Source organism: Physcomitrium patens, chromosome 8 (assembly GCF_059467195.1).
Source record: "Physcomitrium patens ecotype Gransden chromosome 8, ASM5946719v1, whole genome shotgun sequence".
Taxonomy (NCBI): domain Eukaryota; kingdom Viridiplantae; phylum Streptophyta; class Bryopsida; order Funariales; family Funariaceae; genus Physcomitrium; species Physcomitrium patens.
In genome coordinates, this window is record NC_143417.1 from 13,627,138 (window position 1) to 13,699,226 (window position 72,089).

A 72,089-nucleotide genomic window follows, 5' to 3' on the forward strand; every position below is an offset into this window, starting at 1 on the left:
TTGATCCTCCTATTTTTTACTAGTAAAATTTATTTTTTTTGTATTTTTTACTTCACCATGGTAGTTCAAAATATCCAATTAGCCTAAAGAACCTTATATTACTTTCAAATCTTGCTTCATTTCTTCATAATGGCTTCTAAGGTGGTAAAAATTAATTTTACCAAGATCTTGAAATCTTCTATAAAAATTCTTTAACAAATTTAAATTAATATTAAATAAATATTAAAAAATAATATGATATTTTTATAATGATATTATCTATTTAAGGCTATATATTCCTATCTTGGTGATTTTTTTTAGTAATAAAATCAGTTGACATCTACTAAAAAATTCTATTTTTTATATAATTAACTACAAAGATATGAAATTCTCTTCATGCTTCTTCTAACCACTAATTAATCATTTTTAGGATTTTTATAAGTAATAATTATTGATAGAAGGCAAATAAAGACATTGGTTTCAATAACTAATCTTTAATACTTAACAATAAATAAAAATACAAAACTAATTAAGATAATTACTTCTAAGACTTACTAAGATTCTATTTTTATGAATTTTCTTCCAATAAGATTTTTTTACTTATAAATACTTCTAATTAAATATTTAAAAAATAATAATAGAATTATTTAATCAATTCTAATAAATAAATAAATAGTCAAAAAAATTAAACTTAGTATTTGTATAATAAAATAAATTAAATAATATTTTAAACCAATCCAATAATTAAGATGAATTTGTAGGACTCACATATCTTTATATACTTTGATCTTAATTCATATTTTTTTTTAAAAATCAAAATGGAAAATTGATATTTTTTAAAGAAGCTTTCTAAAAGCATTATAGACATTTTTTTGACTTTACATGTATTTGTAGTTGATTAGTAGGTTAAAAACTTGGTCAATAAATTAATCACATGTTGATAGCTAATAAAATAAGCTAACTATGTAATGTATATATAGAAAACTTGTGTTGCAAGTTAAGATACATATCTTGTAAAGTCAACAAGTTTTGGAGGTCCAAAAGGACATTGCCATATAGCTCTTAGTTAAGAGTATATATGGAGGCAAGAGTGAAGCCTTCTTTACTCTTGTTAATAACTTTTTAGTCTTTAGTCTTATTTCAAGACTTTTTAGTCTTCTTGTCTTTGGCAATAGCTATTTTAGTTTAATATTATATCATCTTTAAGTAATTATCTAGTCTTTTTTAATGACATAAGAGTGTTTTAATCTTTTAGTTCTACAACATTCATATCCTTAATAGTTTGACAAAAGTACTAACTCATTTTTTGTCTTAATTTAGAAATAAATAGATTATTCTACTTCTATTGTTGTATTTTTAAGGTTGTGGATTCTTTACCTTTTTTTTTAAAAAAAAATTCTACATTGATATTTTTTTTTAAAAAAGCTAATTATCTTTCTTTGTAGAAATTTTTATTTAATATTAAAAGTTACAAATTATCGTCCTTTAATTTGATTTGTAGATTTATTAAGTTATTTGAAATAGAAAGAAAAATTATGGATACTACACTTGGTAGAAATGAAAATAGATTTGCAACTATTGTAGATTATCACAAACTTGTTAACACTTTTAGGATAAAAATTTCATATATCACGAGTCCCAACTATAGAAACATTAATCCTATGTCTATAGAAGAAGTTCAAAGTCTATGTTAAGAAGTTGTATAGTTGAAGGAAGTAAGTAGATCGACTTTACAACTAAATCTAAGTAGTTTTGCTTTTACAAATACAACAGGGACAAGGATTAGTATGCCCAAGAAGTTTAATAGAATAAAATCAAAATTTAAATGATTTTTGCAACAAATCAAGTTCTATCTAAGATTTCATTCCTTTAAATATTCTAATAAATTTATTCAAGTTGAGTTCATAGACACACTTTTATCTAAAAATGCTCTCTTTTGGTTTGCATCTTTGATGGAAAAGAATTCCTAATTCTTTTATGATTTGAATTCATTCCTAAAAGTGTTTAAGGCTACATTTTGACAAGTAATCAAGAAAGAGTAGCAAAGACCAAATTCTTATTTTTATGACAAAGATCATAATCAAATATCATATATGCTGCTGAATTTCAAAACCTTGCTTGTAACATAGATTGAATTAAAAGAACCCTTATCAATCAATTTTGATATGGATTAAAAGATAATGTCAAAGATTTGTTATTCACAATGTCAAAAGTAAAATCTTTAAAATGATTTATTACTCAAGTCATTGCATGCAACAATTAATTAATTAAAAGAGGTCAAGAATAAAGACTTCGTTCAAAAGAAAAAATTCAAGTAATAATAATAGCTCTCAAGTTTTTAAATACTTATTCATCAAGACTAAATCTAATGCAAATTGATATAATATATTTTAAATATTTTATAGAGTAAAGAGAGTTTTGATATTGTCAAGAGACTTTTTGTTTATATTGTAGAGGAGCTAAATACACTATTTAACATTGTCCAATGAAACAATGCAATCAAAAAATAAAGAGCATGGTTGCCAAAGAAGACAATGTATTGAAAAATAAGTTTTTTTAGCTATAATATGGACTATGTGGCTAAAATCTTATATAATTCCTATTCATGGTCCTATTCTATCTTTAGATCTCTCACCTTGTTTTACAATAGAAGCTTATTTAAGACCAAAAAATTACAAAATCTTGACAAGACATGTATCTTAATTTGCAAAGAAAGTTTTTTATATGTGTACCATATAGTTAACTTGTTCTATAAGCTATCAACATGTGATTAGTTTTTTGATTGAATTTCTAACCTATCAATCAACTTTATATATATGTGAAATCAAAGTAGTGTCTAGGAAGCTTCTTTAAAAAATATTATGAAATAAATATACTTTTATCTACTTCTATTTAATCATATAGATAAATATTAAAGTAAGTGTATATGTTTGTGATACACAATTATTAGGTGAAAAAAAAAAAAAAAAAAAAAAAAAAATTATATTACGAAGGTCCTTAAATAAAAATAATTTAAGAAATTATCATTAAAATAATTAAAAGATATGAGAGTTTTATTAGATTAGAATCTTCGATATTTAAAATATAGGATCAATGAGGGTTTCTATAATTTAAAAAAATCTGCTTGTACAATTAAAGCAAAATATTGTAAAAAACATTTAACTTACATATACACATATTAATCAATTTTTAAAGAAATTGAACAATTTAATAAGGAGAAATTGTTGTTGAAAGATTAATATTTATGTTGAAGAAGGAAAGAATTAGACTTTTAAGACTTTTATAAGTTTCTTTTTAGAATTTGAGTTTAATTTTCTTCAAATTTTTTATGCTTATTATCAGCTTGTGAATTAAAATATGAATAAAATTTTAATTGAAATTAATAGTTTGATTAATGATTATTGAGATTTTAAAATGACTATAGCAATTGATTAGGATTTACTTAGGATTTTTATTAAATTTCTTTAAGTTTATTTATGATTTCTTTTAATTTTAATTAGAATTTATTTAGGATTTTTTTAGAGTCTCTTTAGGATTTGATTAGAATTTATTTAAATTTATTTAAGATTTGATTAAGATTTGATAAGAATTTGATTAGATTTTTATTAGGATTTAGTATGGATTTAAGATTTATTTAAGATTGGTTTGAAATTTTATTAATTTTTTTAAAGATTGTTTTAAGATTTCATTAGATTTTTTTAGGAATTATTTAGGAGTTGTATAGATGTTTATTAGGATTTTTTTTAAAAATTTGATTAGGATTAATTTAAAATTTTATTTAAATTTTTTAAAGATTTCATTAGAATTTGATTTAGGTTGATTTAGGATTTTATGAATAATTATTTATGATTATATCAAGATTTTATTAGGATTTATTTAGGCTTTTTGTTTTCAATATTTTTTAATATTTTTTAAAACTAATTTATATTTTTTTATGTTTTTTTTGTAATATCTTTAAAATCTCTTTTGGATTTGATTAAAAATTGATTGATATTATTAAGATTTATTTGAATTTTAAAAAAAATTCTATTAGAATTATTAAGTTATTTTTGTTGTAAATTCTATTTTATCTTCTATATTTAGGTACTTAGTGTATTTTCAAACAAACTTCATTAAATACAATAATGTTTCTATAGATACTTTTTTAATTTTACAATTTCTTTGAAGACACAAACAAATATTCTTCTTAATTAATTCTTATTAGTTTAATAATTCTAATGCTACATTCTATTAGAAAATAGAGTAGCTTATCAACTCATCCATACATATTACTTTCAACATATAGCTTTCCTACTATTGTGGCTATTCTTTGAAATACTAATTAATTTAATCTAAAATACTTATCGTGATATGTAATGATCAATTTTTTGAATGTGTTTAGTATAAAAAAATATAATATATAATATAGAATTAAGTGACATTCAATACATTAAAAAGAAAATATTTAATTAACTTTGAAAAGAACACAAATTACTTATTTCTTTTGTTGGTTTATGCTACTTCTTCTTATTTATATATTATTAATGTGTTTGCCATCTTTTATCATAGACATACATATTTATTTCATTAATTACCTATACAATTAGGTAGATATAGGTAAATATAGATTACTTCCATAACAACTTTTAAATAAGCTTTCTAAAAGCTTTATAGACATGATTTTGACTTAACACCTGTTTATATTTGATTAATAGATTAAAAACTTGGTCAACAAGTTAATCACGTGCCACATATGTTAGTAGCTTATTGAAGAGGCTAAATATGTTGTGCACATATAAAAAACTTATTTTACAAGTTAAGACATGTATCTAATAAAGTCAATATGTATTAGAGGTCTTATACAACATTGCCATATTGTCAAGGACATGAACTAAAAGATGATGCATAAACCAATGAAATCCATGTCAAAAAAAGAGTAAAAAAATAAATATAAGGAAGTTCGTATATATTGGCTTATTGCCAAAAGACAAGAAAACTTGAGACTCTTGAAACTAGAGTAGAAGCAAGAAACGAATTAACAAGAATGAAGAGGGCTTCACTCTTGTCTTTATATATACTATGTAACTAGGGCCTACGTAGCAATGTTCTGTAGGACCTCTAATATGTATTGACTTTGTAGGACACATGTCTGGACTTACAAGGCAAGTTTTTCTACATGTGAGCCACATAGTTAGCTTGGTCTTTAAGCTAACAACATATGTCGTACATGGCCAACTTGTTGATTACTTTTTTAATCCAAAAAGTCAATTATAGACACCTATAAAGTCAAAGCAGTATTTATAAAGCTTCTAGGAAGCTTCAATAGAAGATATTATAGAATTAATTTACTTTTATCTATTTCTAATTCTACCTATTTATATGGGTAATTACTAACTTACATGTGTATGTTTGTGACATTATCTCTCCTAAGAACAAGTTCCATGAAGAGCAATCATCATATGTTGAAGAAATCTATGATGCAACAAATTGTATTCGCCACATACTCAGATCTTTATTCTCTTTAAAGATGATTGATAGGGCCTCTCAACCATCAATAGTATCCCATACTAAAGTGAGAAGACCACCATGTTATTTAATCGTTACTGAGGCCTTCATAACTTCTTTCAAATAAAATATTTGAAACACTGTCAGGAGTTGTTCCTACCTCTAATAAAATTACCAAACATTGGGAGTCTCTTCTAAGATCATGATACCAAATGCACTATATCTCACCATCTATTTGAGGAAAAATATGTCATTCTTGAGGATCTTTATCTCAATTGTGTTGTCTTAAATGTTGTGACAATCATAATGTCTCATCCAATAGAACAGCAAATGAAGGTTTTTCAGTCGAATCCACTAATTGTTGGTTTTCTATCTCTTTAGTATTACAACTAAAAAGAAGCTATAAACAAGGATTGAAAGTAGAATATTTTCTTACCTAGATCTTGTTTATTTTATAAAGAAGGTTTTTATCTTGATTTTGATGGATGCTGTCGATAAAAAATCTTCACTACCTTTATTGCATTTACAAGATTCTTTACTAGCTTCCTTGTGCGTTCACTGATATCATATCCGCCTCAATAGACAAGATATTCTAATTTATTTTAATGTTGCCTTCAATCTAGTACTTCTTCCACTTCAAACTCTTCAGTATTTTCCACTTTTATAGGAGGAGGTGGAGCTTGTCTTTTTTTTGGTATGTCCACTATCTTGTATAGTTCAAGAAGAAACACGTAGAATATTGGATGGATTTTTATTAACTCTGATAGATATAAATAATATGCAAATGGATTGATTTATATAAAAATAGAAAATGGTCAAAGCCTACAATAGTCCAACTTATCACAAAGACAAGTAGTCTTGATATTACGACAAAGTAACCATACCTTGTCACCCATGTAGAATGGTGGTTTTTCCTTGTAATAGACATCCGCATTGATCTTTTGTTGTTCTTGAGCTTCTTTTAACTGTGCCTTCATTGTTGCATATAGCTCTAATAAATAGTTTACCTAATCTTTTGTCGCAGGATTATCACCTTTTGAAAAGTTAAAAGTATCAAGTTGTGGATAATAACCATACTTGGCAAAGAAAGGTGTTTGATTTGTAGACGAATGTATAATGTTATTATAAGCAAACTCTATTAATGGCAAAAGAATTATCCAATCATCTTATTGATAGTTGATAATATATCTTAAATACTATTCTAAAATTTGATTAATATGCTCTATTTATCCATTAGTTTGAGAATATAATGCCAAAGATAGTTTTATATCCACTTTTAGAATCTTGAAAAGAATCTGTTAAAACCTTGATACAAACTGTGTTCCCCTATTAGATATAATATCCTTAAATTATCGCTAATAGCGATAGCTATTGTGAAGAAAGAGTTTAGCTGTCTCTTCACCTGTAATAAATTTTGTACATGGTAAAAAATATGCCATCTTGATAAAATGATCTACTATCACAAATATAGGATCATAAGAACTTGAGATTGGAAGATCTATGATAAAATCCATAGAAATAGAAGACTATGATTGTTCTGAAATAGGTAATGGTTGAAGAAGTCCATAAGGTCGATTACGAGGAGTTTTTGATCTTGAACAAATGTTCCATGAATGGACAAAGTCTTTCACACCCTTTCACATTTGTGGCCACCAAAAATCTTTGGATATAAGCTTCAAAGTCTTGTTGTATCCAAAATGTCCTACTGCTAGAAAGTCGTGATGTGTTTGAAGAACACATAATTGTGCTTCTCCTTTTGGAATATATAATCGACCTTTAAAATAGAGTAGGTTGTTTTTTAACTCAAACTTAGATATATCTTGAGTCTTAGAAGAAAGATTCTTAATATTGTAAATAAAATGATCAGAGGACATACTTGATTGGATTTGTTTCACAAAGATCGAATCAATAGTTAATGTTGCTTTCATTACTCAAAGATGAAAATGCTTTGGCTTCAAGAAAATTGTTCTTTGCTAATCAAAAGATGCATCTCTTTCTTTTGGAGCAAGATAAGAATGTCTAAAAAAGACGTCTAACAAACCTTGGTATTTTTTGGATCAATATGTGATCTTGAAATCAAAACTTAATAAAGACATGTTCCAATGGGCTTGTCAATGATTTAAAATACGTGTTGATATGAAGTACTAGAAATTCTTGTGATCCATATGTACAGTGACTGGATTAGAAGTGCCTTCTAGATAATGATGCTATTCTTGAAATAAATCCATGATCGTAAGAAGTTCTTTGTCGTGGATATTATAGTTAATTTTGGCTGTTGAAAATTTTTAGGAATAAAAAGCTACTAACTGAAGTTTATCATCTATTTCTATTTATGATAATACAACACCCAAAGCAAAGTCTGATGCGTCTGTTTTTATAAAAAATGCTCTATGAAAGTTGACACAATACAAGATTGATGTAGAAATAAAGTCTAACTTCAAAATTTCAAAAGATGCTTCAGTTTCTTCGCTCCACTCAAATTTCTCTTTGCAAGTCAAATGTGTAAGTAGAATTGCAACTTGAGAGAAGTCTTTGATGAAGATCCGACAATAGTTAGCAAAGCCTAAAAAGCATCGAATATTTCTTATCATTTTTAAAATCTTCCAATCTATAATTGTTTGAACTTTCTTAGGATCTATTATAAGTCCATCATTTGAAATGATGTATCCTAAGAAGTTGAATTGAGTAGTATGGAATATATACTTTTCTATCTTGGCATAGAGTCTCATATCTCTTAATTTTTGTAACACATATGAATATAAAGTTCATATTCATTTATATTCTTAAAATAGATCAAGATTTTATCTAGATAACAAACAACAAAATTGTTTAAAAATTCTCAAAAAAAATCATTCATTAGATGTTGAAAAGCTGCTAGTGCATTTGTAAGTCCAAAAGGCATGATGTTGTATTCAAAATGTCTATATCTAGTTCAAAAAGTAGTCTTTCCTTCATCTCTTTCTTTAATACATAATAGGTTGTATGCTCTCCATAGATCTATTTTTGTATAGTTTTTACCTTCATTCAGTTGATCGAGAAGTCCGGATATCAAAGGTAGAGGGTATCTATTCTTAATGGTAATCTTATTGAGTCCTCGATAATCAATACAAATATACAATGATCCATCTTTCTTCTTCATAAATAAGATTGGAGCTCTTGTTGGTGATTTAGAATGGCATATGAAATTCTTGGCCAGATTTTCTTTAATATATTCCTTGAGTTCAACCAATTCATTTTGTGATAAACTATAGATTGGTCCAAATGGTGGTTGTGCTCTTTCTTGAAGGTCAATTGAGTACTCATAGGGGTGATGTTTTGGAAGAGTATCCATATTCTTCTTCTCAAATACATCTTGAAATTCTTGATATTATTTGGAAATGCCACTTGAAGTCTTCACATCATTAGAAATAGGTGTGGAGTAAATAATTTAACGTGATCTTTCTTTTATAGCATGCAAGAGAGCTTTTGCACCTACAAACATAGGTTTAATTACACTAGACTTATGACTTTTTGTTGAATTAATTTCACTCTTAATTATGCTTTTAGAAAAGACAAGGGTATAAGAAAACCAATATATGTAAGGATTATACTTTTTTAACCATGATAAACCTAAAATGACTAGATTAAAAAGAGATTTAATTATATTAAAGATTATGCAACTACTATGACTATTTACTGCTACATCTATAGAAAGTCTTTTACAAATAACATCTCTAGAAGGCAACGGATGACCATCTATGACTTCTACATGAACACATTTAGTTTTTTGTACCAATGGTATTTTATGACTTTTAAAAAATTCTACATCTAAAAAATAAGTTGAGGCTCCTAAATCTATCAAGGCAAAGGCTTTATAATTATTAGATCCTAAATACACATCTATTATAAAACAAAGAGAGGATTTTGAAGAGAAGATAGAACCTTCATTAGAAATTATACAAGATTCTAGCCGCACGATTTCTATTGTAATTAGATAAATTTGTTTGCCGACACATTGTCTTCTTTGACAGATATGCAGCTCATTTTATGATTTTATTACTTCTTTGAATAATATTGAGCAGTGTGCTTACATTCTCTACAATATAAGCATAATCCTTCTTGATGGCGACGAGTCTTTTTTTGCTTAGTAAGAGATTTAAAATATACGACATCAATTTATATATCTTCTACTTCTGAATGTATGTGTTGAAGATATGTTGGTGTTGCCATTGAATTGTAATAACGTGGAGGCCTGTTTATGTGACTCTCAGATCAAAATTCAAAAAGTTGATTTTCATATTTCACAGCAAAGTCAATTGTTTGACTCAATGTTTGAATATCAAATATGTTGAGCATCAATTTCTTTACTTCATATTATAATCTATAGAAAAATTGGCTAATAAGTACAGCATCATTGTACTTGATATCTATTGTAAGTTGTGAAAACTGTAAAGTATATAATGTTGTCGTATTACGTGTTGTCTTGTTCAGGAATACACTGGGTATGTGGCTGTAGAAGGTATAGTTGTTTTTGCTTTTCTTAACAAGCCCTAATCCTAGCCAGTGAGCTTTGACAAGTTGTAACTTTTGATCCAACCGTCCACTTAGTGTGAAATTTTGCACCCAAATACTAGTATAAGCCTTCTATATGCTCAAAAAATTTCAACCCAACCCAACTTACAGATTGCAAGAAAACGTCCAAAAACCGCACTGATGACACTCGGCTGCAACCTTGAAATTTGATGTAGAAACTCCAGAAGTGATTTCTCCTTTGTCAACCGTTAACTCCAGCTCAAAATTGAATAGCCGCTTGATCTCCAAATCTTCTATTACCAAGCCAAAAATTACGTCGATCCAACAGATAGATCTTCAGATATCACAGAAACCCTATCCAACCCTAGACTGCCAACTTCCGACAACCCTTTGTACTAAAACCCAGATATCTCTTGATTGCATCGTTAGATTACCACAAATTTTTGTATACAGTTAGCACACTCAACTATCCAGACAATACCAAATTTTGATTCATAGATGCTACATGACTTGCACAAACCGATTGAGAATGCAAACCATCAATGTTTTATATAAAATCCGAAACACCAAAATAAACACTGACTTTGAGCAGCAATTGCTCTCTATTCACAAATCCTAATGAAACCAAACCAGTGACCTTGAAAAGAGCTTGAAGCTAGCTCTTCGATCCAAAAAAAACCCGATCTGAAAAAAAACCCCCCTCATTTCTTAACCTTCCTCCCCTTTAACCCTAATCCTCCCCTCTTTCAAATCCTAGCCTCTGAATTTCTTCAATCTTCCGTCTTGGATCCGAAATTGGCTCCTTCTGTCTTGGATCCAGAATTGGCTCTCGCCATCAGAGCTTTTTCCTTCGTTTTTACCTTTAAGAGATCTTTTTACCGAAAACAATGTTCCCTGAAATGGCACAGAGAACAGGACAGCCTGAAACAAAATCGAAACCCCATAATCGGGACCACATTGAGTCGCCCGACCAATTCAGGTCTCATATCGGCTAAGAGTCCAGTAGTAAGACCCGGATGTTCCCGTAATTGGATCAAATTGGTCCTTCGCGTTAGATTGGCTGAGGCCCGTAGTAAGACCTGGATTTTCCCGTAATTAGACTGCATTGGGTTGCCCGACCAATTCAGGTCTCATATTGGGTAAGAGGACCCGGATTGGATTCTTGAAATTGGATCCAATTGGCTCTTCGAACCAAGCTCACCCGTCGTGTGAATTGGTCCTTTCCCTTCCTGCTGACTCCCGTTATTGGAATCGAACGGAGCATTTCAGTATGCCCCGGCTGACTGTAACGGGGTGACTGAACCTAGCCTCTCAGTATTTGCACTGGAATTGGTCGTTGCTCCCAATATTCGAGGTAACTGAACATTAATAAAAGTCCTCTTTCTTTATATTTTCACAGTATAATCGTGTTACAACACGACAACGTTACAGATTGATTGTCTTCTTGTAAATATGGATTTTATTGGTTGCAACACGAGTTACATCATGTTCTCCATACATAGACTGAAACTTTGCCAAAAATACCTCCAAATTTTTTAATATTAAATCTCATCATTCAAGAAAGTTGAAAACCACAATTATGCTAAATTTGAAAGAAGAGTACCAATGAATCTAACTTGTGATGCTGGAGTTGAATAGCTTTAAATTTGAAGTTCAATCACAAGTTGTACTTGATTGATAAATCCTCAAAATTTGGATCTTGTACCATCAAACTTCTTAGACAGGGCAACTCTTGGTTCTCTAACACTTGAAAGATATTCTACCATGGATAGAGGGACATGATTTGGTGCAGATATTGAAGTAGTTCTAATCATCTCTATATCCTCATTTCTTGCCATTTTTGTTGATCCTTGTGGTGGTAAGCTAAGTTGATGCATCGCAAGCATCAATTCCTTCAATTGCTCTTGCATTTGTGCCATTGCATTCTTGATTTCAACAAGCTCTACCATAATAACACTCAAAAAAATATCTAATACCACTCAAGACAAGTAAAAAAAAAAAAAAAAAAAAAAAAAAAAAAAAAAAAAAAAAAAAAAAACTTGAGAAAAAAAAAAATATTAAGAAAAATATCAATTTAGAAGAGGGTAATCCACAACTTCTAATATGCTTATGTCTTATCATGAAAAAATAATAATGGACTCTTAATCAAGACAAAAAATAACTGTGATATAATAAGTATACTCTTGTCAATCTATCAAGGACATGAATTATAAGATGATGCATAAATCAATGAAATCCATGTCAAAGAAAGAGTAAAAGAATAAATATAGGAAGTACATATATTAAAAAGAAATTCGAATGGCTTATTGTCAAAAGACAAGGAAACTTGAGATTCTTGAAACTAGACTAGAAATAAGAAAGGAATTGATATGAATGAAGAGGGCTTCACTCCTATCTCTATATATACTATCTAACTAGATACTACATGGCGATATTCTATAGGACCTCTAATATGTGTTGACTTTGTAGGATACATGCTTTGATTTACAAGGCAAGTTTTTTTACATGTGGGCCACATAGTTAGCTTGGTCTTTAAGCTAACAACATGTGTGGTACATGGCCAACTTGTTGATTACTTTTTTAATCCAAAAAATCAATTATAGACACCTAAAAAGTCAAAGCAATATTTATAAAGCTTCTAAGAAGCTTCAATAGAAGATATTATAGAATTAACTTATTTTTATCTACTTCTACTTACTTCTATATATTTATACAGGTAATTATTGATTTACATGTGTATGTCTTCGACTCATATAGCTTCTAATTACGTAGTATATATAGAAACAAGAATGAAGCCTTCTTTAATCTTATCAATGTCTTTTTAGTTTTTAGTCTTGTTTCAACACTTTTTCAATATATTATCATCTTTGAGTGGTTTTTTAGTCTTTTCAAGTGACATAAGAATTTATTGAAGATTCTTTTCTTTGAGATTCATATTGTTGATAATTTGATAAGATTCTTAACTTATTATTTTATCTTATTTTAGAAATGAGTGGATTATTTCACTTTTATTGTTATGTTTCAATGGTTATAGACTATTCACCTTTAAACAAACAGATTAATTTTCTAATATTATTATTTTTTTTAAAGAGAGTAGATTATCCTTTTTTATAGAAATTTTTATTTGGTATTAAAGATTGTGGATTATTCTCTTTTAATTTAAATTTTTTTGAATTTATTTGAATTATCTGTAAAAACAAAAAATTATGGATATTATTCTTAATAATATTATGATGTAATATGGCTAATAGATAAAAGAATAAAGAAAATATTATATTTTGAAAGATCTTATTTTAAAATATTATAATAAATCATCTATAAAATATAGATTATAATAAAAATATAATAAACTAAAATGTAAATGTTACTTTTTATAAAATAGACTTTTACTTATTTTATAAAGCGATAAATAAGACAAAAGAAGATAGATTAGAAAAATAAAGGATATAAAAAAAATATAAAGAGCAATTAAGAATTTATTTTAATAAAAAATATTTTAAGAAGATAAAAATTAATATAGAGAAAGAAATAGTTATCAAGTTGAATTGAAATCAGATTCCAAGGCTCAAAACCATATGGTGACTTTAAGATTTTTTTAGAAATTAGAGAGTAGATTTTGAAAGAAGACTTTATAGGATTTCTTTGCGTTGTCTTAATACGTGAAGTCTTGCTTGAGAATGCTCGAGGTACTTGGTTGTGGAAGGTAGAATGGAAATTATAACAATAAAATCCCAATTCTAATAGAACACTAACAATGCTAAATAAGCTTTAATCAAATTCAGAGAAACCTCAAAGGAATTCCAAAGAAACAATAAGAAATTTAAAAAAAATATTAGAATTATTACATACATATCTCAAATACATCTCAATTCAATCTTAATTTAATCCTAGTTGAAATCTTATTGGACTTCATTCAACCTTTAGGCCAAAAACTAACTAAATCTTAGATTCTAAATAAACTCAAATAAAATCCTAAATCCTAAATCAAATCTTGATAAAATCCTAATCAAATCTTAAACCCTAAATCCTAAATCAATCTCTAATCAAATTCTAAATCCTAAAATAAATCCTAATCCTAAATCAAATCCTAAGCAAATACTAAACCCTAAATCAAACCTTAATCCTAAATCAAATCCTAACCAAATCTTAAATCCTAAATCAAACTCTAATCCTAAATTAAACTCTAATCAAATCCTAAATCCTAAAACAAATCCTAACCAAATCCTAATCCTAATCAAATCCTAATCCTAAACTCTAAATCAAATCCTAATCAAATCCTAATCCTAAATCAAATCCTAACCAAACCCTAGTAATTTCTACAACAGATTTAAACCTCAATAACTAATGAATGAACCGTTGATCTTAACTCAAAATTTGCACACTTCTTAAAAACTAAATTGAAAACAAGAAAAAAAAATTTGAAAAAGATCAAACTTACCAAATAGACGATAATCCAAAAAACATACTCGGATATTGACTGGCCGCCTTCTCTAACCTTGATGCCAATCTCTCAGAGCCAATATCTCTTCTTTTCACCGTTTGATTCATATCAAAATTCTTATACACATAGAAAAAAAAGTCTAATATCCTCATACAAATTTTACTCCAATCTAAGTAATAGATTATAAGAAATCTTAAAAACCCTCATTAGACCTAAAATTTTACTTTCGAAGATCTTGATTCACTTAAACCTTAATAATCTTCAATTCAACCATTAGATCAAGCTAAGATTTACAACTCATATTAAGCACAAATATGACTATTAACCTACAAAATTTCACCCATAGATCTTTTACAAAACTCTTGAAATCACTAGAAACATCAACCCTATTTATTTCACAAAATCCAAGTCATCCAAAAATAATCTTGATTTTTAAAAGCTCTTACAAAGTTTGTAAGAGCTTTACAAAGTTTGTAAGAGCTTTACAAAGTCAAGATTATTTACCAAGTTTGTAAAAGTTTTACAAAGTCAGTATTTGGAGTTTTGTACCTTGAGGTCTGATTTCGACCCAGGTTAATAACCAACCCTCCTCGGGTATCAATATCTAATTTTTTAGTTAATGTTTGCTAGAATTTACTCTTAATTTTCTCCTTAAGTTACTTATATCATTTATTTTTCCAATCTACCTTATTTTGTCTTATTTATGGCCCTATAAAGTAAATAGAAGTCACTTTTGTATAAAGACAGTACTACTACTAAAAGTTTTACTACCTTCCTATCTTTTATCCATATTTTTCTACTTTATTTTTTAACTTGGCTCTTCTATAATAAGATCTATATTATCATCTTTTACTATATAGTCATGTTATAACATGACAGCATATTGAATTTGAGCAATTTGAGTTTGTAATGACTTTGTGAGAGCATTACAAACTTAGGATTATTTAGAGTGACTTTAGGATTTAAGAAATAAAATAAGATTTATAAATATTATAATTTTAAAAGTTTTAAAGTAGATTTATAAATAAAATTTGGTGGAATTGTGAACATAATTGTGTTTAAAATATATGTTATAAATTTGAATTTAATTGGACAATTGGATTGAAGGTTATTGAAGTTCAAGTGGATTAGGGTCTCAAAAATTGGATTTTTAGGTCTAATAAGGTCATCTAAGATTAGCAACAATCTTCAATTGTATTGAGATGATTTTTATTAGAGCTAATAATTGACTTGACTTTTAATACTTATACAAAATTTGAGAATAAGTTATTAATTCAATTATAAATTATTTCTATTGAAAGATCAATACTAAAATAAAAGATGAAGGCTAGCCAACATCGAAGTAAATTATGATATTTTTCTCTCATTTCGTAAGTTGGATTTTCTTCAAATTTATTGTGCTTATTATTAATTTAGAAATTGAAAAGTATGTAAAATTTCAAATAAGATCAATGATTTAATCAATAGATATTGAGATTCTAAAACTATTGTAGGATTTATTTGAATTAATTAGATTTTAATTAATATTTAATTTAAATTAATCAAAGTTTGATTTAGAATTTAGGATTTAATTAGAATTAATTTATGATTTAAAATATAATTAGTTTCTATTTAAGATTTAGTATTTCTTTAAGGTTTTGTTTGGATTTCTTTAGAACTTCATAAGGATTTCTTTTAGATTCTTTTATGATTTTTTAAAAATTTCTTTAAGATTTCTTTGGATTTTTTTGGATTTCTTTAGAAATTTTTTATTATTTTTTTATGATTTCTTTAGAAATTATTTAAGATTTTTTTGTATTTTTTTATAATTTCTATGAAAATTTAATTTGAATTAACCAATATTTGATTATATTTATTAAGCTTTAATTACATTTTATATATGATTCTATTAGAATTGTTAGGACTTGTTATTACAATTTTCTTTTACCTTCTACAAGTAGGTGTTTAATGCATTTTCAAGGAAGATACTATATAATATGACAATAGAAAAGACAATATATTTGTAACTATTGAAGATCTTCAGAAGTTTGTCAATTCTTTAAGAGTAGAAATTACATATATTTTTAATGGAAATCATGGAGGTACTATTCCTATATATATGAAAGAAGTCAAGACTCTAAATTATTATATTTCAATACAACTATATGATAAAAATATAATTAAAAATAAATTTTTAATTAATATTTAATCATTTTGATTCAATAATAATTTTAGATATTTATACATGGCTTTTATAAAAGCTTCTTAGTTTATTTTCTTGTTTTAATAGCTCGTAGATTAAAGATTGGCTAATAATTTTATCTTCTAGACTAAAGAAATTCTTTTAGTACTTTAAAAAGGCCATAAATTAATAAAAATAGAATAAAAGAGGTAAATAATTAATATGGTTGATACTAGGATTAAATTGAAGGTAGGATTGGGCTAAAAAATACTTAGGATAGGTTAGATTGATACCTAAGGATCGACCATTTGTGGGACAAGGTCAAAATCAAACCTCTAATTATTAAAATAATTGCTTAGGACAAAGTATAGAGGCATTTGAAGATCAAAAATTGGGATTGGTGAATTAGCTTTAATCTTGTTTTAGAATTATAAGACTTATTTTCATAGGATTTGAAATAACTTTGAAATTATTATTTAAAGTTAGGATTTGTATCAATGACTTTGAATTTATGTAATATAATTAGGGCTAGTACTTTTGGCTAGTTTGTGCAATTGGTGTCACATCTATGATTCAAAAATTGATAATACTTGGTTGATTGGATGTACTAGGTGTATATAAAATATTATGTTGATTTAATGGTGCACTTAAAAGATATCTAATTTTTGGTATAAGAGGACATCAAAATTTGGTAATTTGGGATTTGGTAGGATTTCTATAATATCTAAAGATCTATTAGTTGGAACATAATGAAATTTGGCATAGTGTTAGAAGACTTCAAGATCAAGCTATATATTAGTTTTGAATTAAAGTTAATAGTTGAAAAAAGAGATATTATTACTAAAATTTTTGTATCAACTTTTTAGATAGTAGCCAAGTGATATTAGTGTGGTTTTTTGGATATTTCTCACAATTTGTAAGTTGAATTAGACAAAATATTTTTGATCATATAGAAGATTTATAGTAGCATTTGTATGCAAAATTTTACATTGAATGGATAGTTAAATTAAGAATTACAATTCACTAAAGCTCATTGACTAGGATTAAAGCTTACATAGAAAAATCAAAATTACCTAATTATGAAAGTAACAATTCAATTATAGTATAGGTATATTTTTAATTATTAATAAGATTATTTTTGAGCACTTTGTATTTACTTTAAGCACTTTTGAGTTAAAATTCAAATTGCATTATTTTTATATGGATGAAATCTATTAGGATTTTTTAGATATTTATAAAATACAATTTCACCTTTCACATCCAAGTGTCCGGTGTATTTTCAATTAAGATAATACATAATATGATACCTCTAAAAAATTGTGCACTTAAAAGAAGTAAATAAATCAGCCTAACAACCAAATTTAAGAAGACTTTCTTATAAAAGAATAAAAGAAGCAAGGATTAGTATTCTTGAGAAGTTTGATGGAATAAGATTACAATTTTAAAGATTTTTGCAACAAATTAAGTTCTATTTAAGATTGCATCATTTTCAATACCTTGATGAATTTACTTAAATTGGATTCATAGGCACATTTCTATCAAAAGGTGCTTTCTTTTGGTTTTAACCTTTGATGAAAAAATATTTATAATTATTTTATGATTTATATTTTATTTTTAGAAGTATTTATAGCTATATTTTAAAAAAATATTTAAAAAAAGGGAATAAAGACCAAGCTTGTATTACTACAACAAAGATTACATTTAGCCACAATATATACTATTGAATTCTAAAATCTTGCTTGTAAAATGAATTGGAATGATAAAGCCATTATCAAGTAATTTCAATATAGATTAAAAAATAATATTAAAGAATTATTGTTGAAAATATCAAAAATAAATTTATTAAAGTAATTTATTGCTTAAGCCATTATAAATAGTAATTGACTCTTTTTAAAATGCAAGGAACAAAAATTTGGTTGAAGAAGTAAAAGTCATGCCATAGTGAAACCTTCTAAGTTTTTGGAAGTTTATTTGTCTAAGCCAGAGCCTGTGCAAATTGATAAGATATATTTTAAACCTCTTATTAAGCAAAAAAAAGACTTCTTGTTGTTAAGAAGGTTTATGCTTATATTGTGGAAAATCCAAGCACACTACTCAAAATTATCTAATAAATCAATTCAATCAGAAAATGAAGATCATGGTAGCCAAAGAAGACAATGTGTCAGAAAACAAGTTTTTTTAACTACAATAGGAACAATGTGGCTGAAATCTTGTATAATGCTTAGTAAAGGTCTTATTATTTCTTTAGATCCGTCATGTTATTTCACAATAGAAATTTATTTAGGACCTAAAATCACAAAGTCTTAACCTTGCTAGATTTAATAGCCTTATCTAATTTTATAGATAAAGGTTTTGTCAAAGAATAAGAAATATTATCAGTCAAAAAAACTAAATCCATACATTTAGAAGTCATAGATGGTCATTTTCTACCTTTTGGAGATATTATCTATGAAACTATTCTTTTAGATGTAGCAATTAAAGATCATAATAGTATAATAATATTTAATGTCATAAGTTCTTCTTCCAATTTAATTATTTTAAATTATTTTGGTAAAAAAAATATAATTTCTAAATAAATTTGATTTCTTGTAATCTTAACTTTTCATATAGTTTAATCTAAAATTTGATTAATCAAATACAAATACATAAGTCTAATATATCTAAATCATTACAAGTACGTGCGAGAGCTTTCATGCATGCAAAAAAAGAAGGATCATCTTTTGTTATATATGTCATGCCCATTTTTGATGATAGAAAGACGTCAAGTAATATTCTTGGCTAGCATTAAGATTTCTAAGATATTTTAAAAAAAAAATATAGATATTCTTCTAAAGCATGGATCATATGATTATTCAATTGATTTACAAGAAGGAGTTCAACCACCATTCGGACTAACCTACAACTTATTCTAAAATAAATTGGCTATACTAAAAGAATATATTATAGGAAATTTAGCTAAAAACTTCATACGCTATTTTAAATCTCTAATCAAGGCTCATATCTTATTTGTAAAGAAAAAAGATAGATCTTTGTGGATGTATGTAAACTACTGAGGACTCACAAAGATCACCATGAAGAATAGATATCTTCTACCTTTAATTTTAAGAATTTTTGATTAATTGAATCAAGCAATAATCTACACAAAAATAGATCTACAAAGAACATATAACATAGTTTGCATCAAACAAGGAGATAAATACAAGACTACTTTTTATACTAGGTATCAATATTTTGAATATAATATCATGCCTTTTGGACTCACAAACACACCAACTCCTTTTCAACATCTTAAGAATGATTTTTTTCATGAGTTTCTTAAATATTTTATTTTTTGTTATTTAGATGACATTCTAATCTATTCTAAGAATACAAATGAATATAAACTTTATGTTTAATATAAATTAAGCTCTTCTTAATAGCTTTTTATTCCAAAAAAAAATTTAATACTCAAAATTAATTATGAAATCTATGATAAAGAAATTCTTGTAATTGTGGATTCATTTCAAGAATGGCATCATTATGTAGTAGGTACATCAAGTCCAATCACCATATATATATATATATAGATATATATATATATATATACATACATATATATACATCAAAAGAACCTCAAGTATTTCATATTGGCATGTGTTTTGAATTATTGCCAAGCTTTCTAGACCATGTTTTTATCAAGTTTTGATTTTAAGATCACCTTCTTGTTTATCAAATATTCTCTCTAGACATTCTTATTTTACATCAAAAAAAAAATATATCTTTTGATCAAGAAAGAATAATTTCCTTAAAACTAAAGCAATTTTACCTTTGAGCAATAAAATCAACATAGGTTATTTATTCAATATTTTTCAAGTAAGTTCAATTAAGAATGTCCTTTGATTGTATTGTTTATGATATTCAAAATAAATATTTTAAGTCTCATAATATTTCTAAGTTCAAGTTCAAAAATAATCTACTCTATTTTGAAGGAAAATTATATATTCTAAAAAGTAAAGCACAATTACATGTTTTTCAAGCTTGTCATGATTTTCTAGCAACCAAATTTTTTAGATACAACAAGACTTTGGAATTAATATTTAAAGATTTTTGGTGGCTTCAAATGTGGAAGTCAGTTATAAACTTTTTACAATCATGTGATATTTGTTCAAGATCCAAAAATCTTTCTTATAGATATTTTTAGCTATTATCTATTTTTAAATAACTATGGTTTTTTGTTTTTATAAATTTTATCACAAATCTTTCAATCTTAGATTTTTATGATTCTATATTTGTGATAATAGATCATTTTATCAAGATGGTATATTTTATATCTTGTACAAAATCTATCACATGTAAAAAAAATTGATATTTTTTTTTAATAATATTTATTATAATCATGGATTATTCAAAGATATTATATTGAATATGAAAATTCAATTTATATAAAAATTTTAAAGAATCCTCTTTAAGATTCTAAAGATAGATATAAAGCTCTCTTTAATTTTTCATCCTCAAATTAATGGATAAATAAAATGGATGAATCAAGTTTTAGAGCAATATTTAAGGTATATCATTAATTATCATTAAAATGATTAAACAACTTGTTTGTCATTGGCAAAGTTTGCATATAATAATTTGGTATATTTTTCTATTTAATAAATATCTTTTTTATAAATTATGGTTATTATCTATAACTTAATACTTTTAACTTTTCAAAAGTTGATAATCATATGGCGAAAGATTTGACAAATTATTTGTTAGAGCTACATGCAATAATAAAGGCATAGTTGAAAAAATCTCAAAAATAAAAAATAAAAATTACTGTAGATGTCTATCATAAAGAACAACCACAATTCAACATGGATGATATGATATGATTACTTTATTGCAATATCAAGACTACTAATTTTAGTGATAAATTAAACTATTGTGAGCTTGAATTTTTTATTATTTGTGAAAAAGTCAATCCTATTACTTATTGATTATATCTATTGGTATCATATTATAATTATTTATAGTATGTGATAATTAATTAAAATAGATAATATATTTATAAGTATTGATGTACTTTAGAATGATTAGTGGATTAATTTAAAGAGAATTGATGTAAGAAAATTTATTTTGAGGTTTATTTATGTTAATTATAGTATTTAAATTATATAGGATTTAGATATTTAGTATAAAACTTGAAAAAATTGGGACTCAAAGATAAAGATTCAAACTTCTAAAAAATTTATTTGGAGGGATGAAAGCAAGGCATGGATAGATAAAGGCAAAAGGTAAAGATCTTCATCTTTAGTGGTCGAAGGCCATACTCAATAGGCATTTTGCAAGCTATTTGCGACCGTAACAAGGATTTTGGCAACTTCAAAAGAGGTATTTAAGAATCAAAAGCAAGAATTGTAAGATTTAGGATTTGAGCTACAATTTGTGTGCAAATTTTAGAGGATTTGGAATTATATAATATCTTCTAAAGGAGATTTGGAGTTTCATAATATCTTCTAAAGAAGCTTTTTACAAGCTTTATAGATATGATTTTGATTTTACATGTGTTTGTAATTGATTGATAGGTTAAAAACTTGATCAATAAGAAAAACATGTGCTACATATTGGTAGCTTATAGAACAAGCTAACTATATGGCGTACATCTAGAAAACTTGCAATACAAGTTAAGCCATATATCTAGCAAAGTTAACACATGTTAGAGGTCCTATAGAATATTATCATGTAATTCCTAATTAAATAGTAAATATAGATATAAGAATGAAGCCTTTTTTCACTCTTGTCAATGTCTTTTTAGTCTTTAGTCTTCTTTCAAATTTTTTTGTCTTCTTGTCTTTGCTTTAGCTATTCTAATTCAATATACTACTATCTTTGAGTGAATTCTTAGTCTTTTCAAGTGATATAAGAGTATATTGAAGATTTCTTTCTTCAAGTTTTATATCCTTGATATCTTTCCATTATATGCATTTTTTTATATTCCCAAGTAAAGAAGATTCATGCAAAAAAATTATATCTCATGTTCAATAATATACTCGCTTTTCTGTCCTTTTGCAGTGTTGTAGGTACTACCTAGCATCCAAAGCACATTTGCCTAAACTTCTTGTCCACAAATAAGTATCAAATTACAACATAAAAGTTGTTAAAAAAATAAATAAATCAAGATAATAATAATGAACTTCTATTATCTTAATAAGAGGTGTATTATAAAAGTTGATGATAACTTCAATAATAAAGAAACATAAATATATAATAACATGATTTAAGTATTTAAATATAATAATTATTTTTTAATACTCTCTTTTAATTTAAATTTAAACTATCTACTAATTTTCTTTTTTTATATTCATTAGATCTAAATATTTTAAATATTTGGGTATTTTTAAAGTTTTTTTCAAAGCTTTAGCTACTATATTTTTTAATTAAATAAAATAAATTTTTAATATTAAAAATCTAATATTTATTTTAAATGTTTTTTAGCATCTTTATTATTTAAAGCTTCTATGTTTATAAAAGATTCATCAAAATTAATTAAAGTAGATAAATGATTTATAAATAAAACATGATTATAATATTTATTTAATAAATTTAATCTTCTATATCTTATTAATAGAATGGATGATGAAGATCTTAAATTATTTAAATTGATATCATTCATTATATCATTATTTTTTGATAATAGAGTATTAAAGGCAATTAATAATTTAAAAAATATTTGTCTATATTATAATTTATTTTGAACATTATTACTATTACTCTAAATATTTTAAATACAAGCATCATGAGATAGTACAAAATCATTAGATATTGTCAATTATATAATTACTTCAAGTTTTGTTTTAAATAAAGTATTAATAATTTTTTTTATTATTATTGCTGATTTTTATTAATTCATTCTTAAGAGTAAATAAATCTTTTAATAAGGTAATTTCATAAAAGATAATATTTCAACTAATAAGATTTTTTTTGTATTTCTATTATATAATAGGTAATTTTTTATGCCTTCTAATGAACTATAGTCAAAAAATATATATTTTTATTTTTTATTTCAAGATTTTATTAATATTTATTAAAAATATGTACATATGTCATACATCTAAAGATCTTCAAATGATTGAAAAGATGTGTTTTATCACACTACAATGTCAAAGGAGTCATTGAAGCTTCTAATGCCTTTAAAAAGGTTCTATTTTGTATACAATAAGCTGTAGCTAATGATCTGCCTAAAATAATTTGGATAATCTAAATGTATATAAAATACATTTAATAGTATTGTATAAAACACAATCATTAAGTAAAAAAAAGAAAAGAAATATTATATTATAGAAAAGCTTAAATGAAGATAATTTACTAAATTATCTTAGAAAAATGATACATAGATAAGGAGGTAGTAAAAATTAATAAGTACTAATAATATCTTTTTATAGAAAAAACTTCTACTTACTTTGTAGAGGCATAAATGAGCCAAATCAAAGTAGAAGGGATAATTAATTAATACAAACATCTTTAAAAAAGAGTTGAGAATAGATTTTAGCAAAAATTACCTTAAAATATTAAGAATTGGTACTTAGAAAGGATTGGTTGTGAACCAGGGCTGAAATCAGACCTTGAATCAAAAAATCCTTTACTTATGGCAATTTTAGGACTCTTTGGTTCATTAAAGAGAAAATTTTGAAAGCATCCTTATGAGAGGTTTTTTAGGAGTTGCTTTCATGTGATTTGAAGGTATATTGAATTTTTGAAGACATTCCAAAGTGAAAAATATACTCAATGGTTTTGGATTTTGATAAATAAAAAAGGATTTACAAATTTGAAGATTGTAAGAGTCTTGTAGCTTATTTACGGATGAAATACTATGAATTTGTCATTGTGCTTATCTTGAATGTATTTAAGAAATTTAATGTCAATCAAAAAATTAGATTAAAGGATTTAAGAATTTTATTGCATTAGAATCTTGGATATTTGAAATTTAGGATCAATGAGGATTTTTGTAATTCTACAAAATTTGCAAGTTTGATTGAAGTAAAAATTGGTGAGACCAATTTGCACTTAGAAATCTATATATTAGCAAATTTTTGAAGCAATGGAATTATTCAACAAGAAAAAATTACTACTAAAAGATCAACATTTAATTTAGAGAATAAAGGCAACCAACATCTACGAGGTTTAGGAGTTTTTTTTTATTTTATTGATGAATTTAATTTTTATCAAATTTTATATATTCTTTATTAATTTAAAATTAAAATATAGATGAAATTTTAGTTAAAATTAATGATTTTATTAATATTAGTTAATATTTAAAAAAAAACTATAAAAATTGATTAGAATTTATTTAAGATTGAATTAGGATTTTATTAGGATTTAATTTGAATTTTATTAGAATTGGTTTAAGATTTTACTAGGATTTATTTAGAATTTGGTTAGGATTGGTTCAGATTTCATTAGGATTTAGTAAGGATTTGATTAGAATATAGGATTTAGTAGAAATTTTATTAGGATTTGATTAGGATTGATTTAGAAATTCATTATGATTTTTTTAAAGTTACATTAAAATTTGGTTAGGATTCATTTAGGATTTTTATTTTTAAATTTTAAAAATATTTCTTTTATATTTTTTTAAGATTAATATTTTTTATTATTTTATAAATTTTTATATATATATATATATATATATATATATATTTTTAAGATTAATTTATGATTTTTTTATTTTTTATTTTTTATTTTCTTCAAGACTTTTTTTAGAATTTAATTAAAAACTGATTAACATTTTTATTATTTAATTAAAATTTATTTAAGATTTTATTAATGTTATTAAGATCTTGTTTATAATTCCATTTTATTTTCTATAGCCAAGTGCCTAATACATTCTCAAGCAAACTTCATGGAATACAACAATGGATTTTAATTTAATTCTATTCTTTTGCTTACTATTACCACTTTGTTTTGGTATATAGGATATAATAAGTTGATATTATTCTTTTGTAACAAGGCTATGACATGAAAGAAAAAAAATTTAATTGTAGTTTAAAAATTATGGATAAAAATAAAAAAATATTAAATATATTTAGTGTTAACATTAAAATTTTAAAAATTACTTCTATTTATTTTGTAAAGACATAAATAAGATAAAGTAATTAGATTAAAAAAAAATCAAACATCTTTAAAAAAAAATCAAGAGTGGTTTCTAGCAAAAAATACCTTAAAAAGTTAGAAATTGATATCTAAAGAGGACCAATTGTGAAGTAGTATCAAATCCAAACTCTAAGATATAAAGTTGTGTACCTACGGTAGTTTTGAGATTCTTTTGTTAATCAAAGAATAAAGATAGAGAATTGACTTTAGAAGGTTTATTAAAGAAATAATTTCAAGTGATTTGGACTAAATTTAAGTTAATCAAAACTTTTCAAAGATAAAGATGTTTTCATTGATTTTGGATTTTAAAAAATAAAAGAGAGTATATATATGTGAAAAATTTGTGGGCTTTGTAGTAGATAGATAGATGGAATTTGTAGGTTTTTTTTAGAATTTTATTAATATTATTCAGGATTTTATTAAAATTTACTAGTTTTGATTTAGGATTTAATTAAGATTTTATTAGAATTTGATTAGAATTTACTTAGTATTTTTTTAAAATTTACTTAAATTTAAATATCTTAAATTTACTTAGTAAATTTACTTAGATTTAAATTTATTTATATTTTCATTATTATTCTTTTAAAATTTTTTCAAGGCTTTTTTAGAATTTGATAAGATTTGACTAAGATTGTTAAGATTCAATTAGAGTTTTTTTTAGAATTCTATTAGGATTGTTAGGATCTTTATTTATTGCAATTTCTGGTTTATATCCTATAACCAAATACTTATTATATTCTCAAGTAAGACAACATATCATACAACAAAATGTTATTCTATGTTAAATACAAAAATTATAAAAAAAATTATATATATTTTTTCTTGTTGCAAAAGAATAAAGTTTTCAATTTATGATTTTTAAAAATTTTGGCACAAGTTTTATAATCTTGAAATATTTGAAATACCTTCAATTTATGCTTTAAAAAATACATTGTTATGAATCTTAAATAATCATCAATTAGATAGAAAAATAAGTAAATCTTTTAATAGATTTAGTTTGTATGAAATCACATACATTAATGTATATCAATTCAAGCGGTTTTGAAGCATGTAGAGTTTTATCTTTAAAAAAAGAATTTTTATGTTGTTTATTGACTAAATAAATTTTATACAAGAAAATATGTAATATTTTTATTAAGATATTTATACCAAGCTTACTTATTTCTTTTAATGCATATTCATTAATATGTCCTAAATATTGATGATATATAACAATTTTCTTTGTAGGTATTTCACTTACCACAAATAAATTTGATTGTTTAAAGATTGGACTTTTAACTTCTATTAGATAGAGATTTTTGGCTTGAGTAATTCTTTTTATAAGATATTTTTTATTGTTGGATTATGTTTTGATATTACAATAATAATAATGAACTCAATGCTTTTACATTGAGCAATGGCCAAATATACAATAATAGATTTTTAGTTTAAAGCTAGTATATATAAAAATTCTTGTATATTTGTAATTTTACTATTTTTAATTTAATTTACTCTGTAATTTTGTCAATGGCTTGATGAGCTTTATCATCTCTCTTATATATAATTAACGGAGGATCTAAAATTTGATATGATATAAACCACTTTTGCATTGGTGTCATATGACTTGTTGCTCTAATGTCCAAATATCAAATAAATAAATTTATAAATTTAGTAAAAATTCTTATTAGATTCATGCTTATTAGTAACAATTAATTAATAAAGTATATCTTATTTTGTTAAATTTAAATTAAAATTTCTACTTGAAATAATGTTGGCTTGAAGTTTGTATGTACTATAAGTCTTTTCAAATGTAAGAATTGTACAATCAAGTCATTTATGTTATAATTTACTACAATAATTGTTGAAGATCAGCAAGTACTTGCTTAGTTACAACCACATAGAGTTTAAGCATAGTATGTTGCTAATAGTAAAAAGGTAGCAAAGAATTAAAGTAAGTTATTGTTGTGGCACCAAGGGTTTAGTTGGATGAGGTAAAAATGGATGTAATATCAAATGGATGGAAGTTGCCTCGTTGGTGAGTAAACCACCATGTATGAGTAAAGAATGTTGGAAGTAAGAATTATCTTTCTTTACACTTTTCTTAGACTACAATCCTTGTTGATGCTAAGTGTTGGTAGCTTTTAGACTTCTTTTCTTCAATAGATTATGGACCCACTCATATTTGCTTGAGTGTTTTTTTGAAGTTCTTTGAAGTGGTTTCGTAAGTGTGGAGTAGATCAAGTTGTTGTTGCTGATGTTAGGCTTTGGAAGAACCTAACTTTAGATTCAGATCTAGATCTAGATCATGGTTTGGTCTTACTTGTGGTTAAGAGCATTTTGGTGTTAGTGTCTTATTTTTCTCCTATAGACAAAGTTTGCATTGTGCTTTTGCTGAGATAGATCCTTAGTAATCTAACTTAACGATTTCATGTCCTAAAGTTGTTGATTGTCCTTGAAAGGCCTCTTATGATGTATAGATGTGATTTGTGAGCATAAAAGAGATATTAGAGTGGCAAATCAGATTTGAAACACTTAGATAAGTCATCAGACTTGTGACAAGTCTTAGAAGTGAAGTTGAGAGTGTTTTTGAGAGTTAAAACACTAATTTGTTCACAAAGAAGGATTCTAGGATTCTAAGGCATTAAAACCTTCTTGCTGACTTTTTGAGAGCATTAGGACTTCTTCTTACAATCTTTTTTGATACAACTCTTTCTTAGACATGGCTTCAAGTGAGGGTGAAGGATTGAGAGTTATTGAGAAGTTTAGAGGTGATAATTTCTACCATTGGAAGGTAAAAATAGAGCTTTTGTTGGCATCTTTGGATCTTTGGGATATTATGGATGAAAGTGAAGAGGCTCCAAGCAAAGATGCTGATATGAAGGAGAAGAAGGAGTTCAAACGTCGTAAAAAGAAGGCTGTTGGATTGATTGCAATCAATGTAGATGAAGCCAACTTCTCCCACATTATCTCTTGTAAAGGACCAGTGGAAGCACGAAAGACTCTTTGCAACTTCTATGAGAGCAAAAACTTATCCAACATCATCTATACAAGAAGGAAGTTTTTTACTTGCAAGATGGAAGAAGGTGAAGACCTCATGGCTCATGTCAATAAAGTAAAGGCTCTTGCAAACCAACTAGCAATTATTAACAAGCCTTTAGAAGAAAGTGATATTGTCATGACTTTGCTAATGAGCCTTCCCGAATCCTACAACTACCTTATTATGGTATTAGAGTCTATCAAGCTAAAAGAGCTTACAATAGATTATGTGATGGCAAGACTTGTCCATGAAGTAACTAAGAAGAAAGAAAAGGAGCCTCAAAGTGAAGATTTAGCATTCTACGCACATCAAGGTAGGAGCAACTATTCAAATCAATAAAGTAATGTCAAAACTTGCTTCATTTGTGGCAAAGTAGGCCATTTTGCTCGAAATTGCTACAAAGGCAAAAAGATGAAGAAGGAGAATGCAAATAGTGTGCAAGATGAATTTGGTAGACAAGATTATGCATTCATGGCAACAAATGGGACCTCTATGGCTACCATGTCAAGATGGATTGTAGATTTAGATTGTTCCAAGTATATGATCCCTTATAAGTATTCATTTGACAATTATGAAGCTATTCTAGCATCAAACATGGTCTTGGCAGATAGTGGTACATGTAAAGCCATTGGAATTAGCTCTATTATGATAGAAGTGGTTGTGAATGGACAAACCAATAGGATCAAATTCAAAAACGTCTTTCATGTGCCTAAGATAAAGCAAAACCTACTTTAGGTGAGTAAACTTCTAATGGAAGGTTTTAAAGTTGAATTTGACATAAATGGATGTTTTGTAAGAACATTGAGTAGAGACAAGGTCTTCAAAGACTTGAAAGAAGGAAATTTGTACTACCTCATTTGTAAGAAGGTGAATGGAGTAGAGTTAGCCATATTTTCTGAATTTACATCAAACCAAGACAAGTTGAATATATGGCATTGTCGCCTTGGCCATTTGAATGTGAAGAGTATAAGAGAGCTCAAGACCATGGTAAGTGGCTTAGATCTTAGCAATACAAGCCATAATGCAAAATAACTTGCATATGAAGGATGCAGATAAGTCAAACAACAAAGGGCCTCATTTCCAAAGAGTGTAGCAACACCTGCTACCAAGTTGCTGGAGATTGTCCATTCAGATGTATGTGGACCTATGAAGAACACAAGTATTAGAGGATCAAGGTATTTTCTCACTTTCATTGATGAGTATTCAAGAAAGATTTGGATCTACATTCTTAAAGCCAAGAGTGAATGCTTTTGGAGGTTTAAGGAGTTTAAAGCACTTATTGAGAAACATAGTGAATGCAAGATCAAGGTGCTGCGTTGTCGTGATGTAACATGATTAATAGGTGAAAGAGTGTGGATATTATTATAATTTAAGAGATCTTAGTTCAAAGTATTAGAAAAAATTATCTTAAAAATATAGTTAATAGCCAAAGGGGTAGAAAAATTAAAAGGTACCAATGCTGCCTTTTAAAAAGGTGACTTCTACTTACTTTGTAGTACCATAAGTAAGGCAAATCAAAGTATATTGGGAAAATAAATGATATAGAAATCTTTAGAAGAAAGTTAAGAGTAAATTCTAGAAAAAAAAATTACTTAGAAAAACTAGATATTGATACCTGGAGAGGGCCGGTTATGAACCAGGATCGAAATCAGACCGTGCGGCACAAAACCGAGTCTCGACAACGACTCCGGGACTCTTTTGCAGATCGGAGAAAGGGTTCGAGAAAAGGTTGGATAGGGTTTCTATGGGCATTAATTTTAGGTGATTTGGAGTTGATATGAATTTGTAATATCTTTGCAAAGTTGAGTTTTTTTTTGGATGACTTGGGTTTTATGAAATAAAATAGGGTTTATGTTTTGAGTGATTTTGAGAGTTTTCTTACAGATCTATGGGTGAATTTTTTTGGGTTCATGTTTATAGTTGTGTTGAATACATGTTGTGAATTTGAGCTTGATCTAACGGTTGAACTGAGAGATATTTAGGTTTAAAAGAGTCAAGGTCTCAGAAAGTAGAATTTTAGGTCTAGTGAGGGTTTTTAAGATTTCATGCAATCTACTGGTTGGATTGGAGTAAAACTTGTGTGAGAGGATATTAGACTTGTTTTCCTATGTCCATGAGAAATTTGAAACCAATCGAACGGCGCAAAGAAGAGAAATTGGCTCTGGAAGGTTGGCAACAAGATTGGAGAAGGAGGCCGGCTAACACCCGAACACATTTTTGAGGTTTTCGTCAATTTAGTAACTCCGATCCTTTTCAAACTTTTTTTTCTTGTTTTGAACTTGATTTTTAAAAAGTGTGCAAATTTTGAATTGAGATCAACGGTTTATTCATTAGATATTGAGGTTTAAATCTGTCATAGGAATTACTAGGATTTGGATTAGGATTTGGCTAGGATTTGGCTAGGATTCGGTTTAGGGTTTGGATTAGGGTTTGGATTAGGATTTGGTTAGGGTTCGATTTAAGGTTTGGTTTAGGGTTTAGAGTTTGGATTAGAGTTTAGGGTTGGATTAGGGTTTGGATTAGGATTTAGATTAGGGTTTAGGATTTGGTTAGGATTTGATTTAGAATTTAGATTAGAGTTTGGACTAGGGTTTGGGTAGGATTTGGTTTAAGGTTTGGTTTAGGGTTTAGGATTTGGATTAGAGTTTAGGGTTGGATTAGGGTTTGGATTAGGATTTGGATTAGGGTTTAGGATTTGGTTAGGATTTGATTTAGGATTTGGATTAGAGTTTGGACTAGGGTTTGACTAGGGTTTGGTTTAAGGTTTAGGGTTGGGTTAGGGTTTGGTTTAGGATTTGATTTAGGATTTGGTTTAGGATTTAGGGTTTAAAATAGGATTTAATTTAAGATTTGTTCAGGATTTGACTTAGGGTTTATGAATTATTAGGGTTTAAGATTTAATTAGGTTTGGTCTAAAGTTGAGTGAAATTCAATAGGGTTTTAACTAGAATTAAATTAAGGTTGAATTGACATATATTTGAGTAAAATTTGTGATCATTCTAATATTTCTTTAAGAATTTTATTATTTGTTTGAAATTTCTTTGAGTTGTTTTGAATTTGATTACGTTTGTTTATCATTATTATAGTCTAATTAGAGCATTGTTAGTATTCTATTTAGGATTTTGTTATCGCAATTTCTATTCTTCCTTCTATAGCCAGGTGCCCGGAGCATTCTCAAGCAAGACTTCACACATTACGATAGCATATAGACAATGGAGGTGAGTACATGTCTAAATAATTTGATGTTTATTTGAAGAATGAAGGAATTGCTAGACAAACCACAACTCTATACACTATACAACAAAATGGTGTTATTGAAAGGGCAAATCAAACCATTATAGAGATGGCAAGGAGCATGCTTCATACTCAAAACCTTGGCTATGAGTTTTGAGTGGAAGCTGTGGTGAATGCAATGTATACAAGAAATAGGTGTCCAACAAGTGATCTTGCATCATAGACACCACAAGAAGCTTGGAGTGGGAGACAACCTTACATTTTCCATATGAGGACCTTTGGTTGCATTGCATAAGCAAAAATACCAAATTCTATGAAGTCCAAACTTGATGCAAAAGATACAAAGTGTGTATTTCTTGGTTATTGTGAAGGTACTAAGGCATATAGGCTAATGTGCTTGGAAACCAAAAAGATCATCAAAAGTCATGATGTTGAGTTTTTGAAGCACAAGAGTTCTTGTGAGCACTTAGAGATATGTCCAAGTGAGAGTAATGGTGTGTTTGTGGACACATCTTTGAATTCAAGAAAGAAAAAAGAAGATAAAGACAATAAAGATGATGAAGATGAAAAGCCAAAGAAGATTGAAAAGATGAAAGCTCCTACTATTAATAGGATCAACAATGAAAGAAATAAAGATGTTGAAGATTGAGATGATGATAATGATGAAGAGTACCAACTATTGAGTGAGAAACGACAAGGTTTAAGAGAGAAGAAGGTTGAAAAAGAACAAAGATTACAACAAGGTGAATGTTCTTCTACTAGTGAAAGAAGATATTTTTTGAGAGAAAGAAGGCAACGTTGTCGTACTGTAAATGCTTACAGTATGTAAAAATTAGTTAAAACATATTATATGTTGATAAATTTAGATGTATGTTAGAGTGGCTAGTAGATTAAATTAAAAGGAGTTGGAATAAGAAACTTTACTTTGTTTCTTTATTTCTTTTGATTTTGACATTAATATATATATATATATATAGGACCTAAATGTTTAGTATGAAACCTTGAAAAAAGGTGGAAACCTAAGGATGATAATCTAAACTAGTAGGAAGCTAATTGGGAGGGATGAAAGCAAGGCATGGTCGGATGAAGGCAAGGAATGGAGAACTTCATCCCTATTGGTCGAATACCATGCCTAATGGGCTTTGAGGAGGCTGCCCGCAATCTTAAGAAAGGTTTCGACGACTTCAAAGGGAGCATTCGGAGATTAGAAGCTAGAGTTGTAAAGTTTAGGATTTGGAAAACAATTTTTGTACAAAAATTAGAGGATTTGGAGTTAGGATGAAAAAGTTATAACCGTTTGAAGTTAAGGTATTTATTTAAGATATACTGTTATTCTTTTGAGAGTACGAGGAGTTTTACAGTAACTTTTGAAGATTGGAAGATGCGACTGGAACGGCGATTTCAAGGCCTACATCTTTCATGAAAGAATTATTGCTTTTGGAGTTCATATGAAAGAGTTGTAAGGAATTGAAGGCGACGCTTCCAAATCAAAAGTAGTAAGTAAGCGGGTTTGTTTGTAGTAATGGTTGAAGCCATAACTTGAGTTTTCGAACGAATTTTTGGCTCAAACTTTTTGAAGAATGTAAAATTTTGTGTTAAGAAGTTATATATATAAATTTCGTGGCATTTGAGCTTATATTTTGTGAGATATGAAGAAAATTGCACGCGGATGTATAAAGACAAGGATTTGAAGCGACTGTTAGGGATTTCAAGATATCTCAAGATTTGCAATGAATTTGTAGTTGAAAATTGTTGTAGAAGTTAATAAAAATACATCAGTACCTCATGTAAAATTTGAGTTTGTTTGGACGGTTGGATTAAGAGATATGAGATGTTGAAGTTTGGAAAAATCTCCACATAAGAATAAACAAGGATTTAGAAGATTTTATCATATTTTGGAAGTTGTGGGTTACTTGAGGATTGTGTATTTTGTGTAATTACTCAAAAAAAAAAAAATTATATATAAACTTAGGGCTTCCCTTACTTTCAAGCTTGATTGAATAATTAGTGACAGCCAGAAGCCCAGTGTTTTCTTGAGGCAAACTCTCTCTACCCCGACAACGTGGCGAATGGTCGAAGGATCACATCTTCCCTCAAGTAAGTGAAGAACATGCAAATGTTGTTCTTCTTGCTGATCCACTGTCTTTGTGTGATGCTATGAAGTGTGAAGATGCAATCAAGTCAGAGAAGGCTATGGGAGAAGAGTACCAATCTCTTATAGACAATGGCACATGGGAATTGGCACCTCTTCAAGCAAATCGATCTAGTGTTGGTTGTAAGTGGGTGTTTAGGACTAAAAGAGATGCAATGGATGTGGTGGTGAGGCACAAGGCAAGATTAATTGCAAAAGGATATTCATAAGTTGCTGGAATTGATTTCAATGAGACTTATGCACCTGTTGCTAAATTCACCACCATTATGACCATTGTAGCAATTGGAGTAGTAATGGATTTAAAAATATACCAAATGGATGTGAAGACGGCCTTTTTGAATGGAGAATTGCAAGAAGACATCTACATGGACCAATCTTAAGGATTTGTACAACAAGGCAAAGAACATCTTGTGTGCAAATTGAAGAGATCGTTGTATGGATTGAAACAATCACCTAGGGCATGGTACCAACGAATTGACACCTTTGTCAATAAAGGATTTGTGAGGAGTGAAGTTGATCATTCATTATATGTAATGCAATCTAGAGAGTTCTTGCTGATTGTAATCCTATATGTTGATGATTTGATCATCTAGGCTACAATATAGAAAAGATGGATTAGATTAAAGCCAAATTAGAGAAGGAATATGAGATGAGTGATTTGGGAGAGTTGCACTATTACTTAGGAGTGGAATTTGTAAGAGATCGTGGTAACAAGACTATTACAATGAGCCAAACCAAGTACATTAAAGAAGTGTTGAAACAATTCAATATGGAGGAGTGCAAGCCTATTGGAACTCCCTTAGAGATAAATTTAAAGTTGATAAAGCTCACGGATAAGGAGTTTACACAAGTTGAAGGTGAAATGTAAAGTGTTCCATACAAAGTAGTAATAGGCTCACTCATATATGCAATGGTGGCCACAAGAGTGGATCTTCCATATGCGGTAAGTGTTTAAGCCAAAACATATTTAAAGTTAGACCAATGCATTAAAAAATGAAAAAGAAGATATTAAGGTACTTAAAAGGTACAAAAGACTTCAAATTGTGCCTTAGTCATAAGAACATTGACTTGCAAGGTTATTAAGATGCGGATTAAGCTGGAAATGCAAATGATAGAAGATCCACAATAGGATACGTGTTCTTCATTGGAGTGGGAGCCATTTCATGGAATTACAAAAGACAACCTATCATTGCAAGATCAATGATGGAGTCACAGTACATGGCAACAAGTCATTGTACAATGGAGGTTGGTTGGATAAAGCAACTGTTAGAAGACATTGGTCTAGTGCCATTAGAAGTAACTCTCATTATGTGTGACAATCAAGGATGTCTTGCATTTGCCAAAAATCCAAAACACCACTCAAGGACCAAGCACATTGATGTTCAACATCATTTCATACGAGAAAAGATTGAAGATGGAATAATAGGTATGAAGTATTGTGCTACAAATGACATGCTTGCTGATGTGCTTACAAAGGTATTAGTGAAGGATAGACATCATGACTTGATTCAGAGATTAGGATTAAAAGCCTTTTGAATATTAGCAAAGTGGGAGTATTGAAGATCAACAAGTACTTGCTTAGTTACAACCACATAGAGTTTAAGCATAGTATGTTGCTAATAGTAAAAAGACAGTAAAGAATTAAAGTAAGTTATTGTGGTGGCACTAAGGGTTTAGTTGGATGAAGTAGAAATGGATATAATATCAAATGAATGGAAGTTGCCTTGTTGGTGAGCAAACCACCACCTATAAGTAAAGAGTGTTGGAAGTAAGAATTATCTTTCTCCACACTTCTCTTAGACTACAATCTTTATTGATGCTAAGTGTTTGTAGCTTTTAGACTTCTTTTCTTCAATAATAATGACATATTAATGGTTTATAAGAATTTTTTTGATTAACATCTTGTGTTCTATATAATTTATTTATTTTTTAAAAATATATATATAATTAATTAAAAATTTATTTTATTTCCAATTATTTTTTTATGTTGACTTCTTTCCAAAAAAGCTCTTGACTTAGATAATACATTCAAACTTTGCTTAGAATCTTCATTTCTTTATATCGAGACTTCTTCTAAACTTCTTAAAATCAAATTAGATAGAGTTTTATTTGTATTGGAATCTTGTGGTGTAACAAAAGTCCTTCAAAAAGAAACAAGAGTTCGTAATAATTGTACATATTGTTGTTCTTTAGAAATAATAAGTCTTGATATTGAAACTTCATCAAGAATTCCTTGAAATTCTTCAATAAACTCTACTAGGGGTGTTTCTTTATTGATAGCTAATTCAGATAATATCTTTTGTGTTGTGACTTGTAATGCAAGATTAATTTGTTTATACCCAGATCCTAACTTATCTCATATTTCTTAAGAAATTTTAAGAGCTTTTACCAAAATGACTTGTTTATCACGACAATGTTATAGAATATTTGCTCTTGCTTTAGCATCTTTAATTTCCATGCATTTTGTGATACAATGTTTGCAAGACCAGGATCGAGTTTTGTTGAATTTACAACAAAGAAAAGGTCCTTTAAAACAAAACTCATTTCCATTTTAACACTCCATAAATTGTAACTCGTAGATGATAATTTTCTACCAAATATGTTTTATGAATTGAATTTGAATAAGCAATAATTGATTACTTTTTTGTTGGAAAAATAATCAATATATGATATGGACATTTGTCCTTTCACCGCCACCACCAGTTCCCTCTGCCCCCTGGGCTTCAAGGAGAACCCCAATGGAACCTCAAAATCAGATCACTCCAATTCCTCACAGCATGCATGCATGTAGATACAGGCCGAATGTGATCTCGAGAGATGGAAACAGGAGAATGCCCATCTTCGACAGTATGCTCTCGAAGCACGAGTTGCTGATCAAGTGGGGCGGCGTCCCACTTTCTGCATGCAGCTTTTCCACCACTGTGGCTGTTCTTTGTAGCACCAACATGCCCGATCCAAAGTACTCGCCTTAGTCTGCAACAACCAACCGCTTGAACGTGTTTAGCACCGAAAGGTGCAAGTTGTATTGTGACATCTCTTGCTCAGCAAATTTCCCGCCCCCGAGCCCTTCTGCGGCGTCGTAGCCACCACCTGGCACCCGAAGCTCGTCCACCTGGACCTCCTGTCCGCAATCAGGTACCGGGTTTCGAAGTAAAACTCCACAACGAATTGGCCCGGATTTCTCTGCAGCTCTGCCTCCAGGACCGGCCCCAGCTGTTGCCGCAGCGAGGCTTGCTCCCCCTTCACCCTCACCACCAGTCCCCTCTTCCCCCTCGGCTTCAAGGAGAACCCCAGTTGAACTTCTTGTCTCAGAATCAGATCACCCCTGTACCTCACAGCCACAACTAATTCTCGAAACGTGGTGAAGCACCCTGCCACCGTGTTCGGACTCCAAGTCGAGAGCGTCAGGTTGAAGTCACTGCTAACCAGCCACGGCGAGTCGGGGGAGTCCGCGGTGGTATTTTGGTAGACGGCCATGTCTCGAATGCTCGCAGTCACCAGCGATAAACCCGGTGGTCGGTGGCAGGGTGCTGAAATGGAGATAATCGACATAACGACCGCAAAAACTACGCAGCTTGTCACAAATAAGCAAGTGGATGAGCACGTTTCCCTCAAGAAACTTGTCATGCACTCGTGACATCGTCTATGGATCGGCACAGGGAGGTCGATGTATACCATATAAGTTTGGTCCCCTTCACAAGTCTGTGTTGTTGCAACTATCTCCGGAGACTGCATAGTGCAAAGAATGCTCAGAACTCTACAAAGTGTGCGAAAATTGGTTCCAAAATCATGGTAGCACAGGCCTGCCCGTGTTACCCATTCACCATAGCAAGCAACTCGGAGGCAGAGTATATTTCAATGTGTGCTCGACTCACAAGCTTGTACGGGAAATCGCCCATTTCCAAGGTGCACAGTCGGCTGCTGGGATACAGTCGGTGCCAACTGTTGTTGACAAACGCGACGAAGAAGCATCAGATTCGGCAATTAGAATCTTAGCAGCTTTTGTGCAAGTTTCCTGCTCCCAGAATTATGGAGATAAGTGACCTTGCTTCAGTCGGGATCATTTGATTGTCGACAGCTTGGAGATGCTCTTTTTTTGTCATTTGCCCCCTTTTCCAGGCTGCATGAAAGTGGAGCAGCACAGTTTAGTGTGCTCGAGTTGTGGATAAGATCACCATTTCGGCAAATCCCAGTAATTTTTTACTAGTTGTGCAGACTGGGTAAGTCAGCTTCGGCACCATCCTTCAAGTATGCCGAAAACGTCTCCGGTGTGTGGCAAGTCAGCGCCGGGTTTGATTGGCGCATGAGAGAAGGAGCAAACACATCAAGCGTATGATTTATAATTGATGACATTGGTTATTGGTCACGTTTCTGGCCGAAAAGTTTCCTCTTCAGTGTCACCAGTCATTGCAATGCATGAAGAGAGATTGAAAGTACTTGAGCTGTGTAAAGTATCACCATTTCGGCAAATGCCGACGGTTTCTTGCTGTTTGTGCAGACTCAATAAGTGGGCCTGGACATTTAATCTTCTTAAGTTTTCACCGTTTTCCTGCTCTTAACTCAATCGTGATCTTACATCTGAGGTTTCTATGACCTCAATCATATGTTTTCTTTGACCTACTTTTGCTCTCGTATTGTACTTCGTCCAAGCAACTAAACTAACTTTGCTTTGCAGCCTTTGACTTTATTCTTTGTCAACTTGTGCTTCAACTTTATGATATCAAATTTGGTCTTCCAACTATAACCTAACGATTGTGACCTTTGTCAAACCTAAGGAGTACAACTTGAGCTTGTTTTTGTACTTTTGGAGCTATTTCTCAAGTTTGTTTATTTCCTTTATTGTAAATATTGCATGCTTTATGTTTTTTTTCATTTTCTAAGTTGTAATTGAAGTCAACTGATTCTCATTTGAAGTTCCAAGTTCAAAATTTTGTATTTATATATTATCACCAAGAAGTAGCTATTTTTTTTTATTTAAAATACTTGAATTGAAATTCAAGATAATTCTAACTTTTGATAATTACTTTTTTAAAAATTTAATAAATTTTTCCAATATATGTTTGGTAATTTGGACACAATTACAAATAATTTTTTTTCTTGATGCCTATGAATAATTTACCTCTTGTTAGTTAATAGGTATTTTGTAGTGATTTATATTCAATTAGAATAGTATTTTTTTCATTTTGGAAATAAAAATAATTAATATTGCAGTTGAATCTTTTTGTGGTTATATTCTTTTAGATTTTGGTAGAATCTACTTCTTTATACATGTCTCTTTTATTTGAATACTATATACTTCTTAAGTTTTTTATTTATTTTTTTATTTTTTTTAATAAAATAATCATTTTTATAAGATTAATATTTGATGCCTATTATTTAGAATTTTAATTAAGTTGTAGAAAAATTGTCTTGAAACTATCTAATTTAACTTTATTGTGTTTTGTGAAGCTTGCTTGAAAATGCTCCAAGCACTTGATTGTAGAAGGTAAAATAGAATTTGTAATAATAAGATTTTAATAACTCTAACAAAATCCTAAACAAACTCTAACTAAATTGTAATAATGCTAATCAAAATTCAAAAGAAGTTTCAAAGAAATCTCAAAAGAAACATAAAAAAAATCATAAAATAACCTTAAAGAAATATATTTAACAAAAAATCCTAAAGAAATATTAAAGAAATCTTTAAAAAATATTAAAAATAGAAACCTTAAATGAATATTAATCAAATCTTAATGTAACTTTTAATAAATCCTAAAGAAATTCTAAACCAATCTTAACCAAATACAAAAATATTCCTAATGAAATTCTAAACAAATCCTAATAAAATCCTAAACAAATCCTAATCAAATCCTAATCAAATCCTAAATAAATCCTAACCAAATCCTAATCAAATCCTAATCAAATCCTAAATAAATCCTAACCAAATCCTAATCAAATCCTAACCAAATCCTAAATTAATCCTAATCAAATCCTAACCAAATCCTAATCAAATCCTAAATAAATCCTAACCATATCCTAATCAAATCCTAACCAAATCCTAACCAAATCCTAAATAAATCCTAACCAAATCCTAATCAAATCCTAACCAAATCCCAAACAAATCCTAAACAAATTCAAAAAAATCCTAAATAAATCTTATACAATTATTATAGTAGTTTAAAAATACTAATAAATGTTACTTAAATCTTTGATTATAATTTAAATTTTACTCACATCTTAGTCCACAAGGAATGAACAAGAATATAAAATTTGAAGAAAATCAAGTCACTAATTTGAAAGAAAAAGCTCCTAAATTGTTTGGATGTTAGATGCCCTCATTTTCTAATCCAAATGTTGATATTTCAACAATAATTTTTCCATGTTGAACCATACAATTTCTTCAAAAATTTGCTAGTATGTAGAATTCTAAGTCCAAATAGTTGTCACTTATATTTACTTCAATCAAAGTAGCAAATATCACAATATTACAAAAATCCTCACTGATCCAAAATTTCAATTATTTCAGACCAAACTCATAAAAATTCTTATAATTGTCAATCTAATCATTAGATTAACATCAAATTTTTCAAATACATTCAAGATAAATATAATGAAAATTTGACAAAATTGCACATATAAATATGCTATGACATTCACAAAATTTGTAAAATTTTGAATTTTTTTACATTTCTCAAAATCCAAATCCATTGAATTTATCTCACTTTAAAAAGCCTTCAAAACCTCAATATGTCTTTAAATCACATGAAATAAACTTTTAAAAAATTTCTCACAAGTTTGCTCTCAAATCCCACTCTTCAATCAACCAAAGAACCCCGGAGTCACCATAAGTGTATAATTTTGTTTCTTAGGATTTGATTTCGACCTTGATTTATAATTGGTCTTCTCCATATATCAATTCTTGGTATTTTGAGGTATGTTTTGCTAAAATCTATTCTTAATTCCTTTCTAAAGATGCTAATATTAATTATCTATCTCATTTACTTTGATTTGGCTCATTTATGCCCCTTCAAAGTAACTAGAAGTCTTTTCTTAAAGAAGCAGCATTAGCACCTATTAATTTTTACTACCTCTTTGTCTATTATCTATATTTTTAAGAAAATTTTCCAAATTATTTTTATTTAAGCTCATCTAAAATAAAATATTTTTTTTTCTCTTTCACCTAATGATTGTGTTATTATAAAATAAAATTTAATCATAAAAAACCATTGTCAAAGTTATAAGTTCATAATGTCTATTTTATTTATTATCTTATTTGATACAATAAAGATTGTTGTAAATTATTTCTTTAAGATTGCATAATAAAATATGATAAGAGTTTTTTCAAATAGTACTAATTTTATTTGAAAATGGTACCAATAGAGCCAAATTGTGATGTTAGAGTTTTTATTTTATTTTTTTATTTTAGTATAGAAGAAATATTAGTTATTAATTGTTTTTTATATTTTTAAAAATAATCATATTATTGGAAGTGCTTACAATATCATATTTTATATTTTATATTTTTTAATTTCGAATTTAGGCAAAATTTTAGGTATTAATTGTCATGATAATTAAAAATTAGTGGTAAAATATAAAATTTCTTTGAATCTTAATAAATAACTTGTTTTTTGTTTATTTATTTTATTTAATTTTTATTTATTTATGATTATTTGTGCCATATATGTTGTAAAATGATCCATTATTTGCTTGCCTTACCAATAAGAAGAAATCATAGGCTACTTCGTTGTTATAGTTACATCCTTGGCTTTCAACATTGCTCACTATTAATAATAGTTTAGATCTGTCAACATCTTATTTGTCTTTTTAAAGTAAAAACATGTTCTTTTTTATTTATTACAAATCAAATCACAATAAATTTGATATCAATTATTAATTACATCAAAAAATAAACATGAAAAACTATTAGAGGCTTTTTAGAAGCCTTTCCAAAAAATGATAAGATACAAACTGAAGCACAAAGAACTTTAAATGTGACCAAAAAAAAAAATCAAAGGTTTTGTTTTTTAAAAAATGGAAAATTTCTAAGAGAATAAACCAGCATAACAAGATAAATTGATTTACAGGGCACCAAATAATTTACAGTAAAGCTTCTTACATTATTTATAAAAGATGCTGACAACCATCAATGACAAAGGATTTCTAATATGATTATCATAAAAAACCATAGGTTATATATTTTTTAAAATTGCAGATTTTCAAGAAATTAATTGAAGACAGAAAGCGTATTTAATTGTGTGTTATACCTTGAGCTTGTGGATTGCAAAGTTTCAAAATTTGAATTATATATAGAATTAAAAAATAACAAATGTTCTTAAACAATAATTAAATTCTTTAGAAAATTTACAATCTGTCTTAATAAAACTTTAAGTCCCAACATTTAAAACCAATTTTTCAATATCTAGCAAAATTATCAAAATACAATTAATTAAAAATCATATTTGAATTTTGAGATTGGTGATTTTTTCACAAATAAAGTTTTTACAAAGTAATTTTTGAATCTATTATAAAAAATACTATACAACTAACTTATTTATAGTAACTTAATAAAATAGATAGTAATAGATTTTATACATTAAATTTTTTTGAGGTTTAATAAACCAAAATGGTTATTTTTATATTCAAATGAATAACAAACCAACTCTGTAGGATTAATAACATGTATAGTGTTATTCATGTTGATTCTAGAATGTATAAAAAAAATTGATTGATTGCTTGATACCAATCAAGTATTGCAACTTATGACAAAATATTATATATGAAATATATATATATATATATATATATATATATATATATATAAGAAAATACTTGTTATATTTAATTTCTATTTTTTTTTTTTTTTTTTTTTTTTTTTTGCTTTTATTCAATCTAAAGCCAAAAAAATTATGATTTTTGGTTCCTTGACATCTTCTTAGAAACAAAACAATCTTCATATGATTGTATAAATAAATTACTACCAAGTTAAATTCTCTTCAATTATAATTAAACTCTTTAATTTTGAAACTTAAAAAACCAATGATATGAAATTATATGTGGCTTATAGGTATCTACACATTAAAAACCATTAATATGTCATTATTATTGAAGAAAAGAAGTCTAAAAGCTACAAACACTTAGCATCAATAAAGATTGTAGTCTAAGAGAAGTGTGGAGAAAGATAATTCTTACTTCCAACACTCTTTACTTATAGGTGGTGGTTTGCTCACCAACAAGGCAACTTCCATTCATTTGATATTATATCCATTTCTACTTCATCCAACTAAACCCTTAGTGCCACCACAATAACTTACTTTAATTCTTTACTGTCTTTTTACTATTAGCAACATACTATGCTTAAACTCTATGTGGTTGTAACTAAGCAAGTACTTGTTGATCTTCAATACTCCTACTTTGCTAATATTCAAAAGGCTTTTAATCCTAATCTCTAAATCAAGTCATGATGTCTATCCTTCACTAATACCTTTGTAAGCACATCAGCAAGCATGTCATTTGTAGCACAATACTTCATACCTATTATTCCATCTTCAATCTTCTCTCGTATGAAATGATGTTGAACATCAATGTGCTTGGTCCTTGAGTGGTGTTTTGGATTTTTGGCAAATGCAAGACATCCTTGATTGTCACACATAATGAGAGTTACTTCTAATGGCACTAGACCAATGTCTTCTAACAGTTGCTTTATCCAACCAACCTCCATTGTACAATGACTTGTTGCCATGTACTGTGACTCCATCATTGATCTTGCAATGATAGGTTGTCTTTTGTAATTCCATGAAATGGCTCCCACTCCAATGAAGAACACGTATCCTATTGTGGATCTTCTATCATTTGCATTTCCAGCTTAATCCGCATCTTAATAACCTTGCAAGTCAATGTTCTTATGACTAAAGCACAATTTGAAGTCTTTTGTACCTTTTAAGTACCTTAATATCTTCTTTTTCATTTTTTAATGCATTGGTCTAACTTTAAATATGTTTTGGCTTAAACACTTACCGCATATGGAAGATCCAACAAAATTGATGAAGTTGATATTGGTATTAATCTAATAAAAATTTAATTTTTTTACAAAATAAATAAATATTAGAAATATATATATATATATATATATATATATATATATATATATATGTCTTATTCTATTATATATAAATTATGGCAAATTATCAGATTGTCTATCAAGTTATCAATTAAATTTTTCTAAGTTTCTTTTTATTTTTGTTTATAGTACCTTTTAATGTGTAGATACCTATAAGCCACATATAATTTCATATCATTGGTTTTTTAAGTTTCAAAATTAAAGAGTTTAATTATAATTGAAGAGAATTTAACTTGGTAGTAATTTATTTATACAATCATATGAAGATTGTTTTGTTTCTAAGAAGATGTCAAGGAACCAAAAATCATAATTTTTTTGGCTTTAGATTGAATAAAAGCAAAAAAAAAAATAAAAAAAAATAAAAAAATAGAAATTAAATATAACAAGTATTTTCTTATATATATATATATATATATATATATTTCATATATAATATTTTGTCATAAGTTGCAATACTTGATTGGTATCAAGCAATCAATCAATTTTTTTTATACATTCTAGAATCAACATGAATAACACTATACATGTTATTAATCCTACAGAGTTGGTTTGTTATTCATTTGAATATAAAAATAACCATTTTGGTTTATTAAACCTCAAAAAAATTTAATGTATAAAATCTATTACTATCTATTTTATTAAGTTACTATAAATAAGTTAGTTGTATAGTATTTTTTATAATAGATTCAAAAATTACTTTGTAAAAACTTTATTTGTGAAAAAATCACCAATCTCAAAATTCAAATATGATTTTTAATTAATTGTATTTTGATAATTTTGCTAGATATTGAAAAATTGGTTTTAAATGTTGGGACTTAAAGTTTTATTAAGACAGATTGTAAATTTTCTAAAGAATTTAATTATTGTTTAAGAACATTTGTTATTTTTTAATTCTATATATAATTCAAATTTTGAAACTTTGCAATCCACAAGCTCAAGGTATAACACACAATTAAATACGCTTTCTGTCTTCAATTAATTTCTTGAAAATCTGCAATTTTAAAAAATATATAACCTATGGTTTTTTATGATAATCATATTAGAAATCCTTTGTCATTGATGGTTGTCAGCATCTTTTATAAATAATGTAAGAAGCTTTACTGTAAATTATTTGGTGCCCTGTAAATCAATTTATCTTGTTATGCTGGTTTATTCTCTTAGAAATTTTCCATTTTTTAAAAAACAAAACCTTTGATTTTTTTTTTTGGTCACATTTAAAGTTCTTTGTGCTTCAGTTTGTATCTTATCATTTTTTGGAAAGGCTTCTAAAAAGCCTCTAATAGTTTTTCATGTTTATTTTTTGATGTAATTAATAATTGATATCAAATTTATTGTGATTTGATTTGTAATAAATAAAAAAGAACATGTTTTTACTTTAAAAAGACAAATAAGATGTTGACAGATCTAAACTATTATTAATAGTGAGCAATGTTGAAAGCCAAGGATGTAACTATAACAACGAAGTAGCCTATGATTTCTTCTTATTGGTAAGGCAAGCAAATAATGGATCATTTTACAACATATATGGCACAAATAATCATAAATAAATAAAAATTAAATAAAATAAATAAACAAAAAACAAGTTATTTATTAAGATTCAAAGAAATTTTATATTTTACCACTAATTTTTAATTATCATGACAATTAATACCTAAAATTTTGCCTAAATTCGAAATTAAAAAATATAAAATATAAAATATGATATTGTAAGCACTTCCAATAATATGATTATTTTTAAAAATATAAAAAACAATTAATAACTAATATTTCTTCTATACTAAAATAAAAAAATAAAATAAAAACTCTAACATCACAATTTGGCTCTATTGGTACCATTTTCAAATAAAATTAGTACTATTTGAAAAAACTCTTATCATATTTTATTATGCAATCTTAAAGAAATAATTTACAACAATCTTTATTGTATCAAATAAGATAATAAATAAAATAGACATTATGAACTTATAACTTTGACAATGGTTTTTTATGATTAAATTTTATTTTATAATAACACAATCATTAGGTGAAAGAGAAAAAAAAATATTTTATTTTAGATGAGCTTAAATAAAAATAATTTGGAAAATTTTCTTAAAAATATAGATAATAGACAAAGAGGTAGTAAAAATTAATAGGTGCTAATGCTGCTTCTTTAAGAAAAGACTTCTAGTTACTTTGAAGGGGCATAAATGAGCCAAATCAAAGTAAATGAGATAGATAATTAATATTAGCATCTTTAGAAAGGAATTAAGAATAGATTTTAGCAAAACATACCTCAAAATACCAAGAATTGATATATGGAGAAGACCAATTATAAATCAAGGTCGAAATCAAATCCTAAGAAACAAAATTATACACTTATGGTGACTCCGGGGTTCTTTGGTTGATTGAAGAGTGGGATTTGAGAGCAAACTTGTGAGAAATTTTTTAAAAGTTTATTTCATGTGATTTAAAGACATATTGAGGTTTTGAAGGCTTTTTAAAGTGAGATAAATTCAATGGATTTGGATTTTGAGAAATGTAAAAAAATTCAAAATTTTACAAATTTTGTGAATGTCATAGCATATTTATATGTGCAATTTTGTCAAATTTTCATTATATTTATCTTGAATGTATTTGAAAAATTTGATGTTAATCTAATGATTAGATTGACAATTATAAGAATTTTTATGAGTTTGGTCTGAAATAATTGAAATTTTGGATCAGTGAGGATTTTTGTAATATTGTGATATTTGCTACTTTGATTGAAGTAAATATAAGTGACAACTATTTGGACTTAGAATTCTACATACTAGCAAATTTTTGAAGAAATTGTATGGTTCAACATGGAAAAATTATTGTTGAAATATCAACATTTGGATTAGAAAATGAGGGCATCTAACATCCAAACAATTTAGGAGCTTTTTCTTTCAAATTAGTGACTTGATTTTCTTCAAATTTTATATTCTTGTTCATTCCTTGTGGACTAAGATGTGAGTAAAATTTAAATTATAATCAAAGATTTAAGTAACATTTATTAGTATTTTTAAACTACTATAATAATTGTATAAGATTTATTTAGGATTTTTTTGAATTTGTTTAGGATTTGTTTGGGATTTGGTTAGGATTTGATTAGGATTTGGTTAGGATTTATTTAGGATTTGGTTAGGATTTGGTTAGGATTTGATTAGGATATGGTTAGGATTTATTTAGGATTTGATTAGGATTTGGTTAGGATTTGATTAGGATTAATTTAGGATTTGGTTAGGATTTGATTAGGATTTGGTTAGGATTTATTTAGGATTTGATTAGGATTTGATTAGGATTTGGTTAGGATTTATTTAGGATTTGATTAGGATTTGATTAGGATTTGTTTAGGATTTTATTAGGATTTGTTTAGAATTTCATTAGGAATATTTTTGTATTTGGTTAAGATTGGTTTAGAATTTCTTTAGGATTTATTAAAAGTTACATTAAGATTTGATTAATATTCATTTAAGGTTTCTATTTTTAATATTTTTTAAAGATTTCTTTAATATTTCTTTAGGATTTTTTGTTAAATATATTTCTTTAAGGTTATTTTATGATTTTTTTTATGTTTCTTTTGAGATTTCTTTGAAACTTCTTTTGAATTTTGATTAGCATTATTACAATTTAGTTAGAGTTTGTTTAGGATTTTGTTAGAGTTATTAAAATCTTATTATTACAAATTCTATTTTACCTTCTACAATCAAGTGCTTGGAGCATTTTCAAGCAAGCTTCACAAAACACAATAAAGTTAAATTAGATAGTTTCAAGACAATTTTTCTACAACTTAATTAAAATTCTAAATAATAGGCATCAAATATTAATCTTATAAAAATGATTATTTTATTAAAAAAAATAAAAAAATAAATAAAAAACTTAAGAAGTATATAGTATTCAAATAAAAGAGACATGTATAAAGAAGTAGATTCTACCAAAATCTAAAAGAATATAACCACAAAAAGATTCAACTGCAATATTAATTATTTTTATTTCCAAAATGAAAAAAATACTATTCTAATTGAATATAAATCACTACAAAATACCTATTAACTAACAAGAGGTAAATTATTCATAGGCATCAAGAAAAAAAATTATTTGTAATTGTGTCCAAATTACCAAACATATATTGGAAAAATTTATTAAATTTTTAAAAAAGTAATTATCAAAAGTTAGAATTATCTTGAATTTCAATTCAAGTATTTTAAATAAAAAAAAATAGCTACTTCTTGGTGATAATATATAAATACAAAATTTTGAACTTGGAACTTCAAATGAGAATCAGTTGACTTCAATTACAACTTAGAAAATGAAAAAAAACATAAAGCATGCAATATTTACAATAAAGGAAATAAACAAACTTGAGAAATAGCTCCAAAAGTACAAAAACAAGCTCAAGTTGTACTCCTTAGGTTTGACAAAGGTCACAATCGTTAGGTTATAGTTGGAAGACCAAATTTGATATCATAAAGTTGAAGCACAAGTTGACAAAGAATAAAGTCAAAGGCTGCAAAGCAAAGTTAGTTTAGTTGCTTGGACGAAGTACAATACGAGAGCAAAAGTAGGTCAAAGAAAACATATGATTGAGGTCATAGAAACCTCAGATGTAAGATCACGATTGAGTTAAGAGCAGGAAAACGGTGAAAACTTAAGAAGATTAAATGTCCAGGCCCACTTATTGAGTCTGCACAAACAGCAAGAAACCGTCGGCATTTGCCGAAATGGTGATACTTTACACAGCTCAAGTACTTTCAATCTCTCTTCATGCATTGCAATGACTGGTGACACTGAAGAGGAAACTTTTCGGCCAGAAACGTGACCAATAACCAATGTCATCAATTATAAATCATACGCTTGATGTGTTTGCTCCTTCTCTCATGCGCCAATCAAACCCGGCGCTGACTTGCCACACACCGGAGACGTTTTCGGCATACTTGAAGGATGGTGCCGAAGCTGACTTACCCAGTCTGCACAACTAGTAAAAAATTACTGGGATTTGCCGAAATGGTGATCTTATCCACAACTCGAGCACACTAAACTGTGCTGCTCCACTTTCATGCAGCCTGGAAAAGGGGGCAAATGACAAAAAAAGAGCATCTCCAAGCTGTCGACAATCAAATGATCCCGACTGAAGCAAGGTCACTTATCTCCATAATTCTGGGAGCAGGAAACTTGCACAAAAGCTGCTAAGATTCTAATTGCCGAATCTGATGCTTCTTCGTCGCGTTTGTCAACAACAGTTGGCACCGACTGTATCCCAGCAGCCGACTGTGCACCTTGGAAATGGGCGATTTCCCGTACAAGCTTGTGAGTCGAGCACACATTGAAATATACTCTGCCTCCGAGTTGCTTGCTATGGTGAATGGGTAACACGGGCAGGCCTGTGCTACCATGATTTTGGAACCAATTTTCGCACACTTTGTAGAGTTCTGAGCATTCTTTGCACTATGCAGTCTCCGGAGATAGTTGCAACAACACAGACTTGTGAAGGGGACCAAACTTATATGGTATACATCGACCTCCCTGTGCCGATCCATAGACGATGTCACGAGTGCATGACAAGTTTCTTGAGGGAAACGTGCTCATCCACTTGCTTATTTGTGACAAGCTGCGTAGTTTTTGCGGTCGTTATGTCGATTATCTCCATTTCAGCACCCTGCCACCGACCACCGGGTTTATCGCTGGTGACTGCGAGCATTCGAGACATGGCCGTCTACCAAAATACCACCGCGGACTCCCCCGACTCGCCGTGGCTGGTTAGCAGTGACTTCAACCTGACGCTCTCGACTTGGAGTCCGAACACGGTGGCAGGGTGCTTCACCACGTTTCGAGAATTAGTTGTGGCTGTGAGGTACAGGGGTGATCTGATTCTGAGACAAGAAGTTCAACTGGGGTTCTCCTTGAAGCCGAGGGGGAAGAGGGGACTGGTGGTGAGGGTGAAGGGGGAGCAAGCCTCGCTGCGGCAACAGCTGGGGCCGGTCCTGGAGGCAGAGCTGCAGAGAAATCCGGGCCAATTCGTTGTGGAGTTTTACTTCGAAACCCGGTACCTGATTGCGGACAGGAGGTCCAGGTGGACGAGCTTCGGGTGCCAGGTGGTGGCTACGACGCCGCAGAAGGGCTCGGGGGCGGGAAATTTGCTGAGCAAGAGATGTCACAATACAACTTGCACCTTTCGGTGCTAAACACGTTCAAGCGGTTGGTTGTTGCAGACTAAGGCGAGTACTTTGGATCGGGCATGTTGGTGCTACAAAGAACAGCCACAGTGGTGGAAAAGCTGCATGCAGAAAGTGGGACGCCGCCCCACTTGATCAGCAACTCGTGCTTCGAGAGCATACTGTCGAAGATGGGCATTCTCCTGTTTCCATCTCTCGAGATCACATTCGGCCTGTATCTACATGCATGCATGCTGTGAGGAATTGGAGTGATCTGATTTTGAGGTTCCATTGGGGTTCTCCTTGAAGCCCAGGGGGCAGAGGGAACTGGTGGTGGCGGTGAAAGGACAAATGTCCATATCATATATTGATTATTTTTCCAACAAAAAAGTAATCAATTATTGCTTATTCAAATTCAATTCATAAAACATATTTGGTAGAAAATTATCATCTACGAGTTACAATTTATGGAGTGTTAAAATGGAAATGAGTTTTGTTTTAAAGGACCTTTTCTTTGTTGTAAATTCAACAAAACTCGATCCTGGTCTTGCAAACATTGTATCACAAAATGCATGGAAATTAAAGATGCTAAAGCAAGAGCAAATATTCTATAACATTGTCGTGATAAACAAGTCATTTTGGTAAAAGCTCTTAAAATTTCTTAAGAAATATGAGATAAGTTAGGATCTGGGTATAAACAAATTAATCTTGCATTACAAGTCACAACACAAAAGATATTATCTGAATTAGCTATCAATAAAGAAACACCCCTAGTAGAGTTTATTGAAGAATTTCAAGGAATTCTTGATGAAGTTTCAATATCAAGACTTATTATTTCTAAAGAACAACAATATGTACAATTATTACGAACTCTTGTTTCTTTTTGAAGGACTTTTGTTACACCACAAGATTCCAATACAAATAAAACTCTATCTAATTTGATTTTAAGAAGTTTAGAAGAAGTCTCGATATAAAGAAATGAAGATTCTAAGCAAAGTTTGAATGTATTATCTAAGTCAAGAGCTTTTTTGGAAAGAAGTCAACATAAAAAAATAATTGGAAATAAAATAAATTTTTAATTAATTATATATATATTTTTAAAAAATAAATAAATTATATAGAACACAAGATGTTAATCAAAAAAATTCTTATAAACCATTAATATGTCATTATTATTGAAGAAAAGAAGTCTAAAAGCTACAAACACTTAGCATCAATAAAGATTGTAGTCTAAGAGAAGTGTGGAGAAAGATAATTCTTACTTCCAACACTCTTTACTTATAGGTGGTGGTTTGCTCACCAACAAGGCAACTTCCATTCATTTGATATTATATCCATTTCTACTTCATCCAACTAAACCCTTAGTGCCACCACAATAACTTACTTTAATTCTTTACTGTCTTTTTACTATTAGCAACATACTATGCTTAAACTCTATGTGGTTGTAACTAAGCAAGTACTTGTTGATCTTCAATACTCCCACTTTGCTAATATTCAAAAGGCTTTTAATCCTAATCTCTGAATCAAGTCATGATGTCTATCCTTCACTAATACCTTTGTAAGCACATCAGCAAGCATGTCATTTGTAGCACAATACTTCATACCTATTATTCCATCTTCAATCTTTTCTCGTATGAAATGATGTTGAACATCAATGTGCTTGGTCCTTGAGTGGTGTTTTGGATTTTTGGCAAATGCAAGACATCCTTGATTGTCACACATAATGAGAGTTACTTCTAATGGCACTAGACCAATGTCTTCTAACAGTTGCTTTATCCAACCAACCTCCATTGTACAATGACTTGTTGCCATGTACTGTGACTCCATCATTGATCTTGCAATGATAGGTTGTCTTTTGTAATTCCATGAAATGGCTCCCACTCCAATGAAGAACACGTATCCTATTGTGGATCTTCTATCATTTGCATCTTAACTTTTTTAAGTATGTAATCTAACTTATCAAAATTGATGAAATTCAAAATCTTATCTTTTAATTAATATTTTTTCTAAATTTAATTTTAAATTAATAATTTAATGCAATAAATATATATTTAATGTCTTAATGACACGCTTCAATTAACATTGTTTATTCTTTACCAAATGATTTACTTTGTTCTAAGTTAATTAAATTTTATTGTATAAGAAAATAACTTTTTCACATATATTTTATTACAAAATAAATATAATAAATTATTTTTAAAGACCTAAATAAAGAAGAGCTACAAATTTGAAATAATATTTACATTAATTTTATACAATATAATTATTTATACATCATTTATCATAAGTTATTTACAATAAATGGTTTAGAGGTTTAGTAAATATAAGAGTATGTTAAACCTTAAAAAATATTTAAGATTTTAAAAGATCTAAATGATTTGCTCAAAACTAGTTTGATTATTTTCTATTTTATTATGAACTTAATATTGCTAGATCAATTTGCTAACTAGTTGCATCAATTAATTAATTAATTTGTTTTTTTAAATTTATCACAAAAAATAAGAGTATTAGAGAATAATTATTTTATTTGTACTTATTATTAAGTATATATATATATATATATATATATATATATTTATATGTTTCAAAGCATGTAGATACTATCTTTATATAAAGTGGTCTTTTACAATTACAAATTTTAACAATAAAATAAAAACTTTAATTTAAAAATAGTCCAAAATCTATATATATTAAAAATTATATAAATATTAAAAAAAGAATCTTAAGATATTTATAATTTATATAATTAGTTTTAAATATCAATGTATAAATTATCAATTTTATTTTATTAAAAATCTTAAGATATAAGATTATATTTATTTATTTACTTCAAAATGATACTACTACTTTAAAATAGTAGATTTTAAAATTAAAATATAATTCAAAAATTTATTATATTTATTATATTTAAAAAAATAATATAATTATTAAATAAGAAAAAAACAAAAAAAGAATCTACTTACATCCATGCATTAAATCATTCTTGCCTTATCACAAAATATGGATCTTGTTGGTTGAAAACTTGCCTTGTATGTTATGGCATGTGTCTTGCAAAGTCAACAAATATTAGAAGTCTTATAGAGCATCACCATGGAGCTCTTAGTTAGATAGTATATATAGAGTTAAGAATGAAGCCCTCTTCATTCTTGTCAACTCCTTTTTTGCTTCTAATCTAGTTTCAAAAGTCTTAAGTTTTCTTGTCTTTTGGCAATAAGGTATTTTAATTTCTTTTTAATATACATACTTTCTAATTTCTATTTTTTTTACTTTTTCTTTTATAAGGATTTCATTGGTTTATGCATCATCTTCCAATTCATGTCCTTGACAAATTGAGAAGAGTCTAGTTGCAATATGAGAGCTTTATCTTTTCTTGATTAAGAGTGGATTACTCATTTTTTTTGATAAGACATAAGCAAATTAGAAGTTGCGGATTATTCTCTTCTAAATTAATATTGTTCTTAGTATTATCTTTGTTCTCAAGTCCTTTCTTCTACTTGTCTTGAGTAATATAAGATATTTTTTTGAGTGTTATTATGGTAGAGCTTGTTAAAAAGAAGAGTGCAATGGCACAAATGCAAGAACAATTGAGGGAATTGATGCTTGCAATGCATCAACTTAGCTTACCACCACAAGGATCAATAAGAATAGCAGGAAGTGAGGATATTGAGATGATTAGAGCTGCTTCAATATCTACACCAAATCATGTCCCTCCACCCATGGTGGAACATCTTTTAAGTATTAGAGAACCAAAAGTTGCCTTGTTTGAGAAGTTTGATGTTACAAGATCCAAATTTTGAGGATTTATCAATCAAGTACAACTTGTGATTGAACTTCAATCTCAAAGCTATCCAACTCTAAGATCACAAGTTAGATTCATAAGTACACTTCTTTCAGGTTCAATATTATCATGGTTTTCAACTTTTTTTGAATGACAAGATCCAATATTGAATAGTCTGGAGGCATTTTTGGTAAAATTTTGGTCCATGTATGGAAAACATGATGCAACTTATATTGCAACCAAGAAGATCCGTATTTTATAAGAAGGCAATCAATCTATAATATTATATGCTTCATAATTTTGACAACTTGCAACTGATATCAAGTAGAATGATGCTGCACTTATTAGCTAATTTTTTTATAGATTATAATACGAAGTAAAGAAGTTGATGCTCAACTTATTTTATCCTCAAACATTGAGTCAAGCAATTGATTTTGCTGTGAAGTGCAATAATCGACTTTTTGAATTTTGATATGAGAGCTGCATAAGTTGGCTTGAATGTTACTACAATTTGATGGCAACACCAACATCTCTTCAATACATACATTTAGAAGTAAAGGATATGCAAATTGATGTGGTATGTTTTAAACCTCTTATTGAACAAGAAAAGTCTCATTGCCATTAAGAAAGATTATGCTTATATTATAGAAAGCCTAAACACACTACTCAATATTATCCAAAGTAGCTACGAAACCACAAAATCAAGAGCACAGCTATTAAAGAAGATAATGTGTTGAAAAAAAAATTGTCTAGCTACAATAGGGACCATGCGACTAAAATCTTGTACAATTTCTAATGAAGGTCTTATCCTCTCCTCAAAACCCTCTCTTTGTTTTATAATAGATGTGCATTTAGGACCTAATAATTATAAAGCCTCTACCTTGATAGATTCACGAGCCTCAACTTGTTTCTTAGATGTAGGATTTGTTAAAAGTCATAAAATACCTTTAATACAAAAAACTAAACTTGTTTATGTAGAAGTTATAGATGGTCATCCATTGTCTTTTAGAGATGTTACTTATTAAATACTTCCTATAAATGTAGCAATAAATGGTCATAGTAGATGCGTAATCTTTAATGTAATAAGATCTCCCTCTAATCTAGTCATTTTAATTTATTGTGGTTAAAAAAGTATAATCCTTGTATATATTGGATTTCTTGTATTCTTGACTTCTTTAAAAGCATAATTAAGAGTAAAATTAATCTAATAGAAAGTAATAAGTCTAGTGCAATTAAACCTATGTTTGTAGGTGCAAGAATTTTCTTACATGTTACAAAAGAAGGATCACCTTGTGTCATTCATGCCAAACCTATTTCTAATGATGCAAAGACTTCAAGTGGCATTCTACGCCAATATCAAGAGTTTTAAGATGTACTTGAAAAGAAAAATATAGATATTCTTCCAAAACATTATCCGTGTAACTACTCAATTGACTTTCAAGAAAGAGCACAACCACCATTTGGACCAATCTATATTTTATCACAAAATGAATTAGCTAAATTTAAGGAATATATTGAAGAAAATCTAGCCAAGAATTTCATATGCCATTCCAAATTGCCAACAGGAGCTCTAATCTTATTTGTAAAGAAGAAAGATGGATCATTGTAGATGTGTGTTGATTATCGAAGATCCAATAAGATCACCATCAAGAATAGATATCCTCTATTTTTGATATCTGGACTTCTCGATCAACTAAATCAAGCTAAAATCTATAGAAAAATAGATCTACATGAAGCATACAATCTAGTACGTATTAAAAAAGGAGATGAATGGAAGAATATGTTTCGAACTAGGTATAGACATTTTGAATGCATTGTCATGTCTTTTGGACTTACAAATGCATCGATAGCTTTTTAACAACTAATAAATGATGTTTTTTGAGAGTTTTTGGACGATTTTATTATTTTTTATTTAGATGATATCTTGATCTATTTTAAAAATATAAATGAATATGAACTTCATGTTTGTCATGTGTTACAAAAATTAAGAGATGCGAGATTCTATGCTAAGATAGAAAAGTGTATATTCCATACTACTCAAGTCAACTTCTTAGAATACATCATTTCAAATGATGGATTTATAATGGATCCTAAGAAAGTTCAAACTATTATGGATTGAAAAATTTCAAAAATCAACAAAGATATTTTTAATATCCATTCATTCAAAAATTAATTTTAGATTCTATAATACCAATTGGACAGCCAGAATTATTAATTCATCCAACTTGGAATAAGCTTAGCAAATACATACCAATAGAAACATCTAATATTCCTAATGGAGTTGGAAAAAGACTACTTTGATGTTATCATTGTAGGTAGATAGAACATTATACTAGTGAATGTTCCAATCCAAAAGCCAATGTTGAATATACTCCAATATGTGGAAATTATAAGAAGTCATGATATACATATCAGTAGTGCAATACTCTATTTAATTTTAATAACTGGGACTAGCAGATCTAATTGTATATCAAGATAGAGGATAAGAATTGAGGTCCAAAAGATTCTCCTATAAATTGAGTGGAATGCATTCATATAGTACTTATCAGAGGCCAACAAAAAAGAAAAGACCCAATTCAACAATTGGATATATCAATTGCAATAGACCACTTTAATTCAATTATATGAATTCTAAAACCAATACTTGTATCAAAAATATTACCAACAATGGAACCTGGTCCATCTGTGCAATCCAATGATGTTTCTAGTATTGATGTATTGATTCAATCTAAATCAATATTGTTGTCATATTACGTGGCATTCGACTTGAGAAAATCTTGGGCACGTGGCTGTAGAAGATAAAAGGAAAATTACAACAACAAGTTCTAACAACTCTAATAGATTCTTAAACAAATTATAATTAAAGATTAGTAAGTATAATCAAACATTAATCAAATTCAATCAAAATTACAAAGGAATTATATAAAAAACACAAAATATTCCTAAAGAACTTTTAAAGAAATCATAAAGAAATAATATAGGAATTAAAAAATATACTAAAATAGAAATCTTAATAAAATATTAAAATAAAAATCTTAATTAAATCCTAATAAAATCTTGACCAAATTCTAAATAAATCCTAGTCAAAACCTAATCAAATCTTAACCAAGCCCTAGTCAAATTCTAACCAAACCTTAATCAAATCCTAACCAAATCCTAACTAAATCCTAGTCAAATTCTAACCAAATCCTAATCAATCTTAAATAAATCCTAGTCAAATCCTAACCAAATCCTAACCAAATTCTAGTCAAATCCTAACCAAATCCTAAACATACCCTAATTTAATCCTAAATAATTCCAAATAACTCCTATAGAAAATTTAAACCTCAATAATTAATGAATAAAATATTGGTTTTATATCAAATTTTTCACACCTCTTCATAATTAAGTTTATAACAAGTACAAATTTTTTTAAGAAGATCAAACTGACCAAAAAAAAGATCAACTCTAATATTTGCTCAGGTATTGGTTGGCCTCCTTCTTCAATCTAAATGTTAAATTTCTAGTGTCAATATCTCCTTATAAAATTATTCAATTGATATCAAATTTCTCATATATATAATAAAATAAGTCTATTATGTACAAACATAATTTTCACTCCAATCCAACTGATATATTCTAAGAAATCTTAGAAATCTTCATTGGACCTAAAACTCTACTTCCAAAGATCTCAACCCACTTAAACCTCAATAATCCTTGATCCAACTCTTTTAACAAGCTCAAACTTACAACATATATTTAATACATATATATCCACAAACCCTCAAAATTTCACTGATATATCTATTGTCAAACTTATGAAATTCTCCAAAACTTATCACCTACTTTATTTCACAAATTCAAAGTCACCGAAAATAAACCCCAACTTTGCAAAGCTCTTACAAAGTCAATATATACTCAAATCACCTCAAATCAACACTTAAAGAAAATTTATTAAGTCAATTCCCAGATTCTATTCTCCAATCTTCAAGAAAACCCTAGAATCATTGTCGAAGCTCAGTTTTGTGTCTCAAGGTCTGATTTCGACCTTGGTTCATAACTAGCCCTCTCCAAGTATCAATATCTAATTTTTGTAGGTAAGTTTAGCTAAAATTTACTTTTAACTTCTTCCTAAAGAGTTATATATCATTTATTTTTCTAATCTACCTTATTTTGTCTTATTTATGGCCATACAAAGCAAATAGGAGCCATTTTTCTTAGAAGGCAATATTACTACTAAAAATTTTACTACTTTACTATCTTTTATCCATATTTTTCTACTTTATCTTTTAACTTGGCTCTTCTATAATAAGATCTATATTATTATCTTTTACCATTATCTGAGAAGTTCCAGCAGCCATCTTATACATCAAAGGATCTTCTCATGGATGGACATTCCAAAAAAAATTTATTTAACTATTCCACATCCGAATTCCATAGAAAAAGATATATTATCTCAAGGGATTAAGTTGAAATCCATGAAAAAAAAGAGGGTCCAATATAGAACCATATGATATTTTGAAAGATTTGGATGCAATTTAGCCCTTTATTACAATGAAGCAACTTTTGGCGGTAGCCCCAAAACATCATTCTATATTGAATTTCTCATTAACAAGTTATATGTCCAATAATAGAAAATTTTGTCAAGTTAGTTTAAATCATGATTTAGAAGCATTAACTATTGATGTATCCATTGATGGTATTTTTATTTCTAGAATTCAAGTGGATGGTGGCTCTAGTATGAATCTAATGAATGCCGATACAATGGAAGACTTAGATTTAAAACAATTATTATTCACGACATTTGTATTGAAAATGGAAAATCATAGTTGGATGAAATCAATATGTATCTTATGTAGTATTGACACTGTAATTGTTAGAATCATATACAAGAATGATTATATTATTTTTTGATTACAGAGTTTTATATTATTCTATTCAATCTTAGTAGGTAAGCCGTGGTAATATCAAGCCAAAGCTAAGAATGATTGGAACTATAGAACATTGACTATTTGAAAAGGTAAAGACAAGATTGTATTACAAATGTATTTAGTTCAATATCATGGAGAATCTTAAATTTTGGATTTAGAGGCGACATCTGACAATGATGATTAATCTGATGTGGAATATGATGAAGTTACTAATGCAATGCAAGTTGATGATGATACAATTCACATGCAGAAGCAAGGCATATTATATCAATGTAGAAGACCCAGAGAACACTTAGTATATCTCAATGATATAGAAAATTCTAATCATGCTATTGTCGATTGGATGAATAATTCCATGGTTAATGAAATTAGTGCATTAGAACCAGAATTGGATAGTTCTAATTTTTCAGATTATATGAAAGATTACAAGCCAAAGGAGAAAACCAAATCAGATGTTGTCAAGGACTCTATGTTCCAATCCTTCAATTTCGGCACCAATGAAATACAAATGGTTATCAAAGTATATAATGGAATTATAGATATTGAGTTGGAAAATTAGAAGGCTTTCTTCTTAAATCATAAATCTTCATTTGTGTGGTCATATGTAGATTTGAAAGGTACTCCTGCTGACATTTGTGAGCATTGAATCATTTTGGAGGATAATACTATACTAGTTTGGCAAGACAACATTGACTCAATCCAAAATATTTTCTTATAATAAAAAAAGAATTAGACAAATTTCTTAATGTGGATTTTATTTTTTCAATTTTGTATAGTGAATGGATTTTATCAATTGTAATGGTACCAAAGAAAAATCAAAAAATCCAAATCTGTCAAGATTTTTATAAATTAAACATAGTTATCAAAAAGGATTATTTTTTTTTCCTTTTATAGATAGTATCTTGGATGTAGTAGCTGGCCATAAATGTTATTATTTTTTAGATGGATTTTTGGGTTACAATCAACTTAAAATTATAAAAGAAGACCAATTAAAGATTACTTTCACTATGGACTAGGAGACCTTTACTTATAAAGTTATGCCATTTGGATTGTGTAATGCCATAGCGACGTTTTAGAAGGTAATGATGTAAGCTTTTCCAAATCATTTATAATATTTGATGGAGATATTTTTAGATGATTTTTGTACATTTAGTACAATGGCCGATCATTTAGAATATCTTAATAAGTGTTTGGATTATTGTAGCCATTATAGAATTTCTTTGAATTTAGAGAAATGCTAATTTGGGATTTCATCTAGTAAATTATTGGAACACATTGTCTCACTAGCTAGTATTGCTACTGACTCGGATAAAGTTACTCATATATTGGCTTTATCAAAGACAAAAGTAATGTCAGATGTACATGGTTTTATTAGCCACATTAGTTATTATCGATGATTTATTCATTAATTTGTGGTTATATGCCAGCCTTTAACTAATCTCTTAAAAAAACTACCATTGGATGGATCTAGTCCAATTCGGACTAAGAAATATACAATTGTGTTTGAGGAATTAAAACAAAAATTGATGTTTGCACTAATATTGATTGTACCTTGTTGGACGAAATTATTTCATGTTTACATTGATACATCCAATATTGCTATTAGATCTGTATTAAGTCAAAAAGATGAAAAAAATTTGGATCATCCAAAATATTATGTTAGTCGATAATTGGTTGTAGCTCAACAAAATTATATTATAACTAAATGAAAAGCTTTGAAAATGATTTATTCTGTTCAAAATTTTTGGGAATATTTTCTTGGTTATGCATTTGTGTTTCATATTAATCATGATGCTCTTAAGTATATGATTAATAAACCTTAATTGAGTAGATGCATTGCTCAATAGGTGTTACTACTTCAGAAATTTAACTTTACTATCAATGTCCGACGAGCAAAGAAATATGCCAATACAAACCGCATGTCCCATTTATCCAATATATTGGATAGTGAGCCTATCAATGATGGCCTATCTAATGTGAGATTATTTATTGGTGATGTGATTACACCCAAATATAATAAATTGATTCAGTATCTCATATTCTATCTACATATAGTGAAAAACTTAAAAAATGCTTGATTTTAAAAAGTGCGCTGTATATGATGATTGGTCACGCCTTGTATAAGCAAAGACAAGATGGAATTTTATGGTGCTATATCTTTCAAAGTGAAGTACATATCATATTGGAAGATTGTCATTTGGATAGTTGTGGTGGATATTTTGTCAGTATTAGTATTGCTCGTAAAGCTTTAATGGCTGGATATTGGTAGCCAATAATGTTTTTAGATGCATTCTAATATGTTTCACATTAGTCAAACTATTGGAACTTTTGCCATGCCATTGGTACTAATTTTGGCACAAGCACCATTTGAAAAATGAGGAATTGATTTTGTAGGACTAATTATATCAGCCTCACATAATAGATAGAAAAGATATATTTTGATAGCGACCAATTATGTAACTAAATGGGCTGAGGCAATGGCAATGAAAATTGATAATATGAATAAAGTAGCTACATTTTTATATAAAAATATTATCACTCGGTTTAGATGTTCCAAAGAATTTATTAGTGATCAACGAAACCACTTTATTAATTCTACGATTATAGCCTTGACCAATAAACATGAGATTAAATATCAAAAAATAATCCCATATCACCCTTGGGCCAATAAGTAGATTGAAAAGAACAACAGTATTCTTTGTAAAGCTTTAACTAAGATCATATCTGGTGCAAGATTGAATTGGGATACAAAAAATTTTACAGCTTTGTGGGCTTATTGTATTGTATATAAAGTGACTACCAATTCTACACCATTCTAATCGATGTACAAACAAGAGGCAATATTACGAATTGAATTGGAAGTTTAGAGTTTATAAATTACATTGGATGAACGTCTTGGCAACAAGGAATCCCTCTAATATTGATTTGCACAATTGAAAAAATTGGATGAAGATAGGACTGCAGCTCTTTTGACAATGGAAGCTACATAATGTTGTCATAAGAATTATTATGATAGTAAATTATGTTCCAAATCTTTTTTGCCTAATAATCTGATGCTTCTTTATAATAGTCAATTTCATAATTTTTTAAGGAAATTTTAAGTCCATTAACATGGACCGTATCATGTACTAGAAGGTTTCTCTAATAATTTAGTTAAATTGGAAGATTTTATGGATATCCAATTTATCACACGTATCATCAAAAATTGATTATGACTTTATTATATATAAACTTAGAACAATTTTTAAATATTATAAGGAAGAAGGCTTACCTATTAATGATAGATTGCCTATATTGATAGGTGTATGGTAGGTACTAAAGACGGATGATGGTTGGTTTTGGATTCCAATATCGATTAGTCAAGAAAATCAGAAGTCAGGTTAGGATAAACTAGATTTAGGGATTGTTGATTCAGACCCTGAGTAAAAGGTTAAGAGCGGGGCACTTAATAGAAGTTTTCTTCAATATTTTGAATATTATTATTTGAGGTATAACTATTGGAGTGTAGGATTTACTTCAGTAAGTAAAAAAGTAGTGTTAGTACAAGCGAAGAATAAGGAGCAAGTATTCTACAATGTCGATGGAAAGAATTAAGAGAGCTATGGACAAAAAAGAAAGTTGCCAAAATGTGAGAGCTAAGAGCAATTTGGAATTGCCATCCTTAGTGGTTTTTATCAATATAGAATTAATGAAGTTGAAAATTTTCTAATCTCCAAAAAGACAAAGAGATTTTTAAAAATGCATGGTTATATTAGTTTTTGCAAAGGTTAGGTAACTTACCACCAATTGATGTAGAATTGGTGGAGGAATATATAGCAAATTATGACTTAGACGATGGTTTGAATATTATCAAAGGGAGCATTATTGGAATCATTGAGACTACCTTATAAAAGATATTGCACCTCTTAATTAGTGACCTTGTAATGGATGTTGAAGTGTCCAATGATTTCAAACATGAAAGTTATTTCAAAGGTGGCATGTTGTCATTTGAAAAGAGTTCAGATTAGCAAACTATAGAGGCACTTACACTAGAGCTTATGGAGTGGATGCATTTCATTTAGAAGCGATTAGGCTTGAATTGATATACCACGTATATGTCCAAACGACTACTATTTGTTACAATAGGAATGCTTGAAGGTATGGTATTTAATTGGACAACTTTTGTAGTAATTAGAATCCATGCAGAGATAGAAGCCAAGTAAAAGACGGAGAAATTTGCATCTTTTTTCTATTCCAATTATGTATATTCTATGATTGCATATACATTCAATCAAACATTGCTAGTAAGAGAGAAAAATATATCTTTTCCAAAGCTTCAATGATGTGTTCAAAATTTAATGACACTGATAGCTAATCTAGTGGTGCTGGTGCCTAAAATTGAGAAATCAAGTAATTCATTGGAACGGAAGGTTATATTAGAGATTATACCAAAGTGAGTTTCAATTCATTTAGCAACCAAGGTGGAGACTGAAGTCCCAATTTCGATGGACATCAACTAGTTAGTATTTCTATAGGATAGAATAGAAAAGGAGTGAATCTCAAGGAAGTTATATTGGCTCAGATTTTTCAATTACAACTCATAGTGAATAAATTGGATAGGGAGAGAAATTTAAGGCAGCAATTGGAGGCGATCAAAAAAGAGATATTGGAACAAAGCCCCCAAATTAAGGAACAAGATTGAATTATCTAAGAAAATATGCAATCCAAGTTGCTATTGGAGCATAAATTTGGAGAGAAATAGGAAGCTTGGATTAAAAAAAAAAAAAAAAAAAAAAAAAAAAAAAACCACATTCAACATCTTCTAGAAGGTCAAATGCAAGAATTATTATAGAATTACAAGATATGGGATTTGGAATAAGAGGAGGTGAAGTATCAGTTGAAAGTAGAACAAGAGAAGGCAAAGTTACTTGAATAAGAAAAAAAAAAAAAAAATTACTAATATAGAATTTAAACAAAAAAATTACGGACAGAAATTAAAATATTAAAAGCTTTAGTAACAAAATTAGAGGGTGATTTAGCCAGTATTAGTTGATCACAGATATTTATCCTACCACTTTCAATAATTGATGAATTGGAGGAAAAAATAAAGCAATAGTAGTACCATTTGGAAATGAAAGATATCAAGATTCTGCAATTGGAGGCTCAAGTTTGTTAATTAAAAGTGTAAAATGAGGACTTATCAGTCCAAATGAAGAGAGAGCCAATGGAAGTATCAAAGGATGATGAAGACTTATCATTTGAACTAGAATCAATCGAACCACCTATAGAAAATGTTGGGATTGATCAATCTAGCGAGCCAAAGAGATAGAAACTTTGTAAGGATTTTGTTGAAGAAGTTATTTTTTTATAAATTCTATGTTTACAAGGTCACTGCACAATTAGGAGCAGGGCTATGTAGAATAAATAGAGATTGGTTTTATAGGAAATTGATTAGATATTAGTAAAATTGATTAATCATCCATAGACTAGTCAATTTAGGAGGAAAGATGGATGATTTAGTCGAGAAAAGTACTTAAGTAAGAAATATTGGTTGGAATATCTATTTTGAATTAAGTGTAAATCATTTGAAGGAGAAGTAGACAAGGCCAGACTATGATAGTTATGAACCGAGGTAAGCTTGGTACTATCTCTTATTTTTAATTTTATAGAAGAAAGGAAATGGATAATTTTGAATAATGTGAAGTAAAATTTTGTAATGAAAGAAAGATTTGATTTATATAATATCAAATAAGAAATTAACTTTATTGTGTGCTAAATTATAAGTAGAGATTTGGAAAGTCGATAATTAAAGATGTTTATAAAGTATGGATATGAGTGAAAGAATTATAATACATTATTCATCGAGAGTTGAGAGTGTTCCATAAAAAAAAAGTCTATGGAGTTTGAAATCATATAAAGCAGATTACTGGGAATGACAGTTAATTTTAGAGAATTCCAATGATTGGATTATAGAATATTTTATGTAGTCTTTTAAGATAATACAGTAGTACTTATTGTTGTTATAAGTTTGGAAAAGAAAAGAGATATTGAATGCATAAGCTAGAATTATCAATTACAATATTTTATTTGTTAAAAGAAGAATTGATAGAATGTAGAAGGTATTGAAGCTTTCTTGGATGTTTTTAGTGGATTACTAGACAGTTAATTATGAGACCCTAATGTGTAAACTCATGCGGATAGTCTTTTCCCATGTTCAAACTCCCCTTTACAGGTTTATTTTGAGAAGGTATTTAAAGAATAAGTAAAACGACAATTACAATCTTCTTGTATACTTTTAATACTCATATTAAAGTATGGTAGCTAGCAATTTTAGTAATTGCTAAAGTGGTACCTATTTTTTATACATTTGATTTTGGTATTGTCAATTGTTATCTTTAAATTCATATAAAATTTGACTTATAAAGTCTTATATGTTATAAGCAAGTTGTAGAAATTTACAATATAGATAAGAGCAAATACCTGATTCTTATTATAAAAACTAGAATTTTAGTTTTATTATTCTTTTGTAGTAATTATTTTTAAATATAGATATAAATAATTTAAAAAATAAATCTAAGTTTTAAAAAAATTATAAAATCCTTTTTTAAAGATAAAAATTAAAAAATAATACTTCTAAATAAAACTATGCTTATAAATTTTACTTAATTAATACCATTAAATATTGAAAAAAATAAAATTATCAAAAGAGCTTAACTTATTGTAATTTTTTTTGATAATCTAGTCTTATTTTATTAATTTTTTTAATATATTTATCTTTAAATATTATATACTAATGAAAACAAGACCTTTAGAATTTACTTCTAAAGTTGGTCTATTTATACTTGATTTTATAATTGCACAACTTCTTGATATAAATTTTCAATATTTATTATTGAGTTCATTTATAGGAATAATAATGATATTTCTATGGTTGAGATTGCTAATAAGTAATCTATTTGTTATAAGGGTATTGAAAATCTTATAAAAATCTATAATAGTTATAAATCATTTCTCACTTCTTCAAAGTAAACCATTGATACCTTAATTTTTTTTATCTAAATTCATTTTAGATTTAAAATAGAAAATAATAATAAATACTCTAATATAATTAGAAGAGAGAAATTACAATATCTAAAACTAAATAAAAATTTATACGAAGAAGGATAAGATAACCTTTGTGTAAAAAAAATTAATGTTAGAAAACAAAACTAATACCTAAAAATGCTTAAAACAAAAGTAATAGGTTGCTTTCCAATATTATTTTCTAAAACTATAAAAATTTATAAGAAAATTTTTAATAGCTATGTGGCATATGTATAAAATACTAAACATCTAATTTACATATTAAAAACCTTTTTGGACCTTCTTAAAGAAGATATTATCTAACTATCATGTTCCTATCTATTTCTACTTACTTCTATAAATATTTTTAATACATGCATCTTTTAAAATTTAAATATTATATAAAAAATATTTTTTCATATTTAAAAATATTTTAAATTCTTCTCATCTCAAGTAAACTTTTCATTCTAAAAAATTATATAAATGATGTAGCCACCTTAGAATAAAATTTAATAAAGACTCAATAGAAGTTTGAAAAAAAAAACAATTATTTACTCCAAAATAGATTGTATTTTTTTCACATCCATAGAAATTCTATTTCTTAAGATAATATAGTCCTAAAATTTAATTCATGGCTTTTAGAAAAGGAAATTTTTTATTTTGACATAAAATCTTTAATTTTTTAATAATATTAAAATTTATTCCATATATTATTTATATTTTTCATCATTCTTTAAAAACATTAAAGTATTATTAAGATAAATGATTAAAAAAACCATTTAAATTTTTAAAACATTTCATTAAATATATATTAGAAGATAAAAAGGATGTTGGAGAGGCCAATTGCCATGACTTTATATTCAAAATTTTGACCTTAAAAAGCTTCTTATGAGGCTTATTAATCAAGTAATGATAGAAAATTTCTAAAATAACCATTTAATACGATTTAATTCATAAGCTACTTTAGAATCTTTTAAAAAGATCTAAATATCCTAGCTAGATTTAAAAACTACTTCTTAGATACTTCTATCAAGTTCTAAAAATATGCTTAATATATTTATTAAATATAAAATATTTTTAAAAGAAATTTTAATATAATACAGATTTATAAAAATAATTCAAAATAATATTTAATAAAAGAAGTAAATTAAAAAAAAAAAAAAAAAAAAAAAAAAAAAAAAAAACTAATCAATTCAAGATTATAAATTGAAGGATTAAAAGACTTGATAAATGTAAGCAACTAGACTTGGTACAATTTGAATATTTTCTTAACCACCTCTTATAAAATAAATGTGAGTAACTCTTTTAGTTTTATTATAATATATATATATATATATATATATATATATATTTTCTAAATTTTTTTTGGTTTTGATAATCAATTATAAAATTAATTAAAATATTAATATTAAAAATTATACTTAAACTAATAAAATTAAATAAAAAGAGATTAATTTGTAGATATAGGTTTTAATTATTTTAATAGAGTATATATACATTTTAAAAATTGGTGATTGCAAGAAATTTCTTACAATGCCATATATTTATAGCTATTAAAATAAGTAGGCTACATAATCAATCTTTACATTTAAAACTTATATGTTTTATATTATTTATGTATTTTAATTATAGTTTATTAGGACAATACAACAACTATTATCTTTTAGTATAAATTAACTACTGTTTAAAAGCTTAGTCTTTTTGCACTTGCTAATTGTGATTAGATTTATTAGAAAATCATAATTAGCACAATATAAGATATTAAGAATTATAGAATTATATTAATTTATTCTTTTAATAAGCTAGTAATATTAATTAATGTAGTATTAAGTAATGTATCAACAAGTACAAGGTGTAATGGATGCCTATATTATTTAAACTACTATAAGTATTAGTGGATAGAATATGTTAGGTAAATGATATCTTTATTAAAAACCTTTAAAAAAAATTAAACATAGATTAGATTCTTGGACCCCTACAAAAATGCTATGTGGCTATTACAAAAAAATTCCTATAAGTTTTTTACTTTAAAGAAGTTGCATTAGAAGCAACTTATAACTTAATGCTTAGGTCACAAGTCTTATGGTCCTTAGGAGGCTTCTACATGATATGCTTGATAGGTAGTATATAAAGAAGAAAGACTAAGGCCGTCCTTGGTCTTATCAACATCTTTCTTATATTTCACTCTATGTTTAATACTTTATTTTATATGATTGGTAATAGCTATTCTAATTCTATTTTTAACTTATAGCTATCATTTCTTTTTTTAGTTTCTTTCTTTTAATAACACAATAGCATAATTTCTTCTCAAATTTTAGTATAATTTAATATCTTTAATAAAAAAAAGTATTTATTGAAAAGACAATTATGATATTTACAAAGAAATAAGATTTTGGTTAATTAGATTGTGTGGTAAAATTAAAAAAAACAAAAATAAAATAAAATAAAACAATTGAAATAACAACAACACACTAAAAAAGTATCTAAAATTAATATCAAATTAATTTTTAAAGCATACTCTTTTTTATAAAATATAAAATAAAAATAACTTTTATGTTTAAATTTAAAATCTATTTTTAAATTTTAAATTTTGAAATATATATATATATATATATATATATATATATATATAAGCTTTCAATAACTCATAACTTTATTTTATATTTTCAATAGAGCCCAAAGCATTATATTGGAGCAAATATGCATAAAATCAATAAAAATATAATAAAAATATTTCAATCTTTATATAATAGAAATATAAAATTAAGAACTTTGAATAAATTTTATATTTTTATAAATAAGAATATTACTCAAAAATTCAGAATTTTGTATGAAAAATACCAAATTATGTATGTATTCAGAGTCAAGAATTTTTTAGTCATTAAAAAAATACTGGATTATGATAAGAAAATCATATATTACAAGAATATATATTTTATTATTTTATTATTTTATTATTTTTTACTACCAAATATTTTATTAAAAAATCTCCAAATTTTTATAGTAACTGAAATATCATGTTGCTAAAACATTGTATCAAGCTTAAAAAACATGCTATTGTAAATGATTTTCCAAAAGAAATATCTTATAAAATTAAAAAGAATACACTTGAAGTTAAATAATTTCAAATAATACATAAAATTAAATTTAATATCAAAAATTAAAATATTTTTATTTCGAATCTGAGTAGACTTCTTTAAATAAAGAATAAAATCAACTCAAAATTTTGATATTGGAGCTGAAAATTGTATTTTCTAGTTTAAGACAAATGATTTGGTAAAATATCATATGTTTTAGACAAAAACTTATTTCTCTTATGATGTAAGATTAGAATTTTTAGACAAGACATCTAACAAATCATATTATGTTTTAAGATATCATATACTATTAAAAGTAAATTATCACAAAGATATGCATAAATAATATTAGGAAAATTCTTAGATACACATTGGTATAAAATAATTAATTTTCTTGATGTAGATGATTTTTTTTTTTTTTTTTTTTTTTTTTGATTTTAAGTCCGTTTTGAATAGTTATGTAATTTTTTAAATTTCAAAATAGCAAAAAAGTTTAATATGGATTTCATAATTTATTTCAAAAACTGAGAATTTTCTTGAACAAAAAATAATAGGGTAAAATTGATCATATGCATCCATTCATGGAAAAATCATTTTAAATTCAAAAAAAGAAAAATAAAAGAAAAAAAAATTCTATTAAAAATAGCTTGTAAAGTCTTAAAAACATTACATAGTATATTAACGTGTATTATTGAGTTTTATTACTAAAAAGAAATTTTTATTTTTTATTATTTTTTCTATATTCTCAGAATAGATATGAATGATGTTTAAACAATGCAACACAAAATTATCTAAAAATTCAAAAAAATGATAATATATATTAAATACCAAAAAATGGATAAGTTTTATGAAAGTCTAAACAATATGATGTTGTATTTAAAAATTAAATTAATTGCTTAAAGTTGATATTTAAAGATTCAACAAATTTATGAAACACTTCTTTACATTATACTGTAAAATATAATAATAATAATAATAATAATAATAATAATAATAATAATAGCTAATTAATTAACTAGCAAAACACCATTTTATCATTTTATTGCATTAATTTTTAGTTTTCAAATCATAAAATATATCTTTACAATTCCAAATTAATTTCTTTGTTCAAAATTTTAGTTGCCTTGTCAACTTTGTACAAAGGTCTATTTTTTGTTAGAAATACATCAAAGTTATTCAATGTTAAATCTTTTATTTTAAAAATAAAAACATTATTTTTTTAAAACAATTATATTAATTTTTTATCTTCTATATTAAAAATTCTTTATTTTGGTTGCAATAATATAAAAAACTAACTAAATTTTAATTTTAATTTTTAAAGTACTTTTTGGAATTTTTATCATAAATTACTATATTTCTACTAATTATTTAAAAATATGATATCAAAGAATTTCTTCTTAAAAGAAATGGTGCTAAAAAAAATATTAATATAAGAGATTGTAATTTTCAACCTAGTAAATAGTATAATTTTTTAAAATAAATTGATAGTCTATTTTTTATTATCTCTATAAATTTTATTAAAGTTTCAGGATATAAATTTGAAAAAATTGAAATTAAAAATTAATCTATTTGCATCACATACTATATATACAAAATATATATATATATATATATATATATATATAGAAAAAAATTTAAATTACTGTTTATGAACACAAAAGTAATAAAGATTTTTCTAAAAAAGATTTTAAAGTTAAAATATTAAATTTAATTCAATTTAATCAAAACATAATAAGATTGATAATGGTTCTAATCTTAATTCTCTCTCTCTCTCTCTCTCTCTCTCTCTCTCTCTATATATATATATATATATATATATATATATTATTTAATAATAAAATCTATGTAATAAGCCTTTAAAGACCACAAGATTTGTAGGCAAAGCATCCAAGGTGAAAGTTTCTTATGTATTAGCTTTTTAAAAATAAAATTTTCTAAAAAAAATCAATAATTATATTTATTATTTTTAAAAAAAAAACTCTATACAACTAATCCAAGTCTAAAAAGCTTTTTTTGATGTTTTTTGGAAAAATATCATAAATATCCCTCAAATATGTTGAAATATTAAGAATATCCATATATTCTTAATAATAGCAAATATAATCCTCAAATTTGTGATAATAGCAAATATGCTCTTGTTGGTGATAAGGTATCATCAATATTTCTTATTTAGTTATTATCTAGAGCCTAGACTGCAAGCCTTACAAATTTTGCTGTACTATTTTTTAGCTTTTTGAAAATTGAAAAAATCTCATCTTTTTTCTTTTTTTAATTTACAAACCATGCCTCATATTGTAGATTCTTGGTGGCACTTGGTTCAGACGACACTTTCCATGCCACAATGTTGACATTCTTTGAATCGCATGCCACCACTACCATCTACTTGCATGCCAGTCTTTGTACCACAAAGTACAAAGATGACTTGAAGGGTGGTCAAAAATCAAGAAGGTGATGCCATATAGAGATGATAAATCGCTCCAATCAAGTTTTTAAGTGAAAGTTCAAGGTTGTTTAAATGTGGAAATCTAGTATATTTTATATGTATTTTCAACAGTAATAGTATGCATAAATATGTTGAAATGCATACTCACTCAACTCAAGAAGTAAATTGCTAAAATATCTTGAAAAAGGACATGGTGAAATTTGTGCAATCTAAATCCCAAATGACAACTAAACAATGCATGTTGGTGATACCTCATCACCAATAAGGATATATTTGATATTATCAAGAATATAAGAATATTCTTGATATTCTAATATATTTGAAGAATATATATGATTTTTTCTCATTTTTTTTTTAAAGAAAAACACTATTTATTTACCAAGTTTGTACCTACTTCTATTTTTTTTTTTTTATATATAACTAATATAGATACTAGTTACAACTCTCATTAGATACATGTATAAACAATTAATCAATGAAAAGATGTACAAAATCTAAT